We start from the raw sequence: 72,089 nt of genomic DNA on the forward strand, positions 1-72,089 counted from the left end.
ATCACAGCTAGTCTAATGCATTAACTTTTTATGTTGGGAGATTTTCTATAATAATCTATTTCTTGTTTCGTGGGATAGACAATGACCAAGTTTCTTGAAATATCTAAAATGAAATGTTGGATGAGAATAGAATAGCGACAGAACCATTTTTAAGTGCCTATGCGATATTATAGATTGTCTTCAAGTTCGCAGAGAAAAGGATACTTTGGTTATGATAACAAAATATTTCTCTTCCACATCTGTAAGCTATACTAATTATTTCACACTTGGAAGCTTAAAAGATCCTGAGAAGTTTATTTCAACCTCTTAAGAAAGGCTTCTTGGCTAACATGGTATTTTTCCATTTGTGTGGTCTAGATTAACTGGTATCATTCTCAACGACAACTGTCGAGGTGAAAGTTTTATTTTCACGTATCCTGGGTATCAGAAATGATAGGCATAAGTAAATTGTCAGAGGTTTGAATTTACAAGTGTACTGAAGCTTTTAAGTGCCTGATTCAGGTTTAAGAGCGGAAGAAACCCTACTGAACTCAAGCGGGACCATGTTTTTGTGAAGCAGCAAATCTGGTTTCAGTACACTCAACACTCATTTAGAAATGCTGTAACTACATGGTGCAAAGCAGTGAAATCTTGTGAAGTTGCTCTTCTAACATTTTTTGTGAATAAATTTTGAGTGAGCAATTTCTCCTGGGAAACTCTCTGATGGATCATGTACTGTTTCCTCCCCCACAAAGCGTAAGAACTGTCATAAATATCAGATTGTAAATTCTGGCTCAATCAAAAGAAATTTGCTTAAACCTTGTCAACAGGAAATTTCAACTTTTAGGTGATCCAAGTAGTGCACAGACCTGATAATAATAAAAATTGAACTACAGTTTCCACAATCCATTGGAGTGAAGCCAGAATGTACAGTACTTCCACATCCAGCTTAGCTGTAACCAACTGGTTTTGCCATATTGCAAGTAATTATTTTTATCTTATGTTGAGTTTCAAAGTTATTATGAATAGTAAGCTGTGTGTATACCATAATGCAGGATGTTTAGTAAGTTGAAGTGAATGTTTTCTAGCAGCACAAGAAGAAAATGACGTCTAGCATAGCATTATAATTGAACCCCGAAATCGTGACATGAGAATTTTGCCAGGGAGTATTTGTAACAGAAATCCACGATACTGCCGAATCACCTGTTTTCGTCACAAGTGAAGATGTCAGTTTTCAGTAAGATGTGGCTAAATGAAACACGTAGGCAAGAAAGCATCTTTTATTGAACACAGAGGAATTAATATTAAACTGAAGTCAAGTTTTCACATAAAAATTCACTGTGCTTGTTCTTGAGGTTTTGGATTACATAAGAAGGAAAGGCATGTGTCCCGTTAAGTCAACAGGCTTTTTCTAAGGTGTGTACTGAAAGACCATATATTTCTTGCTCCAAGGTTAAATTAGCATCTCATGCAGACAACAGAGGCAGCTTTAAAAGTGAAATCCTTCAGTTTCATGCTCCAAGTCATCGATGCTGCTAAGTCTTCTAAATTGTTGAAATTTACACCAAATTTAAAGCTAATAGTTTCCTCTTGCGAAGGTTTAATTGTACCTTGGGGAAAAGTTGCTTCCCTTTGAGATTAAAAGGGAAATACTTCTATGGACAACAGCTGCATTAAATGTAAACTTCTCAGCCATGTATGCTGGCTGCAGGACCTGTGCTAATCTATAGAAAAGCAAACAAATTCAGTGAGTTTTCTCTGCAGACCAAAATGATGTGAAATTTTACTAATTTTACAAAAATGACATTTCTCAGTTACCCGTAACAATGTTTGTTGTCTCATGTTAAACATTTAGCTGAAAGTAAGCTGCTGTTCTCTGCCAAACTCTGGTTGTCCTCTGCACCAAGAGTGGGATCAGGGGCAAGAACTGTCTGGTCAGGAACCTTGGTCAGAGCTGTGGATGTGAAGCTCTTGGGGAAGAGCTGTTTTAGCTTAATCCATGATCCTCCTTAACAAACGAGAAACAGCACTTTACTTGCAACTGATTTTTGTGATGTTTCTTTTCCCCATCTTTCTCTTTATATTTCTGACATGCTGGAGTCTCCCAGAGGATGGGATGGTGTCATGAGCGCTCAGGCAGAGTATATCCACTTTAGTTCAAATAATTGGTATGTGTTTCCTAGGTTGCTGCCTATAAAAAGCACTTAACTATGGCAATAGTCCCTAGTGACAAAGTGGATGGGTTTGTTGGTTTAATTAAACCTCTCTTGCACTCCTGATTTCCCCACCTTATCCCCCATCAAGCTTATATAAAAAAATCAAGTAACAAGGCAGTCTAGAAATGGAAATGTGAGTTTTAAGGCAAGAGGAACCGTCATTTAATCTGCACTCCAGGAGGCCATGAAGGAGGTTTGTGTCAAGCAATTGCTAAATCAAACTTTGTGTGATGGCTGTTTATTATGGTAATGATTAGGGATGAACCAAAATTACATGATGGCTGTGCAAGTGTAAAGAAGTAGCTGAATTTCTGTGGTCTATTTGTTCTGGATACACATTGTTTAATGCACGTGTATAGCTAATATTCACATACTTAAGTAGTGAATTGTTCTAGCTTGTGTCTACAGACTGTCAATGACCCAGTGCTGAATGTGGTGAATATTCTGAGAAATTAGTGCTGAAATTCTGAACTTGCGGAAGAGAGATACCATCTTGAAGTATTTCTTCAAACGGAAGACATCCACTAATACTTCAAGTGCCGTTTAATCTGAATGTTACATTGTGGCAGTTTCTTTTGATATCATAGCGTAACATTAGGATGGTGTTTCATTTTTTTCCAGATATTTCGCAGCTCACAAAGAATGGAAGCTCAGGAAGACAAAAGCACAAAAGCTTTATTTTGTACATGAACATCTATAAGAAAGCAGTTGGAAAACATCCAGTGGCAAACATATCTTTGCAATATATCTTTGCTCCTCTTTGGTTATTTCTCTCTCTTCTCTTAGTTCTGCAAAACCTTCCAAGCATTTAAATTGTCTACTCTGTGTGTATTGATTTGTGCATTCATCAGCTTAAATTACATGTGCATAACACAGAGTTGTTTTGTGTCATTTGAGGCTCATGTTGCTAAATGTGTAAAGTAATATCTCGGGTCTAAGAGCTGCAACATAGTTCACTTCATTAGCCAAGATTTCTTATTCAGCCTATGCCACTGTGTTCTTAGGGATTACGAGTCTCTGATCTCGTTAGTATAATATGCATCTAGACAATAGCTCACAGCTATTTGTGTTAGAGGAAATGACAGTTTATTCTTAACATTTGAGATCACCATTGCTCCTGAAATCAATCCAACTCTGTGAAATACAGTAATAGCACACATATGGATGAGATGTTGCCAGACAACAAATAGGCAGAATAGAAAAATAAAAGTTTGCAACGTCCTGTTGTAGAATCTAGGAATCAGACTGAAGTATCAGAAGATGCCTTTTGAAAAATCCTGTTAGTTATCTTATCCTGTTTGTTTGCAAAAGTGGTTGAAGACTTATATTTTTTTAAACACCCCAGAACTGCCTCAGGTTATTTTACATGTTTGAAAGTTACTTCTGCTGAGAAAGTAATAAGTGAGTGCTGCTGCCATCACAGTGAAGGTGTCTGGACATGAGGGAAGTGAGAAATGGTTGTCTAGAGAGGGGAAGAGTGCCTTGAAGTGTGGCCTGCATGCAGGGAAAAGGACTCCTTAAACTATCCAGATCTAAAACAATATTGAGTTAAAATGGTTTTACCATTTTGTCGTGGTTTAACTCGAGCTAGCAATACAAACACAAGAGCCACTCATTCACTCCATCCTCCCGCCCACTCCCCAATAGAGAATGAAAAGAGAAGGAAGAAACTTGGATAGATAAACACAGTGTAATAAAATAACAAAATACTAATATACTACTAGTAAATACATATATAAATAGAAATAAAAGGTACTCAAGCCAATTCTCAGAAACTCTGTCCACACCGAGTAGCTGGTCCCAGGAAGGGGCACCTGGTCCCCACAGTTGATCCCAAAGAGATAAAAAAGGAAAAATGCAGAAAAGCCCAGAGGCCTCTGCAAAACGGCAAAGGGCCCAACAAAACATCCCACACCAAAACTCCCCCGGCTCTGACAAAAAAAGAGCGAAGAAAAAAAACTATGCACACAAGAGAAAGCGCCCGAGAGAGTGAGAGATCCCCTCCCTTCTTAAATAATTAGCGTGACGCTAATGGGATGAAATTCTTGTATTGCTCAGCCTGAATGTCAGCCAAGCTCTGTTCCATCTCTGCCCCTCTTCCTCGATACATATGTTAAAAGTTAGGATTAGAAAACCAGGAATAAGTAGGATTCATGTCCTTAGTAGGATACATCTTCTCTCCTTCTCCCTCTCTCTCTCCCTTCCCTTCCCTTCCCTTCCCTTCCCTTCCCTTCCCTTCCCTTCCCTTCCCTTCCCTTCCCTTCCCTTCCCTTCCCTTCCCTTCCCTTCCCTTCCCTTCCCTTCCCTTCCCTTCCCTTCCCTTCCCTTCCCTTCCCTTCCCTTCCCTTCCCTTCCCTTCCCTTCCCTTCCCTCTCTCTTCCCTAAAAACTGCATTCAAGGACACAAAACACAATGGATACAAGTGTTTCTATTTATTTTATTTTATTTTATTTTATTTTATTTTATTTTATTTTATTTTATTTTATTTTATTTTATTTTATTTTATTTTATTTTATTTTATTTTATTTTATTTTATTTTATTTTTTTTATTATTTTTATTTTAATTTTTATTATTAGCTATTTTATTTTTATTTTATATTTTATTTTGTTGTTGATTTATTAATTTACTTTATTTTCTGTTATTTCATGTTATGTTATTTCATGTCATATTATTTCCATTTCTGATTCTGTTTCAGAGCCAATGCTCACAATCCTTAACACAAGCCCATGTGTAGCCAGGAGCAGGCTGATGCGTTCTTCACTTTAGCTTGAACAAACAGCCCTTGCAGGCTGGCAAAGGCAAGTCCCAGAGCTGCAGAGAGCAGCAGCAGGAATAGAGGCCAAGCTTTCCCTGCTTCCTAAGAGGGAGAACCTTGAGAATGAGGCGTGGGACTGACCATGCCCAAAAGAAGAAGAAGAAGGAGAAGAAGATGATGACGGGTGTGGTACCGTGGGATGTTTTCCAGAGCTACGTGACACGTAGCGATGACGAGCAGACTTTTTGCCTTCCGCAGCTTGTTTTGCTGCCGTGCTTCTTGGGCAGGGATGCACGAGGAGCGCTTTGGTCCCTGCCAGGCGCTTGTGTTGCCCGCAGGGAGAGGTGCTGAGTGGCAGCTGCGGATGTTGCAGCCGCGCTGGAGCCCTTCCAAGCAGGGGCTGTTTTGGTGGAGGGAGGGTTTTGGTTTTGGTAGCTTGGTTGAAGTTGTTGAGGTGGTTGGAGGTGGTTTGTTTGAGGCAGGTTCTTCTTTGAGGGTGGTTGTGGGAGGCTGGTTGTTGAAGGTTGGTGGGTTTACGTAGCTTGATGTAGGTGATTTTTGGTTGAAGTTGTCTTCCTTTGGCTTTTTTAGGTGTGGTATGTGAAGTTGATTTTGTTGAGGTCGTTTTCAGTGGTTTGTTTGAGGTTGGTGTAGGTGGTTTGATTGAGGTCATTTTGATGATATGAGGTTGGGTGGTTTAGGCAGGTTATTTGAGGTTGGTTTGATTTATTTCTGTTTGTTTTCAGTAGGCAGTTTAGGTAGGTTGGTGGATGTCTGTGTTTTTAGGTAGGTTGGTCTAGGTAGGTTTGGTTTCCATCGTTGAGGTTGCTTGAAGGGTTTGTGTTGAGGTTGGTTCAGGTTGTTTGGTTGAGGTTGGTTTAGTTTTTTTTAGGTAGGTTGGGTTAGGTGATTTGATGACGTCAGGCTGTTGGAGGTTGTTGAGGTGTTTTCTGGTGGTTTAGGTTGAATAGGTGGTCTAGTTTGGATTTCTTGGTAGATTTGGTAATGATCGTTTGGTGGTTGAGGTTCTTTTGGTCATTTGGCTTAGGTTGTTTGGGTTGTTTGGGGTTTGTTGTTTTCAGTTGTTTTGTGCTGTCTGAGACTGTTTGTGTGTTGTAGGTTGTCTGTTTCTCAGAGGCTTCATGTTGTTGAAGCTGGGTTCTTGGAGGTCATTGAAGGTTGTTTGTTTTTTGGTTTCGGTTGGTTGCTTGAGGTTGATCAAGGTTGGTTTAGGTAGTATGTTGTAGATTGTTGAAGGTTCTTTTTAGGTTGTTGATGGCTGGTTGTGTGAAGATTTTGAAGTTAGATTGGTTTAGGCTCTTGAAGGTTGGTTGATTGTTTGCAGACGTTTAAGGTTGGTTTAGGTGAGTTGTTCTATGCTGGTCTGGGTGTGCTGTTCTAGCTAAGTTTAGGGCCAGCTCGTGGAGCAGCAGGCACCCAGCCCAAATGGCCCAAAGAAGCCGTGGCAAGGGGCCGTGCTCAGCGCTGCAGAGGAAGGCAAAAAACCCCCGGAGACGCTTGCTGTCCCACCTGGGGGAAAAAAAAAGCCTTCCTCCCCCCAGCTGCAGGGCACGAGAGGCCATCTTCCTGGTGCTTGAGCAGCAGGCAGGATCCGAGCCAAAAGGGCCCAGAGGAGCTCTGCAAAGTGGTCATGCTCAATGCTGCAGAGGAAGGCAAAAAACCCCCGGGGACCAGTGCCAATCTGCCCCGGGGGAAAAAATTCCTTCCTGACCCCAGTGCTGGCGATCGGCTGTTCCCTGAGCATGTGAGCCAGACCTGGCTCCTTGTCCCACAGGCTGCTCACGCCTCCCAGGACCTGCCCAAGCCCTATCCTGTCCTGTCCTGTCCTGTCCTATGCTATCCTCCCTTGAGCTGGAGCCATCTCCTGGACTTCTGAGAGTGCCCAAATGCCTCTGATCTTATGGACCTTGGGGGCAAGAATGCTTCCTGTGCCTGGTGGGACACCAGTGGGTGTTCCAAAGCACTGCAACCCCTTGCAACCCCTTTACATCCTAGTTCTTACGGCTCCTGAGCCTGGCTCCACAGGGGATGAAGATGGTGAGCTCTGCAGTGCTCCTCCAGAAGAAATTTTCTTGGTCTCTCCACTGCTATCCAGCTGAAAAGGATTTCCAGCCATCAGATGAGTTTGGAAGGTGGCCCTGGCAGCAGATTGTCTTACAGTGGAGAACCTCCAGCAGCCTCACGCAAGCTCTTCCTCCCTCAGCCCCTGCCCTGTGATGCCACCAGCTCCTCAAGTGCTTCCTCCGGGATGTGTTGGGGCTGCCCCCGGGCCAGCTCTGGCAGTGGACGCGGGACCCGGCTGCTCCTTTTGATCCTGCCCAGGGCATTGTGAGCTCTGTGTTGCTGCGTGCTGGCATTGTGACACTCGGGTGACAGAGCCCCACGTGTGAAGCCCCGCCCGCAGCAGCCCTGCTTATCTTCCAAAAATCAAATAGCATTTGCATAGTCAGTGCTTTGCCCTATTGGCTGATCTCTCCCTGTCCTCCTTCACAAGAACTGAAAAGTTACTGGTTTTTGCTACACTCTTGCCATCTGGTGGAGGGAAAGGGCATCCCGTTGCAGTTGGCACTTCTCGGCAGGCAAATGTTTGTGCTCTCAGGCAGGGAACAGCCCTGGCGGCTGAACCTTGTCACCAGGAAAGCCAATGGCATCCTGGGGTGCATTAAGAGTGGGGTGGTTAGCAGGTCGATAGAGGTTCTCCTTCCCCTCTACTCTGCCCTGGTGAGACCGCACCTGGAATACTGTGTCCAGTTCTGGGCTCCTCAGTTCAAGAAGGACAGGTGTGTACACATACGCAGGCACGTTGCAAGATGAACCAGAGGCCACTGATGCATTGTAAAGAGCAAGTTTTATTTTAGTAATCTCTCTACTGAGGGATCTCCGAAGCCACACCTGAGCTCCCAGGCAGAGGTGACACAGGCGGGGACACAGGCGCTGGTCAGTTCAGCCCTGCTGGAAGATCGCTGGGCCTGCTGAGCTCCCCTGTATTCCAAGGCTTCAGGCAGGCGCAGCCTCCCGCTCTTTCTCACAACAAAGCAGGAATCTCAGACATAGTGATAAGGTGCCTAGAGCTTCTCACAGGCCTATGTTACCTAACACAGAGGTTCTACCCGTCCAGCACACAAGGTCAGTAAAAGAATTAGTGTGATGTATGTGCTTTTTCTACAGACAGGTGCAAGTCACTTGAGCACATTTACATTTAACTAACCTCCTCGCCAAATCTTCCGCTATATCCCCATACAACAGGGAACTGCTGGAGAGAGTCCAGCGCAGGGCAACAAAGATGGTTAAGGGAGTGGAGCATCTCTGTTACAAGGAAAGGCTGAGGGAGCTGGGTCTCTTTAGTTTGGAGAAGAGGAGACTGAGGGGCGACCTCATAAATGTTTACAGATATATAAAGGGTGAGTGTCACGAGGATGGAGCCAGGCTCTTCTCAGTGACAACCAATGATAAGACAAGGGCAACGGGTACAACCTGGGACACACGAGGTTCCACTTGAATATGAGAAGAAACTTCTTCTCAGTGAGGGTGACAGAGCACTGGAACAGGCTGCCCAGGGAGGTTGTGGAGTCTCCTTCTCTGGAGTCATTCAAAACCTGTCTGGACACCTTCCTGTGTAGCCCTATCTAGGTGTTCTGCTTTGGCAGGGGGATTGGACTGGATGATCTTTCGAGGTCCCTTCCAATCCCTGACATTCTGTGATTCTGTGATTCTGTGAAGGAAGGCAGATATCCCTCATGTTAACTGTGCCGTGAACTCATGGAACCTCATTTCCTGACAATTTGGGACTTGAATTGACAAGCCAATGCCTGGTAAGAAATAAATTAACCCTGCAGTCTTTCCCACAGTGATGAGGAGATCTGGTCACTTATTCTCACAAATCTTTTCACGAAACTTGCATTAGCTTTGCATCTTTGAGCACTTTATCATTTTACATTCAGACAAATCTGACTGGGAGTTAAAAAATTATGAGGAAGTCAGTGATCTGATCGCCTCATTTTCATTTAGGCTGAACTACAGTGACAGAAGATCATTTCAGGCAGAGCTAGAAACAGAACTCAGCTCTCGTCTTGTGGCAGACTTCTGTTTCATCTGGTTTGCATTTTGGAAAAATAATTGACCCTAAGTCCTTAACTCTGTGAGAACTGCACCTGCTATTACATTGCCATTGTGACTGTAAGGCAGCTTTTAGCTGATGATTCACCAAAACTGACTATTTGTCATGTACCCCCTGAAAATCTAGAGATAGCCCAGCTCAGGAACAAATGGTACGTTTTTCTTTAGGCTGTGTGTGCAGGGCCTGTGTAGTAGGTGTCTGTAGCTGTCTGAAGAGACTGTGTGGAAACGCTGTATTTAGATCTGGCTGGTAATGCTATGAGGAAAAAAAAAAAAGCATGCATAGGATCATACCATTAAAGATGGAATGACAATGCATGTGTGCAATTTAGTTTCGTGTTGGGCTGCAAGTTAAATTCTTGCATTTCTTAAGATTTTGTGCCTGTATTGCGTAACTCTACAATGCTGCATGTCATTAATACTTTTACTCATTCAATTTGAAAGTCTTATATTTTTAAAAACTATTGTTTACATGAAACAAATTGTCCTTTACCACACACCAAAACTTAGGAAAATGGGAGGTAGGGCTGTTCTAAAGGAAAAGCTGATACATTTGATTTCCATTTCCTTCTTGTGGTTATCGAAAGTTCTTCCTGATCAAGCAACATCCCCAGAGAGCAAGACATGTTCTCTCCCTGAAATGCTGCTTTGTGCTGAAACTGTCTTCTCTGCAAGTAGAATCAAGAAGAAAATACAGGTAGAGACACTGAGACAAAAAAAAAAAAAAGTTAGTGGAACGGTTGCAGAGGGTTAAAAAGAACAGGCTGCGTGTGCCATTGTTTTCTTGCTTTCCGATGCAGTAGTGGCACTGTTTTCATCCAGAAGAGGCAGACCGCCCTAGCAAAGAAATTCCCATTTGCAGTTTATTGCGTCAGTGTCGAGTTGCTTTGGGATCTCGCTGTAACAGGAGAGCAGAGCAGCTGGCGGCAGTCAGCTCTGAGGCACAGAACTGCTTGGGAAAGGGGCACATTCTTTCCAGACAAGCCTGGGACTTGAGGTTGCAATTATCTGACTTCTGTTCTTGGTAGGAATGCAGCCGGTTACTTTTGTGTTGCTAGTCAGTACTGCTGAGCCGTTAGGTGCAGAAACAGGGACAATATGCTCAGGGAAGCGTATCTATGTTCTACTGTTGTTTTAAACATCTAAGGAAATATCTATCACAGTTAGGATGGTACTGAAGTGCCCTGGTAAAGTTTTACGATATCTGTTTTACGGATATGAGATTAAACTCCACTATAGAAGTCTCCAGCAGCGCAGAGCTGCATCTGGATTGTACAAGACCTCTGCAAGTGATGCTGTTATAGTTGGTGACTCTACCTATAGTGCTACACTCTGCAGCTACAAGCTATCAATATAGCATGGTACATGGTATTGTAATGTCTAATAGCACAGAGCAGTTGAGGTTGGAAGGTGTCTCTGGAGATCATTCAGCCCAAGCCCCCTGCGAAAGGCAGGGTCGGCTAGAGCAGAGCGCACAGTGCTGAGTCCACTGGATACCACCGTGCTGCCTCTCCGTCTGCGAGCAGAGAACCCTCTGACTGGTCCCAGGAGACAATGCTGAACGACAAATAAGGACATTAAGAAAGGGCAAAAAGTGTTGGATTTACTTCCGCTCCATTATGAAGAAAATGAAGAGCAGCATGAATGTGTCTTTTGAAACGGTGCCGTGAACTCCCTGGTGCCAATGGCGCTCACGCACCGCAGCCGACACCTGTGGGTTGGACGGGGCTCTCCGGGGAGGGTGGAGGAGGGCGCGCCGGTCTGGGGGTACTCGGGGTGGGTCCTTCCCCTCCTGTCTCCCCACACTCTTTGCGTGGGGCGGGGGAAGAAACACAACGTCCCGGTGAGGCGGGGCGGGGCTCGGCCGCGCCCGGAGCGGGAGCTTTTCTTCCGTGTGGGGAGGTGGGGCCAGGGGAGCGGCGCTCGGGCCGTGCCGGGGGCCGCTGCCCGCGCAGAGGCGGGACCGGCGGGGCGCAGCGGGCGGCGCGGGGCGGCCGTGGGCTCCGTGAGCTCGGCGCTGGGCCGGCCGCGGCGCGCCCTGGTGCGGGTGGGCACCGAGCCGCCCCCCGCCGCTGCTGTCCGGGCCCCGCCGCCGCTGTCCGCGGTGCTGAGGCCCCGCGGGGAGGAGGAGGCGGAGGCGGAGGAAGAAGAGGAGGAGGAGGCGGAGGAAGCGGGCGGCCCCGCGGAGCCCCCGGCACCCACCCGCAGCCCCGGCGCCCGTGAGTGTCAGCGAGGGGAGGCGGGACCGCCGGGGCCCCCCGCAGCCGCCGCCGGCACCCGGCCGCCCCCGCCGCTTCCTCGGCGCGGGGCTCGCCCAAGCGGCGGCGGGCGGCACAGCCCCGAGGGGAAGGGGAAGGGCAGGGGGTGCCCCGGGGTGTGGAGGGGAAGAGCCCACCCTCGGCCATCTTGCCCCCCGCCCAGCGAGGAAGCGGAGGGGGCTTGTTCGGAGGCAGAGCGCTGTTTGCTCCAGCGGTGCGATGTGGGGAGGGGGCTGTTTTTTTGGGGGGAAGGAGGTCGCTGGAAGTTAGAGAGCGTTTCGAAAAGATGGGCCAAATATGTTACAACTACACAAAAAATTACAAGTGGTTTAATGATTTATCAGGTTTTAGTAAGCTTTTTATAAATGCACAGTATACCCTTCACCTGCTGTATGGACGACATAGAGAGGATAGTTGATAGTTTGTGGTTGCAGAGATGTAGTGACTTCAAACTGGGTCCACCTTTTGGAAACACCCTTCCAGGTTTCTTATGCAGTAACCTGGGTAGAGTTTAGCGGGGGAAAGAGCTTGGTAAGTGTTAGGAGTTTCTTCCCGGGATGCTGGCAGTTTGAAATTGTTCCCACTGTGTCGAAACTTCCTCAGCCAAAGACTTGTGTGTGTGTGTGGAAAACTTTTTTTTTTGTTGTCTTTTTCTTTTTTTTTTGTTGTTTGTTTGTTTGGGGTTTTTTTTTGTTTGTTGGGTTTTTTTTTTTTTTTTTGGTTTTTTTTTTTTGTGTGTGTGTGTGTGGAAAACTTCCTCAGCCAAAGATTTGTGTGTGTGTGTGTGGAAAACTTGCTGTGTGTGTCTGTGGAAAACTTTTCCCATAGCTGTACTTCAGTTTCAAAACAGTGCATCACATTTTGGGTAATACAAAGTGATTGGTGTGTTTTATTCAGTCAGGAGTAATAAAAAGACGTCTGGATGCTGCATTGGTTAAAAAATCTTGAATATGTTGTAAAGGAAGGCAGGGAAGCAAGCTCATATGAGAAGAAAGTTACACGGTCAGGGAAGTGAATAACCTGCTTATTGTGCTGCTTAGCATCAGCTTTCTCCTGTACATATACATACATATATACGTTACATTAGGTGGTAGGTGTGTTTGTTTTATGAGACTTGCTTTGTAGCTCTCTTTTGTTGTATCTACTCTTTAGACCACACATACAGTAACATTTGCAATCAATGATCTAACAAAGCTTAAAGGTACTGATCTAACTAAATGCAAAGTGTGGCTCCTCACAGAAGGGTAGGCTCTCTCATGAGAAGGTTTGATGACCATGGTGACCTTTTCCTTTCATACTGTTCCAACTTTCTTCCTGTTTGATTATCTCCTATTTATGACATTATATGAGTTGGAGCAACTGTTTTTATGTCCCATAAATTTTTCATATTACTAACTCATTGGTGTTTTCACTTCAAACCCTGCAGTTATGTCTTCAGTGCAAGGCACTTGATGTCTGATCAACCTTTTAATACCAACATCCAAATTTGTCAAAAAATCAGTAGAATATGGCCAGATTCTGAAGTGTCATCATCCCTTGAAAGAGATGGAATGATAGTGGTTGACACTAATGATTTGCCATTAGGATTTATCTGACTATGCCTTCTAACACTTCACTGTACAGGAGAAAAGAGAACATACAGCAGAATATGCAACCTATTTTTCTTCTTCACAGCAGGGTCGAGATGCCATTTACCTGGAATTTGAGTTGAAGGAATTAATTTGGCATTAAAATAGATTTTAGAGCATGCAGCACTTTTTTTTCCCTCCTCTGAGTGGTTCATGGCTTGTAGACTTCAAATACTTTAAAATCTTGCTAAAGTGCATGACAAGTATTGCAGTCATTTCAGTTGAGTGCTAAGCCTCGAGGCAGTGGTCTGCTGCTGATACTTCCAAATGAATATTTAAGTTCACAGAGAGTTTGGTGTTGCTTAGCCACACATTCAAGATCTAAATATTTCTCAAGATGGTTATTCTGAGCAATGATATTGCCATTTCTTTTGTTACACTCATTTGTAGTATATTTTAAGGTATTATTGTTTATGCCAGGAACATACATATTTATTAGCTGAGCAGTGTCAAATTTAGTAGGCAAGAGATTTCCTTGCTTACGTTGTAACCTGTGTAATTAAATTTAGGACTGATGCCTTGCACTGACAGCAAAATTAAACAATTAAACACAATAATGGGTTTTGAGATTGATCTGTGGAGTCTCCAACTCTGAAGGCATTCAAGACCTGCCTGGACACCTTCCTGTGTAACCTCATCTAGGTGTTCCTGCTCCGGCAGTGGGATTAGACTGGATGATCTTTCGAGGTCCCTTCCAATCCCTAACATTCTGTGATTCTGTGATTCTGTGATCCAGTTTCAGTGGAGGAGACCAGAAGACAGTCAGGAGCTATTTGACTTGACTGGGTTTTGCTTGCATCCAACTTAAGAGGCTCAGACTTAGTCTGGGCTTGAATCACCAGTGGGGCAGAGGTGCAGTGCTCTTGTGGGAGCTCTTGGAGACACCGTTCCTTCAAGGACTCACCTGGCAGTTTCCTGAGCTCTGGTGGGCATGAATACAGGGACGGCAGCAAATGCAATCTGCTGTTTCGCTCAGTGCCCATCACTTACGTCCAGGAAAGGGCCTGACACCATTCATCCAGAAATGCTACAAGTACCAGCACGTGGCCTTTCTGCTTTCAAACATTTTATATCACAGAATATTAAATGTTTATAAAATTGAAAAGCCACATGCTGGTACCCATGGCATTTCAGGATGAATTTTCATCCACCTAAGAGCAAAACATTCCAATTGCAGTTTGCAAAGTGGCTTCCAATGGCTTTATTGATCTTAAGGCCTAGTCTTTAAGTCACAGTAGGATAATGCAACATTTGCATATCACGTGATTGCATTATGATGCTGTGATTGCAGGGGGACTGTATCTGTTTAGAGTATGGTATGGGAATGAGACCGAAGGCATAAATTAATAAAACCTTAATTTATCTCTAATGATGTTCTGATCAAAAGGCCTCAGACAGTAGAGGAAAAAGGTTTATAGAGTGCACCAGTCTGTCCGTATCATACGAGTTACCAGCCACTTCTGATCACATGAGAGAAGTGCAGGAAAAGAGTCAAGGCCTCGTTTATTAATTAGTGCTAAAAACTTATGAATTAATTATTTTATTTTTTCTCTTTTCAAGCACAGCAATTTTTTAACTGCAGAAACTGACTCGAATCTCATTATCAGTGACTGCCTGACCTCCAGCCTTTCCCCACTGATTTCCCTGCTGTTTCTGTTAACCCAAACTCCAGTCACTGGGTTCTCTGATACCTTCCAAGCCCTTTCCCAGTGCTCAACTGAAGGACCTGAAAAGACCTCCTGAGGCAGGACTGCTCTTTTCCATGACCAGCATGCAAACAAACATCCCATGTTGTCTCCTGGCAACCTAACCATCCTTTGTAGAGCCCTCAGATGTTAAATTGCTCTTTCATGTCCAACCACCAATGTTACATCCCCCATCTTCTCCTTAAAACGATGAGAACCCAACATGTTATTTGTGATGAGGATGAAGGGTGAGAGGACTTGGTGAGCTGCTTTGTTTCTCTGCCCAGGTGCCAAACAGCCCCAGTCCTTCCAGTTGGAGAGCACAGTTGCTTGTGATGTTCTGGTTAGTCTCCTGTTGTTTCTGCAGTGTGGGACTGCATCAATGACAGAGCTTTCTGCCAGATTAATGAAACAGGCTATGTAGAAACGCTAGTGTTCTGGGGAGTCTGTTATCTGTGGTTAGTCTCAGGTTGAAATGTGATATATTAGTTCTGGATACTTTTTCCAATATATGTTTTTTAATCCATAAAACATTTCATCTAATCTGTGGGACACATTATTAAGCTAAAGTTGTGCATATGTACATTAGAACAACGGACATCACTTCAAAGTCCTTAAGGGCCTAAAGGCCAACTATAAGTAGGTAGGAAATAGTTTAAACATAATTTTTTAATCCACTGGGCTCTGTGACCCTATTTGTTAGCTGCATTATTATCTCCACCGGCCCAAGGAGTGATTTACATCCAATAACACAGAGAAAACGAGAGGGGAGAGGAGAGATGTGTTGGAGGTGGCAGGGTACTTTGACTTCTGGGGGATTTCAGCTGCAAGTGTAAGAATACAAAACAATTTCCTAAGATCATCAAAAATACCTGGAGGTTTTAATTTGACTTGTAGGGAAAGAGCATTCTTTGAGTTGAGAACTTTGAAGCCCTTCCTCTGTTAACGGAAAGCACTTTGCCATTCTTTACATGCTATGTTCTTTCCATGGATTTTATTTCTAGTTTTCTGTTTTTGTCTACTTCTCTGCCATCTTCATTCATGACCAGTTTCTAAGACATTCAGGACTGTATCTTATTATATAATGAATGCAAATCTACAGAAAGTGTCTAACTTCTGGCTATGTATACATACAAAAATAGTTAAAAATACATATATATTAATTACAGATGGTGCCTCAGGGCTCTAGTGCTGGCTCTTTATGGAAAAAAGGAATAATTTAGGAGGCTAAATTTGTGTTAAACAAATGAGATATATGTCTCTGAATTGAGCTCTTGGGGACTGTTTCAGGCTAAGAGCATGCAGTGCTGATAAAACTTGCTAATTACTGGCTAGTAATGTCATTACAGCTATGAAATATGAAAGATCAGAATCCAGTGCATCTTAACTAGCTGAAAAAGAGTGAATCCAGTATAATATTGATTTGATCTGAAGGTGTTTTTGCTTGTGGCTGAGGTATTGCTGTGAAAAGCTAAATGGCTGACATTATTTCAAGGTGGTGATATCTGGCTCTCAGAATAGCAGGGGCATGTTGCCAAAGTGCTAATAAGGGATTTTAAGAAAACATACCATTTAGTCAATGGTTGGTGTGCCCACAGCCTTCTGGTCCAAAGCTCAGACTCCTGATATTTCAGCTAATGGAATAATCAACACAGCAGTACAAGACTTTATTACCCTTTTGAGCATAGAAAGTGCACACTGACAGTAGTTTGTTAGATTCATCATTTATGTATAACAACATGTTTGACAAGCTTATAGATGAGATAACAGTGCTTAGCAGGAAGCTTGCATTTTTTCTTGATGGTAGAAAAGGTTGTGGTTAGAATCAGAGTTTGAGAAAGCACGTGGTCTAAAAGGCAGAATTTAAATAGATAAGTTTTGTGTTTAAATATGAAATTCTTCCAGTTCTTCCCAGTGTCTCATTTAAAAATCCCCTGATACTTGAAATTTTTGTCAATGTACTTATTTTCCTAGTAGTGAAGACTGGGGATAAAAAAAGAAACACTGAATGCCTTCCAGTAGAGGAGGTGGAAATCATAGTCCAGGGATTTTCAGGTCTTCTAAAGACCTCTGGGTTGGTCCTCATCCTTTGCAGACCTTTTGGACAGGCCTCATAATTTAGCAGTCGCAATACACAAACCACTCTAGGGCACAACTCTGAACACCACAGGCAGCCCAAGTACTGCCTTTAACAGCAATTGGACAAACCTGTGTGCCGTTGTTTCTTGTACCCCAGGTATGGGGATTGTACCTGTCCAGGTATTGTTCAGAATAATAGAGTGTTTGAGGTTAGAAGACACCTCTGGTGGTCATCCTGTCCAGTTCACCTGCTCAGGCAGGGTCACCTAGGTGGTCCAGATGGCTTTTGAATGTCTCCAAGGATGGAGACTCCACAGCTTCCTGGGGCAACCTGTGCCAGCACTTGATCACCCTCACAGTGAAAAAGTGTTTCCTGATGTTCCAAGGGAACATCCTGTGTTTCAGTGTGTGTCCCTTGCCCTGCACCTGGGCACCACTGAAAAGTGCCTGGCTCTGTCATCTTTGCACCCTCCATTCAGGTATTTATATACAAAAATGAGATCCTCCTGAGCCTTCTCTTCTCCAGGCTTCACAGTCCCAGGTCATCTCTTCTTTTTTTAAATAATGTTTTGGAAAATGCAGATCTCTAGCTTAGCACTAAGATCTGAAAATAGCTGCATTATGAATCCTATTAAAAGTCTTGGCATCACCTTGCTTGGATAGTTTGGAGCATGTGGATAAATATTGTTCAAGGGAAGTCTGCCTTTTGAGGCTTGAGCTGGCTCTGTGTGCAGTAACAACTCCAGAACCAAGCATGCTTGGTTCATTATCTTAGGCTGGACTGATTACGCTGGGTACTATGCTACCCAAATACAGCTGTATCCAATTGGGTGCGGGCTGGCAATCAGAACAGGACGTGGTCTCACACCATGTGTGCTGCTTGGCTTAGGCCACGTGGCATAGATGTGTCTTCAGTTGGGATGACCAGATATTGCCAGAAGAGATTATTCCCAGGTCCCAACAGTAGTTCAGGATGCTATTTCCATGTTTCATGGCATCTTTTTCTTTCTCTCCTATTCTCTAGACACAGTTCTTGGAAACTGCTTGCCATGGGGGCAGGATGGGGTGGAGGGGAAGGTGGTCTATGCTGGGTGACACAACCTGGCACAGCAGGTTTACCTGCCTGCCATGTGGTCCTGTGCTGCAGTTGTGACCTTGCTTTGGTCCCAAGTAGTGTTTTAAGCAATGAAATTCATTTTCCTGTGGTCTATATAAGAGCATATATGCTAGTTTTAAGCAATAACTAGTTCTTGGAAGAGTTTCCAAGGAAATTAGAAGTCATTATGCCTGTTTGATGGATGAGGAGATCAAAGTATAGCACCTAGCTTAAAGGGGATGAGATACTATGCCTCAAGGAGCTACCATCTGCAGCTGGACTGTAGCAGAAGTGCGTGTCCTCGGCCCCAGGACTTAGGCAACTTGGCCAAGATTTGTGGTAGACAGGTACAGAAATGAGTTCTCCCTTGTCTTATTAAAATGCTGCATAGGGCCTGCCACAGAATTTGGGACATTATGGCAGATCTGCACATGGGTGGCTTGGTGCCCCTGGCCTGCAGTGGAAATGCTCTTGAGGTTCTTGCTAAGCACTGAGCAGAAACAGGCAATGATGGATGTCTATTGAATGTTCATGGGCAATAATTCCAATGCCTTATTTCATAAAATAAAAGACTTTTTTCTTCTTGGTGGTGAATTCAAGCTTGCAGATGCTACACAGGCACTCCCAGTGACCATTTTCAGCGTATGGCGGTGTGGAATTAAGGTTGAGCTGTGAGGGCGGCAGATGCTTTAATTGCATATTTTGTGTATTATTTACCTTTTTCCTGAGTTTTTTTTAGTTGTTCTGTGCAATACCACAACGCTGACTCAGGTCTCCATTGGCAAGGTTTGCAGGCATCAAAGTATAATTACATGTTTGAATTTATTTCTATAATTTAAGAACCTAGAGGAAATTAATAACAAAATCCATGCCAATGTAATTGTGATGGTTGTATATTATTTTTTCTGGTAGTGAGCCAAAACAACAAATACAAGAGTGTTTCACTCTATTAAATGTGCAAATAGCATTTGGTTCATTATCTGTGCGCAGAGTTCCATTCATGGTTTGTTGATACTCAAGTGCTTCCTCCCATGCCCAAGGATCATGAAAAGACCTGGCTGGTTTAATACATAGTGTATAGCAATCCAAGCTGCAGCAGCTCCAAGCTAATGTACATTGAGTTCCTGCAACAGGAAATGTAGCCTAATTCTGACAAAGGTTTTGAGAGCAGGCAGGTCCATAGACTGTGTCTGTCTAGTGTAATCATAAAAACAATGTTTGTACCTCTGCATTTTTCTAAGTGAAAATTTAGGTCTGCTTCCAGAGTAAATATGGCCTGTCCTGTTTTGTTTCAGTTTTGCGATCTGTTTTCAAACTAGTTTCTTGCAGGTGAGAAAAGCCTGTTGGATGCTGGTCTTGCTGCCATGGAGAGAAACCTGCTTTTTTTGTAGCTGGCTGGCAACTCTTGTGACGCACATTTGCTTATCGAGGGCATAATTACACAAAAGTCTGACACTGGGATTTTTAAAAAGTGAAGCATGACTAAAGATTATTGTTCTGAGCTATAATTAAGCACTCATTTTATTGCAGCAGGTCTTGAAGGGAACCTGATAGTTATTATTAACTGTAAGTGTGAATACATACAGTGTGACAAACAACTGCAGATTTTCTATCCTTGCTAATACAACATAAAGCTGAGTCCTTCCTCTATTTGCTTCCCTCCTAGGCTTTTCCTGATTCCTGGATACAATGGCGTGTTTCATCATGTGTTGTTCTTGTTTACCCTTCATATAAGATCTTGGTTTCTGATACCTCTTTTGGGCTGTTCCGTTTAACTAGAGGAGAATCAAAACTACTGGGCATGCTCATTTTGCAAAGGCCATGGGATCCATCCCATTTGGAGGCTTTGTTTTTGACATGTGACCTCTACAGCCACAACAACATCAATGTGCGGTATCTAATTCACCATTCAGGGCTTGCTCAGTGCTGTACTTTCTTGTGTAAAGCCCACAGGTACTCTCAGACTATACTTCTGCTGCTAAATGAATGAGCTTGAACGCTGCTCTCTCATTCTTCTGAGTCGTTCCCTCGTGTGCTGCTGGTTTGTGTGAGTGTCTGGATGTGGTGGGGTGGTGGCACACGAGGGACTGTTCTCACCAGACTGACCCGGGTTTGGATCTCTTCACAGGTGTCCTTTGGGGCCACTGGGTCCTATAGTAGATCAGACAGGCCAGCCTGTGCTGTTTGGCCTCAGGATCAGACACCTGTTTGTGGCCCTGTTCCATCTGACCCTGTAGATGTAGCCTTGAAGGCTGACCACCGTTGTGCTGTTGGACATGCTATGGCTCTATAAAAGAGGAATTCCTCATTAGTAGTATTTTGTAATATTTTCCTGGAACAGAGGTGAGAATCTGGCTCCTGTTGCCTCTGTGGGAGGGTGAAATTTTCTTGCTTGCCACCATAAGACTCTTTTGATTCCTTGAGGACCAGATCATTGCATCAGCATTGAGCTGGCCAGAAGAGAAACTGAATTTTATTCTTAATGACAGTAATTAAATGATTTTTTTTTCCCCCCTGAAACTAACAGATATTTCTCTCATTTACAAATTGTGGACTGTACAAAACTATCACCTGCAGAGCCTAGCAGTCTCTTGTGCCTTAGACATATATATGTACACTTGTATGAGGGGCTTAAACACTCGCCCTTCTCAAATGCTTCCTTATTAGTGTTCATGGTAAAACTCCGTCTATAGGTTAGCATCCTGCTTTGATGAAGTGAAATTAAATTCAAGACAGAATTCTGAAAATGTAAGCATTGCTAGTGCAAGATGAAAAGTAAATCTGATGTATGGCACTGCTTCAGTTTTCTATATTAGTCCTAGTGAGAGTTCTTCGATCTTGATTTGCAGGTGTGCAGTCTGTTATCACAACAGACTAAAATCTTCTGTTTTAATCTAATTTTATTGACTCTATTTGAAGTATGGTTTTAAAGTTGATGGCAAAACCTTCAGAACAAAATGCCTTTAGGGAACTGGAAAATAAAGTTAGATTTGCACTGAAAATTTCTCATGTCCATGAGCAGCTTTTCAAGAAGAGAATAATTTTTCCATTTTCTCAGTATTCCCAAAAGAAATACTGACAGAGATCAACCAGCACTCACAGGCTGAACTCCAGTCTCTCTAGAGGAAGCTTGTGTGTATCAGGAGGTAAATTATAAATGTCCATTTCCATGCAAAACCGATTTCCCTGATAATCCCTGCCCCTTCCTTTTCTGGGGCCGTTTGGTACAACATCTGCCAGTGGTGTCAGATTCTGTGGTAGGTTTATGGTGTCTGTGTGCAGCTATCTGTAGACTTTAACATTCAAACAAAGCCAAAGTGTGTCCACCATGATTTAGCTTTTTGTTTGTGGTTTGTTTTTTGTTGTTTGGTTGGTTGGTTTTTTGTTGTTGTTTTTTTCCTGTGTTTGTTGTTGTTGTTGGTTTCGGGGGTTTTTTTCTTATTTGTTTGTTTTTCTTGCCTTTTCTTTTTCAGAAGGCAAAAGGGCACTGGAGCTTGATTAAAGTCAACAAGAGGGTTTTTATTTTGGTCGGGCTGAACACAACCTCGAAGTAGTGTTTTTGTGCAGACCAGGGCTCCTGAAAAGAAACAAAAAAAAAGGTAGAATTGATCTTATGGCATTGTCTTTTGTTTTTTTTTTTCCTTTTTTCCCTATCCTGACCATCTTGATTTTGATAGATCCAAGCATATACAGCCTTTAAGTATTTCTCTTTCAGTTTTAGTGTCTTGGTGGGTGCTGCCTTCTCTTCCATCTTGAAAGGCACCTGCCTCTCAGGAGTCTGTTGGATTAGGCAGCCATGGTGGAAGGTGTCACTGGCTGTAGCTCTTGTCTCCCTTCTGCTGGAGGTCTTCATCACAGCAACAGCAGCAAACAAGTGCCTCCTCCTCAGCTCCTGCAGCTTTGAGGCTCCATAGCACAGCCCAGTAAAATAGCCTTGTGAACCTGGGGTAGCTGAAAAAATTGTTGCACTATTGCTCTTGTTGCCTCTTTTTCTCCTGGTGTTAATCTCCAGCAAAACAGAAGAGCTGGAGGTGATAAATGTTGCTTGTCTGCTGGAGCCCACATGATGGCTCTGAGCTGTGTTGGGGTGGGATTCAGGCTTAATTGAAACTGTCAGGACTTTACCTCATAAATTCAGCGGGGTCAGTGTTTTGAGCCTGATGCCTATGGAGTGTTAGATGAACAAACCCTAAGTGACTCCTCTAAATGTTCACGTATGCCTTTTTGCATGCAGCTTATTGCTGACTGAGAAATGGTCCTATTCATCAAAAATGATTTATGGTATTGCAGACATGCATACAGAGCAGGAACTCTGCAAACAGCCCATGCAGGGACCTGAAGTAACTGGCAATGTTTGGGCTGTCCTAAAACTTGGTGGGGGCCTGAGTACTGACTGTGGGCATGAACAGATGACTCTAGATTCTGTGCTCAAGGAGAATGGGCATTTTGGAGTCCTTTGCACCTATATACAGGCTCTCCTACGTGAGTATTGCATCTTCAGAATGGCACTGGCAGAAACGTTTTCTGCATCCAGTGTTTTGCCTGACTGCACTTGTACTGCATTGTACTGTTTCTTGTATCTCTAATATTGAGGATCTAGATCCAGCTGAGCTGCTGTCAGCCCTGCCATGACTAGAGGAGGCCTTTGGGGGTCTTCTCAAAATGCAGACAAGGATTTTCTCATGGGGTATTGTGTGAATTGGGGTTTCTGCCTAAATGCCAAACCCAAAAACACAGCTGTGTGTGTGTTGGGGTGAGGTGGGTGTGTGTTATGAGTATGTTGGCAAAAATTTTTATGAGTCACACTGTTTAACCTTTTCTGACTCAGTTAGCTTTTCATCTTTGTTGTGGTTTAACCCTGGAAGGCAGTGAAGCACCACACAGCTGCTTGTTTGCTTTCTCTGACCCCCAATGGGATGGGGGGAGAGGAAAGGAAGAGTAAAAGCAAGGAAACTTGTACATCAAGATTTAAATCGTTTAATAAGCAAAAGGTAAGTGGAAGAAGAGACAAAGCAAGCAAAAGTCATGCAAAGGCAATCACTCACCACCTCCCACAAGTAGACTGTTGCTCAGCCAGTTCGTGACCAAAAGATAGTTAATCCCCCTAAAATCCCCTCCTCTCCCTTTTTATTGCTGAGTGTGATGTTATATGGCACAGAATATCTCTTCGATCAGTTTGGGTTACCTGTCTGGTCATGTCCCCTCCTAACCTCTTGCAACGCCCCCAAACTATTCGCTGAGCGGGGGCAGAGTGAGAAACAGAGGCCCCCAATGCTGTGCAAGCGCTTTCAGCCACAGCTAAAATGTGTTATCAACCTTGTTTTGGTCACTAATCTAAAACACAGCACCATACAAAGTGCTATGAAGAAAATTCACTCTGTCCCAGCCAGATCTGATACAGTGTTATAAAACCGATGGGATTGATCACCTTTTTTCTAATGAGGAATAAGAAAATCTTCACCATCAGATGTAGTCCTGCAACTGGATCATTAATCATATGTTGTGACTTGAAGCTAGAATAATATTTTTTAAATGATTGCCCCAATTCAAATGAGCTTTTGGTACATCATGATTTCTAGCTAATGAGCACATGGCTAGCACACTAGCTGGAGTGCTGCTGTTGTTTAGCCATTAAATTATATTATTAATACTATTTTGTTACCACAGAAACAACAGAAGCACTGAGTTACAGTCTTTAAGGACTTGAAATACAACACCTGTTTGTGGGTTTTTTGAAAGTATTAGTAATCAATCATTCTGGCAGGACTACCAGCAGGATTATGTTGTACTCCTGCAATGTCCGCCAACCTGCCCACCTTGCTACGTGGGTTCTGATTTGGACAAGGGTCTAAAGTGTTTAGCCTGACACATCTCTCCTCAAGTGTGATGAGTGCTGCATTACCAACAAACAGAAATCCCCATCTTGTGGTGATCTGGAGAAGAACAAATACTGACTGAAGCAACATTAACATTGTTTGTGTATGCAAATAAGATTTACGTGGATAAAATGATCTTGCACTCAGATTGCAGGGGTAGTATCTAAAGGGTTGGAGTAACTTTTTCAGCTGTCCAAATTAATCTCCTAACAACAAAATCAGAGATGTTTTGACTTGTCATTTGGAAACAATTAGTAGCACTGTGGAAGTAATGTGCATGTGATTTTATTTTTTCTGCTTCAGCAGTTTCTTTTGTTTCACTGAGCTATGTTCAAAAATAAAATGTACCAAATGTTTAGTGTCAATGACTCAAAGAAAACACTCACTCTCTTCAAAAGAACGCCCAAGCAGCAAATGATGCTTAATTGCATTGCTCTTTTTGTTGCCCTCGGGACTGTGAGCCGCTGGGATATGTACCGAGGTTGCCAGGAAAGGACAGGTTAGTGCTGCTGGATGGGTACAGCACACAGTATGCTGCCAGCCTCTGTTACAGAGGTGTCATAGGAAAAAGAAACAAAGAAAGTGTAAGATTTATTTCCCTCCCCCCCACCAAAGTCCTTCATTTTCTCTGTATGGCGATAACTTCTCAGTAGGGGGTGGATTTATTAATGTCACTTCCCTAGAGCCCTGTAGATAAATAATATCTGCCAGTAGAAACAAGGCATAATCGAAAAAAAAATACTTCCTTTATTCTTTGAAGTTCCTGAAGGAGCTCCTGAAGAAGCACCTCTCCCCACTTTCCCTGTCCTTGCACCCAAGCTGTGGCCTTTTCTATCTCTTATTTCCATTGAGTGGCAACTGTGCTCTACCCCCACCAGGATGTATTTCTTTCCATTAGAGGGTCTCAATGGCCCGACATAGTCAACTTGCCACATGCTCCAGAGAGTCTTGCCCTGCCTGATATGTAGGACCGGGGCCTGATTTGTGTGATCAGCTTTAAGTCTGATCCGACATTGTGGACAGGCTGTGAGAATTGCTTCACATGTTCCCGCGGACACTGGCCAACCCCGGGATCGGCATTCGTAATAAAGATCTGCTTTTCCAGAATGGCCTTGCTTAAGGTGTAACCATTCAGCTAACCGTGCCCACTCCTCTGGTATGCTTTCAGCTAGCCTGATCTGGGCTAGAAAGTCAGCTTCTGATTCCATTTGGCAGCGGGGGTTCCATCCTTTGCATGTCCTTTTACCCAGCCCACACTCAAAGGTCGTGACCTGCCTATCTCTAATAGTCTTTGCCAATCTTCAGCTCTCCACACTCTGGTGCAATTTACTTCCCACTGGTTGGATTCCCATTGGCATATCCATTCAGTGGCACCCTTATAGGTTGCACAGGAATCAGTGTAAATCGTGAAGGCTCCTCCTTCTGCTGCTAATAAGAGAGCACGCAGTTCTCCTACTTGAGCACTACCTTCCCCCTCCTCTGTTATTCTTTTTCCAGTAGCAATCTCCAATGCTGCTGCCTTGTACTGCCAGTTTGTCCCTACCCGATGGGCTGATGCATCAGTGAACCAGACTCCTTGTGTGTCTGAGTCCTGAGTTAGCTTAGGTGCTTCTTTTATTGGAGAGCGTTTAGAAGGCAGGCTCAACAGGACCTGATCAGCGTTCACAGGTTGCTGAAGTTTTGAAACTTTTACAGAACCCTCCTTTAGTAGTAACAATTGGCTAACTCCCTCTAAATAGGCGTACCATTTTCGTACCGTTGCGTTCTGTGCCACCCCCTCGGGGGGGTAACCCTTTAAGGATTGAATTCAACAGAGGGAAAGGGCCTTGTACAATAACTTTCTGTGATGTACACAGTTTCTCTGCCTCCTTAACTGCTCAGGTAAGTGAGAGAAGCCCCTTTTCCCACTCCGAATATCGTTGTTCAGCTCCCTTAAATGCGGTGGAAGAGAACAACAAAGGTCTAGCTGGCCCTATTGGCCCCCTTTGGAATATAGCGCAATAGGAGGCATGTTCTGCAAACCCCCATTCCACTCTTAATGGGTCTTGTGGATGTAGCGGGCCAAATTTCTGATAGGCTTTAAGTTCATCTTTTAGAACATTAAGGGCCTCTGTATGTTGTAGAGTCCAATTCCATTTCTTGTTTTTTCGGAGTAGGTCATATAGGGGACGGGCAATCACTGAGAATCCTGGGATATGTTTTCTCCAGTACCCTAATGTACCCAACAGGCATTGCAAGTCTGCTTTGCTGTTTGGGGTGTGCCCCTTGTCTATGGTAGCCAGAACATCATCAGGCACTGCTATGGCTCCCCCTATCCACCAAGCCCCTAGGAATTTAACTTCCTGGCTGGGACCCTGGCACTTGGACGGTGGAATATCTAATCCGTTCTGTGTTAATAAATTCCAAAGAGTTTCTGCTACTTGCCCCACCTGTTCCTTATTGTCTCCGCCCACTAAGATGTCGTCTAAATATTGATATATGCAAATGCCTGACGGTACCTGTACAGTGTCAATGACTGCAGCAAGGGCATTGTGGGCAATAGTAGGAGAGTGTTTGTACCCCTGAGTAAGCTGATTAAAAGTGTATTGCTTCCCTTCCCAGGTAAAAGCAAATTGTGCCTTGTCTTCTTCCCTTAGGGGAATCATGAAGAACGTATCTTTAACATCTAAAGCAGCCATCCATGGGTGGGCTGCTGCTTGTATTACAGTCACCACGAGGCTATGTTTGGGACGGCAGCTGTTAGTGGTGCGGTGTTATTATTCAATTTTCGATAATCAATAGCTAGGTGCCAACAAAAGAAGCTGTTACCCTCAAGTAATAGAGAGGGAGATGTGCCTACTCCTTCCATATTGAAGGAGGGGGGGGGAGAGAGTGGGGGGAAGGGTTGCATCCTGCCACAGATACTGAGGCTAGCAGCAAAGCACAAAAAAGGAGGATGCCTATGAACAAATATTTGTACAGGGGACCTCCTGTTTTCTGTATTTTTGTGTTGCATTGACTGTATGAAGGGCTGGAGAGCCATTAGCAGGGTCTTCTGAGATTGCTTTTCCTTCCTATAGTGTCTGGCAGGTGGTGAGGGTGTGGCAGGTCATTATATGCTCTGGTTATTTTCTCCTGCTGTACCGAATCTTTAAGGTTATTGCTAAATCTTAGCAGTATCCTTTATTCAAGGCTCACTTTTTCACTCCAATCTTGCATGCTTTTCTGTTGTTGCTACTGTCTTCTATAAAAGTCTAAGATGAATCTTGTTCAAAATGTTACCTTAACTGCCTTTCTTGGCAGACTTTAATCAGTAACACAGTTTTATGAGTGCTTCAAATCTTAAATACGGAATTCTATTCTATATATCACTGAGACATCAGAAAGAGTATTAGGCAGGCTGAAAAATAAACCTCTGAACAATTATGTCAAACAGCTATGTATATAGAAGATTGAAGTAAATGTTAGCTGCGAAAGAAGACATGCAAACTTGACAGTGAATGAGCCTGTAATTCATTTTGTCCTATCGTGGCACATAGAAATAAAGAGAAATTGTAGAAGACCCTTGCTGCATGAGACATTGTTTTAGAGGGCCTGAGTGTGGGAGGAGAGGCCACATCTCAGTCATGACCTGGAAAAACGGATTATGTTTTAGGGAATACAAAATGCTAGAGGTTTTTCTTCAGTCAACCACTTTCTTCTTCTTGTTGCTTGACAATAGGACTTCTGAGTCCCTGATGTTGCTTCCCCATCAAATAGCAGCTAAAAGAGATTTGAGGTTGGTTTTGGCCAGTGCGTACCTGGTACTCTATGCATAGGAATAACTAAGTTTTGAATTGAATGAAAGTGCCCCTACTCTTTTTCTTAAGAAATTATTTTTTATTCCCCATTGAGCTTTGCTGTACTATTTCTATGCTCTATCACTGATAACAATGCTGAGTGATAAAATGCTTCTTGCCTTTGACGTCAGGTCTAATAACACTAATTTTCAAACCAGTCTGAACTCTTTTGTGGAAGAAGATAGGAAAATGATAGGGCGATCATTAGTTTCTTTTTTCCTCTAATCTGGTATAATGTGTCTTATTATGGTCTTTAATAACTGTAACCACAGCAACAAATAGTGATGGATATAATGCATTAGGGTCTCTCCTCTCAGTAATCATATTCTGCTTCCAGATGCCTTTCAGGCCACAAAGTAAATTAACATTCAACAGCAATACATCGAGATGCTGCGGAAATTCCCTCTTCCTTTTCAGAGAGGTGATCCAGGTTGTTAGGGACCTTTGAGTAGTAGCTGACTTTTCCAAAGACCAACAGTATTCCAACTTGACAGTTACTGAGCAGGCTGCTGTGTAAAGATTAATGAAGTTGTCTGCCCAGATTAGTTGGAGGGGCTATACAGGAATCAGCTTGTGGAATAAAATTCAATATATACCAGCAGAAGAATGAGAGAGTGGCTTAAGGGGGCAGGTTGTATTGGAGCTTTGGTTGTAGGGCACTCTCTGTTGTGGGGTGGAGTTTTTCTTAAACTGAAAGTCTTTCAAAGCCAAAATGTTATGGTTATGGTTGTTGGTGTTTTGCATCGCAAACCCTGGCACAGGAACTAAACAGCATGGAGTGACATGCAGTGTTTTTGGAGAGTATTTATGGTCCAGGTGGGGATATAACAGTAATGTGTCCTGTAATCAGAGGGTGGTATCCTGGTGCAAGAGGTCTTGGGTGAATGTCAAAGCAACAGTGATTACAGAGGAAATTAATACATCTGGTTGTCCTCCCCAGCATCTTGTGGAAAAGACTGAAAACAGCAGCAGAAGTGATGTACTGAATGCAATGGAGAAGAGCTGTACCTTACATGTAATTAATCTTTATTTGAAGGGTTGTTAAAATGGAATCATAGAATCATTTCAGTTGTAAGAAAACCTCAGGATCATCGAGTCCAACCATAACCTAACTCTAGCACTAAACCGTGTCCCTAAGAACCTCCTTTTGACCTCCCCGAAATGAGGAAGGTAATATGTGTGTCCAGTTAAATTTCACATTTGCTGTGTACATAAGCAGGTTTAGAAATGTGAATTTTTGCCCAGCTACAGGATGTCCTGAGATCAGTATGAGAACAAGTGAGATAAATTGCGTCCAAGGAGTGTCTGCATCTTCCTAAAGAAGTTGAAAAAAAATGTCAGCTTTTACATGCCTAAAGTCAGAAGAGATCTGAGTCCTATGGGAAGATTTTTGTAAAACATTCAAGAGGAAGAAACAGAAGAGTGCTTAAACTGTTCGATTGAGTTACTTACTAAAATTGCGTGTGTGTGTGTGTTGTTAAATCTCTTGGGCATTTTAGAAAATAATACCCTTCTCAAAAGAAACTGAGCAAAATATGCTTCTAGATAGTGATTCCACATAATATTTCTAAGAAGAAACAGAATTTTCTTCATTTTTTTAAAGAAATTTGCCTATGGCCTATTTACTACTCTCTTGTTACTAAAATGATTTTTTTCTGAACAGTTCACAAATATGTAAATTCTATAGTTATGAAATATATAAAAAATAAACGGTGATCACAGATATATTGCATTCTAGTCCCCGCCAAGGTCCATCAGGTCAGGGGCATTTGAGCACTCTCGGGAGTCCAGGAGATGACTCCAGCTCAAGGGAGGATAGGATAGGATAGGATAGGATAGGATAGGATAGGATAGGATAGGATAGGATAGGATAGGATAGGATAGGATAGGATAGGATAGGATAGGATAGGGCTGGGGCAGGTCCTGGGAGGCGTGAGCAGCCTGTGGGACAAGGAGCCAGGTCTGGCTCACATGCTCAGGGAACAGCCGATCGCCAGCACTGGGATCAGGAAGGAATTTTTTCCCCCGGGGCAGATTGGCACTGGTCCCCGGTAGTTTTTTGCCTTCCTCTGCAGCATTGAGCATGACCACTTTGCAGAGCTCCTCTGGGCCCTTTTGGCTCGGATCCTGCCTGCTGCTCAAGCACCAGGAAGATGGCCTCTCGTGCCCTGCAGCTGGGGGGAGGAAGGCTTTTTTTTCCCCCAGGTGGGACGGCAAGCGTCTCCGGGGGTTTTTTGCCTTCCTCTGCAGCGCTGAGCACGGCCCCTTGCCATGGCTTCTTTGGACCATTTGGGCTGGGTGCCTGCTGCTCCACGAGCTGGCCCTAAACTTAGCTAGAACAGCCTGCCCAAACCAGCATAGAACAGCTCACCTAAACCAACCTTAAAGAAGCTAAACCAATCTGCCTTAAAAAACTTCAATCAGCCACCAACAACCTAAACAGAACCTTAAACAATCTACAACAAATTACCTAAACCAAACAAAATAAACCAACCTAAACAATCCTAAAACAAACCTACCTAAACCAAATGATCTAAAAAAATCCTACCTAAAACAATCTAAAACTACATAAACCGGCATTTCTCAACCAACCTTAAGCAACCTAGAACCAAACAAGCTAAACAAACTGAAACCAACCAATCTTAACCTAAAATAACCATTAAACAATCTCAAACAACTTAAAACCAATCTAATAAAGGATCAAACTACCTAAATCGACCGATGTAAACCAACCTCAAAAATAGGAAACCAAATGACATAACCACACCAAAATGACCTAAAGCAAACAACCCAAAGCTAAATAGAACCACTGAAACCAGCCTACGACGACCAAGCTAAAAACCAATCTAGATCAACTCAACTTCAACAACACCCTAAAAAACCTCAACAACAAAAACCCAACCACCAGCCACCCTACCCCAGGCAGTGTCTCACTTGGATGTGCCTGCAGTCTTGGAAGCCTGACTACCCCAGGTTCTCCTCCTAACGGACCCTGAGCTTGTTTGGAGGTCCTCAAGCACAGCGCAGCTACCGTATACCCTTGACCTAGCTATGGTTCGCCTCTAGCGGGGAACGTCGTCCTCTTTGAGCAAGGCGGGGAAACACGTGGAGCAGGGAAGGAGGAAGGGGACATCTGCCGAGACAGCAGAAACAGCCCAATCGAGCCTGGTGATTAGTGGGGGGACACACGTCCCAGCGAGATTGCACTCACATCCAAAGCATCCAGACACAACCGAAAACCAACTAAACACAATGTACATCTAACCAAACCACCTAAAGCACCCTCAACAACCAATCTAAGCCACCCCAGCCTGAAGGAACCCATCTGCAAAACATGCACCGTGCATAACACTGCCCTAAACAACCTACCAGGAAATAACTAAACCAACCTAAACCAAACAACCTGAACCAACCTTAACAGAAACCCTTCAAGCGACCTAAACAATGTAAACCAATCCTGCCTAAACCAACCTACCTAAAAACACAGACACCCACCAACCCACCTAAACTGCTTACTGAAAAGAAACAACCTCAAATAACCAACCCACCCCCAACTTAAAATCATCTAAACAAACCTCAACCAAACTACAGAAAACAGCCTCAATGAAAACAGCTTCAGATAGGCCACCTACAACAACCGACGGAAGACAACTTCAACCAAAAATCACCTGCATCAAGCAACCTGAACCCACCAGCCTTCAACAACCAGCCTCTCACAGCCACCCTCAAAGAACCTGCCTCAAACCAACCTCAAACGACCGCAACAAACTGAACCAAGCTACTAAAACCAGAAACCTAAACCAAACTAACACAACCAGTGCTAAAGAATCCTCAGAAAACAGCACCAACCAAAGAACCCAGCAAAACCGAGAAAATGAAACCTCCTCAGCTAAACCACACAGAGCAGCGCTAAGAAAATCACATCAAACAACCTGAACCCACCCACCTAAACTAACCAACCCAAACCAAGCTAAACCATCAAACCTGAAACAAGCAGCTAAGACCGCCAACCTAAACCAAACTTAACAAACCTCAACCTAAAACAACCAGCCTTCAGTGACCTACGAACACACAACCTACCAACAACGTCATACAGCGTCAAACAACCACCTTCGAACAACCAGTATCAAAAAGCCTACCAAAACCAACTCACAGAAAATGACCTACACCAACCAAACGAAACAAACTTAAAAAACCCCAACAAAACCAGAACAACAGCAACAAGAGAAAGAACACCACCACCACCAAAACAAAAAAAAAACAAACAAGGTAGAAAGAAACAGGCAAAACCCAAACAAGTTACAGACAAAGAAGGCAGATGTAGGGAACAGGATGCAGAGATGTTGCATGGGGACCCAGTGCTTTGGAGCAGCCACTGGTGTCCTGTCAGGAACAGGAAGGATTCGCAGCTGCCACTCGGCACCTCTCCCTGCGGGCAACACCAGCGCCTGGCAGGGACCAGAGCGCTTCTCGTGCATCCCTGCCCAAGAAGCACAGCAGCAAAACAAGCTGTGGAAGGCAAAACACCTGCTTGTCATCGCTACATGTGATGCTTTGGAAAAGATCCCACAGTACCACATACCTCTTCTTTTGTGCACGGTCAGTCCCGCGCCTCATTCTCAAGGTTCTCCCTCTTCAGGAACCAGGGAAAGCTTGGCCTCTATTCCTGCTGCTGCTCTCTGCAGCTCTGGGACTTGCCTTTGCCAGCCTGCAAGGGCTGTTTGTTCAAGCTAAAGTGAAGAACGCATCAGCCTGCTCCTGGCTACACGTGGGCTTGCGTTAAGGATTGTGAGCACTGGCTCTGAAACAGAGTGAGAAACAGAAATGACATCAAATAACATCAAAGGAAGTACATTAAAAAATAAAATCAACCAGAATAAAATAGAAACACTTGTATCCATTGCGTTTTGTGTCCTGGGAAGTGGTTTTTAGGGAAGAGTGAAGGAAGGGAGAGGGAAGGGGGAAGGGAAGGGAAGGGAAAAGAAGGCGGAGGAGAAAAGCAAGCCCTGACAGAGCCCTGAGGGCTCCATACCTGAAAGAAATTGTGCTGTTTTCACCGAAAGCGAACTGATTTTCTTCATGCAGTTAGAAACCTTTCTTTTTCACAGCTCGCACGCTCATTATTTGGAATTAGTTTGAGAACAAGAGCTAACACCCCAGCACAGAACTAATGCTTGTAATTGCTCTGGTCTGAGAGCCAAGGACATTCTGACTGCTCTGCCCACAGATGGGACCTGCCGAGGAAGGGGGGCAAAGATGGGACAGAGCTTGACTGACATCCAGGCTGATCAAGAAGAGTATTTCATCCCATTAGCATCACGGTCATTATTTAAGGAGGGAGGGGATCTTTCTCACTCTCTCAGGCGTGCAGTGGAATCTTGATCAACTGGCCACATGGGTCAGGAAAGCTACCTGGCAAGCAAAAAGATCCATTGCACTCTTCTGCTCAGCACATCAAGATTTGCCCTCTGAGTCGCGGCAATTTCTTGAATATCACCAAGAATCAAAACAGGTTTCAAAGAGCAACATGGCATGACCAAATAATAAATACTTCTCTTTAAGTCCACTCATTTGTTTAATCTTTGCCTAGACCTTCAGGAAATGGAAAACCAAACTCACTACGGAGAAGTTCAACACAACAACCCACGCCAAATCAAGGCTACCAGGTAGGAACCCGATGACAAGGATCGGTCACGCAACTGCTACTCTATGACAGGGCTGCCCCGAACAGATCACCCCCAAGGATTCAGTCCAAGGCAGAAACTACTCAGCTGGCAAACATTCCAAAAAAACAAGCACGTTTTGCTTCCACACCTTACAGCAAGTTTTCCCTCAGGAAACACAAAATGAAAGAGCAACAAGAAGCAGAAATAATACTCACAAGCCTGTGACATCTTCGACGGGATTTTCCCGCACCGGCCGACACCGCCGGACCCGGCGGGCACAGCCGCTCCCCCCGCTCCAGCTGCCCGCCAAGCGGCGGCGCCGAGCGCGCCACCCACGCGTGCCCGCAAGCGGCCTCGTCCTCCCCGCCCGCCCGCCCGCCGGGCACAGGCCGGGCCCCAGCGCAGCCCCGCCCGGGCACCGGGAGAGCGCGGAAGCGTCGCGGCGCCGCTTACCGAGCGGCAGCAGCAGCTGAGAGGGGCTGTCGCTCGCCTTGGCCGCCATGCTGGACACAGACCCGAGCAATCGCTACCGCCTCCCGCAAAGACCGAGCCAGCAGCCCCGACGAGCGGATGGCAGAGCCGTCGCTCCTCGGCCCCGCCCCGTGTGCCGGTAAACGCGGGAACGAGCACTGTCTCTTCAAACACCTTTTGCATTCTTCATCCTACAGCACTAAAGAAACAGCAGAATCCCTTAGCACAGGATAATTGTGCAATACAAGTGCCAGGTTTGTCGTGCTGGTAAAAGATATTGTCAAAAGATGTGCGGCTGTCGGTCTTTCCTCAAGACAAAAGGCAAATGAGCTGGTTCCATCCGAGGCGAGGCAAACCAAATGCAAGCACTGACAGCACTGCAGAGCAAAATGGCCCCGCGACGGGGCCCTCGTGGCCCTCCTCTCCTTCCCCTCTTGCTGTTTTCCTCCGTCATCTCTGTTGTGTCCTCTTGTTACGTGCAGTAAGTTTCATCTCTGGCATTTTGTTTTCTCTGCCCAGGTTTGCTCAGGAATTCTTGACAGGACAGTTGGAAGCAGGATTTTCCAAAGTGTCCTTGCCCCCAAGGTCCGTCAGGTGAGAGGCCTTTGGGCACTCTCCCAAGTCCAGGAGATGGCTCCAGCGCAAGGTAGGACAGGCTAGGCTAGGCTAGGATAGGCTAGGGCTTGGGCAGGTCCTGGGAGGCGTGAGCAGCCTGTGGGACAAGGAGCCAGGTCTGGCTCACATGCTCAGGGAACAGCCGATCGCCAGCACTGGGGTCAGGAAGGAATTTTTTCCCCCGGGGCAGATTGGCACTGGTCCCCGGGGGTTTTTTCCTTCCTCTGCAGCATTGAGCATGACCACTTTGCAGAGCTCCTCTGGGCCCTTTTGGCTCGGATCCTGCCTGCTGCTCAAGCACCAGGAAGATGGCCTCTGGTGCCCTGCAGCTGGGGGGAGGAAGGCTTTTTTTTTCCCGCAGGTGGGACAGCGAGTGTCTCCGGGGGTTTTTTGCCTTCCTCTGCAGCGCTGAGCACGGCCCCTTGCCACGGCTTCTTTGGGCCATTTGGGCTGGGTGCCTGCTGCTCCACAAGCTGGCCCTAAACTTAGCTAGAACAGCACTCCCAAACCAGCATAGAACAACTCACCTAAAGCAACCTACAACAACAGCAAGCAAATAACCGACCTTCAAGAACCTAAAATAAAATAAAAAGAAGCACTTTGTATCCATTGTGTTTTGTGTCCTTGAAAGTGTTTTTTAGGAAAAAGAGGAGGGAGGCGGGAGAGAGAGAGAGGGAGGGAGGGGGAGTGAGGAGAGAGGGATAGGATGGGGAGGGGGGGACAGAGCGGGGAGCGCGGGAGGGTGGGGGAAAGGGGGGGGAGATGGGGTGAGAGACAGGGGATGGGGGGGAGGGGAGATGATAGAGGGAACTACCATTTCAAGGGTTAACTAAACATATCATGGGTGCCTACTAACAAACTACCACTTTAAGGCTTAGGCACACAATAAGTGCTTAGTTTAGAGCTTTATGTAGACTTATGCTAAGAAAAACAGAACCCCCTCGAATGCCAAGATAAGAAGTTTTACTGCACCCAGCTGTAAACTTGAGGAGACGAGATAACAAAGATTTAGAGCAAAACGGGGCGCCAGCCTGGTTTCAATCGACTTGGCAGCTTGGGTCCCAGTCAATTCAACATAATGAGCCAAAGGTAAAAAGTTTACTGTGAGGAAGCTGAAGGAGCCCTCATCCAAAGACCCCTCCTCAAGACCACCAGATGGCACTGCGCAGGAGCAACAGGGAGCTGTCTAGGAGGAGACTTTGCAAATTATGACCTGGGACTCATTTTAATAAGAAGCGGGGAAAGGTTATGAATAAGTATAGGCGTTCCTGGGGTCACTATGAATACCTAACACCTTGCTGTATTTAAACACACCTCATAGTGTTAGAAGGTGCGCATGAATGGTGGAACGATCCCCCTTGCGCCCGATATCAGATAAACACACCCGCTTTATAACCTTGCACGTTGTAAAGTTTTATGACTTTCTAGGTTGTAAAGTTGTTTCCACGTATCAATTTTGGCCACCACGAAGGCACAAGCTCTGCCCGGCTGTGCGGACCGCCTGAGAGAAACGGACCTCCCAGACGTGTCCCGAACCTTTTATTTCAGAGCGGCTCCGTTCCACTCCGGCTGGTCACCGCGGGGGCAGACAACGACTTTTTGAATTAAGCGGATAAGGTATGCTTCTGTTTTACTGTAACGTGGGCCTGTAACATGGGGGGCCAGTAACTGGCGAGGGAAGCCTCCGCATGGCCAGATTCCCCATATTGCTGTAAATGGGCACCTACCTAAGGGGGCTACTGACTTGACTCCACCAGAAGGGGGTCAGCTGCTACCGATTTTGGGGGTAGATCGAGTAACCCTGAGTGAGCCTTCTGTTGCGTCCCGGTTATGAGAGCCAGGATGGACTTGCTAATGACTGCATGGAAGTGGGAGAAGGGTAAACAGACTCTCCAGTCATGGTTCGAGTCCCACTACAATTGTCAGGGGTTCGAGTCCCCATGGCAATTGAAGCTTTATAACATCTTAACCCCTCAGGATTGATTAAGAAGTTTTTGTGCCCGGTACTGTGCTTTGTGTGAATGAGTGCTTGAGATGCCGTCTGAGTGCGAAGCGAGTGCGGAGTCCTGATCCACGGTTCCATGGTCTCCGCGAGGAGATCGGGCAGAGGTGGACAAAGCAAACGATAGGTGTTTGTTGAACTAATAGCTAGCTTGGTAATCGTGTGTTATCTTTATAAGTGCCCCGGCATTCCATGTCTGTTGTAATAATCTTTAGTGTACAACCATCTGTACGATGAGCAATTTAGCTTTCACACGAGGTAAGAAATGCTGTTTTGGGATAACAGTTGTAATACCCCAGATGAGGCACTAATAAAAGCCTTGCCCAGTCCAGCTTGCTGAAGGCAGTGGGGGGGGATGGGTGCCGATGGGGCTCCAGCGGGCACTGATCTGTTCTGTCAGGGAAACCCAGCGGTGCCTCTACCCAGCTGAGCAGTGAGTGGCTTAAAGGTGCAATGCTAAAATCCAGATATTGTCTTGAATGAGTGCAACTGTGATCTGTTTGCATATTTGAGCTTGGTATTTGGTCTGCATGTCTGAGATGAGTATTTTAGTTTGCATATTTATATTTGGTACCAAAATAATTTTGTTTGAGGAGACAATTACAAAATGAGAACCGGTTCCGATACTAAAGTACCGCCTTGCTCCCCCTTAACGTGCGTCTTTACACATCACAGTAAATGAGTGGGGGGAAGTGAATGTGAAATTCTGGCTTAGCTGTATTGCAGTTAGTGTTGTTCTAGGGATAGACCGAATTGGACCTAAACTAATGTAAGGGATTGATGCTTAATATGCTGTTTATTGACATCTGTGAGAAATTACAAAAGGTAGGAGCTGAGGGTTTATAGTTGCAGGAATTAAATGAAGAGAGAAAAAGGGCAAAAGGAGCCCAAGCCTACGCTGTGAAGTTCGAATAGAAATTTCAAGGCCTGGCAGCTCCCCGTCGATAAGCTGTGGCGGGAAGAAAAAAGAAATAATAGAAGAAGAAAAAAGAAATAATAGAAGAAGAAAAAAGAAAAGTAGGGAGCTGACTGCGCAGTAAAGCGGCGAAAAAGGGGGGGAGAGCGGCGGCTGCTGGAGCTGGAGGTGCAGCTCCTCTCCTCCTGGCTCGCCGCCCGCGGGGGATGAAGCGGGGGGGCAGTCGCCGCCGCTTGGCCCCTCCGTCCCCTGCTGGGCTGCTTGGTTGTGCGTAACGCGCACAGAGCATTCGGATTTATTTCCCCTTAGATGTACACCTTCTGACCCGGGCTCAGAAGTAGGGATGCAGCAGTTAGTGTTGTTATTTACAAGTCAGTCAGCAAACGATATTCTGAAAGCAACAGAAAGTCGGAATTTGGAAACACTTACATGAAGCCTGGAGAGTATTTAGTAACAGGGAAGAAGACCGTGGGAAGGATAGGTATCTGCTAATAGCAGCACTACAAGAGAGTAGGGAACTGAGAACTGGAAGGGCTGGAAGGTTTCCAAAGCCTTTAGAAGGAGATCGGTGTGCACGGTGCGGGAAAAAAGGACGTTGGCACAATGAATGTCGAGAAAGGCGCAGAGGAAGTAGGCAAAGGGAGAATCGGACGGTAGCAAATGTTGAAAGAGACGGACGGAGGCCTGGGGAATCCACCCTAGCGGATCCACTGGTTATAATGAAGCCAGGGAAAGAACAAAAACAAGTGAAAGTTTGGTAGATACAGGAGCAACATTCTCAATTCTCAATGCCAATAAGTAATGACTACATAGTAGTAAAGGGAGCCACTGACCAAAGTGAAAGAGCGTAGTTTTGTGAACCTTTGAAATACAGATTGGGTAAACAAGTAGGCATTCACAAACTTCTGTATACGCCTAACTCCGTGAAAGCTCTTTTGGAAAGAGACCTAAAGCTCTACCCGGGTGACTGCATAAGAAACCTGGAAGGTTAATATACAGGGTGTTTTCAAAAGGCGGACCCAGTTTGAAGTCACTGCATCTCTGCAACCACAAACTATCAACTATCCTCTCTATGTTGTCCATACGGCAGGTGATGGGAATACTGCGCATTTATAAAAAGCTTACTAAAACCTGATGAACCATTAAACGGCTCGTAATTTTTTGTGTAATTGTAACATATTTGGCCCATCTTTTTTAAACGCTCTCTAACTTCCAGCGACCTCCTTCCCCCGCAAAAAACAGCCCCCTCCCCACATCGCACCGCTGGAGCAAACAGCGCTCTGCCTCTGAACAAGCCCCCTCCACTTCCTCGCTGGGCGGGGGGAAAGATGGCCGAGGCTGGGCTCTTCCCCTCCACACCCCGGGGCACCCCCTGCCCTTCCCCTTCCACTCGGGGCTGCGTCGCCCGCCGCCGCTTGGGCGAGCCCCGCGCCGAAGAAGCGGCGGGGGCGACCGGGTGCCGGCGGCGGCTGCGGGGGGCCCCGGCGGTCCCGCCTCCCCCCACTGACACTCACGGTCGCCGGGGCTGCGGGTGGGTGCCGGGGGCTCCGCGGGGCCGCCCGCTTCCTCCGCCTCCTCCTCCTCTTCTTCCTCCGCCTCCTCCTCCTCTTCTTCCTCCGCCTCCTCCTCCTCTTCTTCCTCCGCCTCCTCCTCCTCTTCCCCGCGGGGCCTCAGCACCGCGGACAGCGGCGGCGGGGCCCGGACAGCAGCGGCGGGGGGCGGCTCGGTGCCCACCCGCACCAGGGCGCGCCGCGGCCGGCCCAGCGCCGAGCTCACGGAGCCCACGGCCGCCCCGCGCCGCCCGCTGCGCCCCGCCGGTCCCGCCTCTGCGCGGGCAGCGGCCCCCGGCACGGCCCGAGCGCCGCTCCCCTGGCCCCACCTCCCCACACGGAAGAAAAGCTCCCGCTCCGGGCGTGGCCGAGCCCCCCCCACGCCTCACCGAGACGTTGTGTTTCTTCCCCCGCCCCACGCAAAGAGTGTGGGGAGACAGGAGGGGAAGGACCCACCCCGAGCACCCCCAGACCGGCGCGCCCTCCTCCACCCTCCCCAGAGAGCCCCGTCCCAACCCACAGGTGTCGGCTGCGGTGCGTGGGCGCCATTGGCACCAGGGAGTTCACGGCACCGTTTCAAAAGACACATTCATGCTGCTCTTCATCCTCTTCATAATGGAGCGGGAGTAAATCCAACACTTTTTGCCCTTTCTTAATGTCCTTATTTGTCGTTCAGCATTGTCTCCTGGGACCAGTCAGAGGGTTCTCTGCTCGCAGACGGAGAGGCAGCACGGTGGTATCCAGTGGACTCAGCACTGTGCGCTCTGCTCTAGCCGACCCTGCCTTTCACAGGGGGCTTGGGCTGAATGATCTCCAGAGACACCTTCCAACCTCAACTGCTCTGTGCTATTAGACATTACAATACCATGTACCATGCTATACTGATAGCTTGTAACTGCAGAGCACAGTACTATAGATACAGTCCCCAACTATAACAGCATCACTTGCAGAGGTCTTGTACAATCCAGATGCAGCTCTGAGCTGCTGGAGATTTCCAAAGCCGACTTTAATCTCGTAGCCGTAAAACAGATGTCGTAAAACTTCACCAGGGCACTGCAAGTTGTTAAGGCACTTCAGTACCATCCTAACTGTGATAGATATTTCCTTAGATGTTTAAAACAACAGTAGAACATAGATACGCTTCCCTGAGCATATTGTCCCTGTTTCTGCACCTAACGGCTCAGCAGTACTGACTAGCAACACAAAAGTAACCGGCTGCATCCCTACCAAGAACAGAAGTCAGGTAATTGCAGCCTGTAGTCCCAGGCTTGTCTGGAAAGAATGTGCCCCTTTCCCAAGCAGTTCTGTGCCTCAGAGCTGACTGCCGCCAGCTGCTCTGCTCTCCTGTTACAGCGAGATCCCAAAGCAACTCGACACTGACACAATAAACTGCAAATGGGAATTTCTTTGCTAGGGCGGTCTGCCTCTTCTGGATGAAAACAGTGCCACTACTGCATCGGAAAGCAAGAAAACAATGGCACACGCAGCCTGTTCTTTTTAACCCTCTGCAACCGTTCCACTAACTTTTTTTTTTTTTGTCTCAGTGTCTCTACCTGTATTTTCTTCTTGATTCTACTTGCAGATAAGACAGTTTCAGCACCAAGTAGCATTTCACAGAATCACAGGATCACAGAATGTTAGGGATTGGAAGGGACATCGAAAGATCATCCAGTCCAATCCCCCTGCCGGAGCAGGAACACCTAGATGAGGTTACACAGGAAGGTGTCCAGGCACGTCTTGAATGTCTCCAGCGTAGGAGACTCCACAACCTCCCTGGGCAGCCTGTTCCGGTGCTCGGTCACCCTCACTGTGAAGAAGTTTGTTCTCAAATGTAAATGGAACCTCCTGTGTTCCAGTTTGTACACACTGACCCTTGTCTTACCATTGGTTGTCACTGAGAAGAGCCTGGCTCCATCCTCCTGACACTCACCCTTCACATATTTATAAATATTAATGAGGTCACCCCTCAGTCTCCTCTTCTCCAAACTAAAGAGACCCAGCTCCCTCAGCCTTTCCTGGTAAGGGAGATGCTCCACCCCCTTAATCAACTTCGTGGCTCTGTGCTGGACTCTCTCCAGCAGTTCCCTGTCCTTCTTGAATGGAGGGACCCAGAACTGGACACAATATTCCAGATGTGGTCTCACCAGGGCAGAGTAGAGGGGAAGGAGAACCTCTATCGACCTGCTAACCACCCCCCTTCTAATACACCCCAGGACACCATTGGCTTTTATGGTGACAAGGTTCAGCCGCCAGGGCTGTTCCCTGCCTGAGAACACAAATATTTCCCTGCCGAGGGGAAGTGCCAACTGCAACGGGATGCCCTTTCCCTCCACCAGATGACAAGACTGCAGCAAAACCCAATAACTTTTCAATTCTTGTGAAAGAGGCCAGAGAGAGACCAGCAGACAGGGCAAAGCACTGACTATGCAAATGCTGTTTGATCTTTTGGAAGACAAGTGGGGCTGCTGTGGCAGATCGCCACCACTGGGGTCAGGAAGGAAATTTTTCCCCTGGAGCAGACTGGCACTGGTCCCCGGAGGTTTTTTGCCTTCCTCTGAGAAACAGACAACCTACAAACACACAACCAGCCTCAGACAGCACAAAGCAACTGAAAACAACAAACCCCAAACAACCTCAACCAAGCTAAGCCAAATGACCAAAAAAACCTAAACCACCAAACAACCAAAACCAAACCTACCAAGAAACCCAAACTAGACCACCTATTCAACCTAAATCACCAGAAAACACCTCAACCACCTCCAACAGCCTACCCAAATCAAATCCCCTAAGCCAAACTACGCAAAAACAACTAAACCAACCTCAACCAAACCACCCGAACCAACCTCCACACAAACCCTTCAAGCAACCTCAACTGTTGCTTTTTCCATGCGAGCCACGGAACCTGCCACACCAATATGATGTTCACAGAGTTCACTTTATTGTCGGACCGGGCTAGCTTTATAGCAAAGCTGCCCTTTCCACGCGCCTTACTACTATGTGATTGGTTGTAACTCGTGTTATACAATAACATGATAGGCTGCATGTACTGTCCACGCGCTCTGCACGCATGTGTCCGGCGATTGCTCACTCATTATTACCTTCTAATGGTGCTCCTTTAGTTTCTTCTGTCTCTGGCTTCACCTCTCAGCCAGGCTGGCGACAACCCCATCCCCCTGGGGCGGGGGAGGACTCTGCCACTACACTCAACAATGGAAACCAAACCTACCTAGACCAACCTACCTAAAAACACAGACATCCACCAACCTACCTAAACTGCCTACTGAAAACAAACAGAAACAAATCAAACCAACCTCCAATAACCCACCTAAAACAACCAACCTCAAATCATCTAAACAACCTCAACCAAACCACCTACACCAACCTCCAGCAAACTACTGAAAACAACCTCAATGAAAACAACTTCACATACCCCACACAAAACAACCGACGGAGGACAACTTCAACCAAAAATCACCTACATCAAGCTACCTGAACCCACCAGCCTTCAGCAACCAGCCTCCCACAACCACCCTCAAAGAAGAACCTGCCTCAAACAAACCACCTCCAACCACCTCAACAACCTCAACCAAGCTACCAAAACCAAAAACCTCCCTCCACCAAAACAGCCCCTGCTTGGAAGGGCTCCAGCGCGGCTGCAACATCCGCAGCTGCCACTCGGCACCTCTCCCTGCGGGCAACACAAGCGCCTGGCAGGGACCAAAGCGCTCCTCGTGCATCCCTGCCCAAGAAGCACGGCAGCAAAACAAGCTGCGGAAGGCAAAAAGTCTGCTCGTCATGGCTACGTGTCACGTAGCTCTGGAAAACATCCCACGGTACCACACCCGTCATCATCTTCTTCTCCTTCTTCTTCGTCTTTTGGGCATGGTCAGTCCCGCGCCAAAATCTCAAGGTTCTCCCTCTTAGGAACCAGGGGAAGCTTGGCCTCTGTTCCTGCTGCTGCTCTCTGCAGCTCTCAAAATCACTCTCTTTATGCCTCAGGAAAGGGTTTGTGTCCAGCTGGATTGAGTCCCTGGTCTTCCTTGCTGTGGGACCCAGTGGGCATTTTATGTGGGGCAGAGAGGAGATGGCTACTAGGGTGGCCTCGAGGCTGCAGGGCTGGTTTCTGCCTGAGAGAAGAGAAACAGCAGGAGGTTTGTTCTGGGGAGCCGAGCGGCAGAGGAGGCCTCAGGGACACCCAGCAGCTCTGCCCAGTGAATGCACACCAAGGGCAGGGACAGCCTCCTGGGCCTCTTCAGCTCAGGGACTGATTTGGGGCCAGCACCCCAAAGGCTTCCTCCATAGGGTGCTGGGCGGATTGGGGGCGGGCGGGGCTGCACACGTGGGGCTCTGTCACCCCCACGTCACAATGCCAGCACCCGGCAACGCAGAGCTCACAATGTCCTGGGCAGGATCAAAAGGAGCAGCCGGGTCCCGCGTCCACTGCCAGAGCTGGCCCGGGGGCAGCCCCAACACATCCCGGAGGAAGCACTTGAGGAGCTGGTGGCATCACAGGGCAGGGGCTGAGGGAGGAAGAGCTTGCGTGAGGCTGCTGGAGGTTCTCCACTGTAAGACAATCTGCTGCCAGGGCCACCTTCAAACCTCAGCTCATGGAGGGAAATCCTTTTCAGCTGGGTAGCAGTGGAGAGACCAAGGGAATTTCTTCTCTGCTTGGAATGCCCACTGATGTCCCACCAGGCACAGGAAGGATTCTTGCCCCCAAGGTCCATAAGATCAGCGGCGTTTGGGCACTCTCGGAAGTCCGGGAGATGGCTCCAGCTCAAGGGAGGATAGGATAGGATAGGATAGGATAGGATAGGATAGGATAGGATAGGATAGGATAGGATAGGATAGGATAGGACAGGATAGGGCTTGGGCAGGTCCTGGGAGGCGTGAGCAGCCTGTGGGACAAGGAGCCAGGTCTGGCTCACATGCTCAGGGAACAGCCGATCGCCAGCACTGGGGTCAGGAAGGAATTTTTTCCCCCGGAGCAGATTGGCACTGGTCCCCGGGGGTTTTTTGCCTTCCTCTGCAGCATTGAGCATGACCACTTTGCAGAGCTCCTCTGGGCCCTTTTGGCTCGGATCCTGCCTGCTGCTCAAGCACCAGGAAGATGGCCTCTCGTGCCCTGCAGCTGGGGGGAGGAAGGCTTTTTTTTTCCCCCAGGTGGGACGGCAAGCGTCTCCGGGGGTTTTTTGCCTTCCTCTGCAGCGCTGAGCACGGCCCCTTGCCACGGCTTCTTTGGGCCATTTGGGCTGGGTGCCTGCTGCTCCACGAGCTGGCCCTAAACTTAGCTAGAACAGTCTGCCCAAACCAGCATAGAACAGCTCACCTAAACCAACCTTAAAGAAGCTAAACCAATCTGCCTTAAAAAACTTCCATCAGCCACCAACAACCTAAACAGAACCTTAAACAATCTACAACAAATTACCTAAAACAATCTAAACCAAACTAAATAAACCAACCTAAACACCCTAAAACAAACCTACCTAAACCAAACGATCTAAGTAATCCTACCTAAAACAAACTAAAACTACATAAACCGGCATTTCTCAGCCAACCTTAAGCAACCTAGAACCAAACAAGCTAAACAAACCGAAATCAACCAATCTTAACCCTAGATAACCATTAAACAATCTCAAACAACTTCTAAACAATCTAATAAACGATAAAACTACCTAAAACAACCGATCTAAACCGAAGGACATAACCTGACCAAAATGACCTAAAGCAAACAACCCAAAGCTAAATAGAACACCGAAACCAACCTACAGTGACGAAGCTAAAAACCAATCTAAATCAACTAAACTTCAACAACAAAACTAAAACACCCTAATAAACCTCAACAACAAAAACCCAACCACCAGCCACCGTACCCCAGGCAGTGTCTCACTTGGATGTGCCTGCAGTCGTGGAAGCCTGACTACCCCAGGTTCTCCTCCTAACGGACCCTGAGCTTGTTTGGAGGTCCTCAAGCACAGCGCAGCTACCGTATACCCTTGACCTAGCTATGGTTCGCCTCTAGCGGGGAACGTCGTCCTCTTTGAGCAAGGCAGGGAAACAGGTGGAGCAGGGAAGGAGGAAGGGGACGTCTGCCGAGACAGCAGAAACAGCCCAATCGAGCCTGGTGATTAGTGGGGGGACACATGTCCCAGCGAGATTGCACTCACATCCAAAGCATCCAGACACAACCGAAAACCAACAAAAACAATGTACATCTAACCAAACCACCTAAAGCACCCTCAACCACCAATCTAAGCCACCCCAGCCTGAAGGAACCCATCTTCAAAACATGCACCGTGCATAACACTGCCCTAAACAACCTACCAGGAAATAACTAAACCAACCTAAACCAAACAACCTGAACCAACCTTAACAGAAACCCTTCAAGCGACCTAAACAACGTAAACCAAACCTGCCTAAACCAACCTACCTAAAAACACAGACACTCACCAACCCACCTAAGCTGCTTACTGAAAAGAAACAACCTCAAATAACCAACCAACCAACCAACCAACCCACCCACCCCCAACTTAAAATCATCTAAACAAACCTCAACCAAACTACAGAAAACAGCCTCAATGAAAACAGCTTCAGATACGCCACCTACAACAGCCGACGGAAGACAACTTCAACCAAAAATCACCTGCATCAAGCAACCTGAACCCACCAGCCTTCAACAACCAGCCTCTCACAGCCACCCTCAAAGAACCTGCCTCAAACCAACCTCAAACGACCGCAACAAACTGAACCAAGCTACTAAAACCAGAAACCTAAACCAAACTAACACAACCAGTGCTAAAGAATCCTCAGAAAACAGCACCAACCAAAGAACCCAGCAAAACCGAGAAAAAGAAACCTCCTCAGCTAAACCACACAGAGCAGCGCTAAGAAAATCACATCAAACAACCTGAACCCACCCACCTAAACTAACCAACCCAAACCAAGCTAAACCATCAAACCTGAAACAAGCAGCTAAGACCGCCAACCTAAACCAAACTTAACAAACCTTAACCTAAAACAACCAGCCTTCAGTGACCTACGAACACACAACCTACCAACAATGTCATACAGCGTCAAACAACCACCTTCGAACAACCAGTCTCAAAAAGCCTACCAAAACCAACTCATAGAAACTGACCTACACCAACCAAACAAAACAAACTTAAAAAACCCCAACAAAACCAGAACAACAGCAACAAGAGAAACAACACCACCACCACCAAAACAAAAAAAACCAAACAAGGTAGAAAGAAACAGGCAAAACCCAAACAAGTTACAGACAAAGAAGGCAGATGTAGGGAACAGGATGCAGAGATGTTGCATGGGGACCCAGTGCTTTGGAACAGCCACTGGTGTCCTGTCAGGAACAGGAAGGATTCGCAGCTGCCACTCGGCACCTCTCCCTGCGGGCAACACCAGCGCCTGGCAGGGACCAGAGCGCTTCTCGTGCATCCCTGCCCAAGAAGCACAGCAGCAAAACAAGCTGTGGAAGGCAAAACACCTGCTTGTCATCGCTACATGTGATGCTTTGGAAAAGATCCCACAGTACCACATACCTCTTCTTTTGTGCACGGTCAGTCCCGCGCCTCATTCTCAAGGTTCTCCCTCTCCAGGAACCAGGGAAAGCTTGGCCTCTATTCCTGCTGCTGCTCTCTGCAGCTCTGGGACTTGCCTTTGCCAGCCTGCAAGGGCTGTTTGTTCAAGCTAAAGTGAAGAACGCATCAGCCTGCTCCTGGCTACACGTGGGCTTGTGTTCAGGATTGTGAGCATTGGCTCTGAAACAGAGTGAGAAATGGAGATGATATGAAATAACATAAAATTAAGTAAATTAAAAAAATAAAAAAATAAAATAAAATAAAATAAAAACACTTGTATCCATTGTGTTTTGTGTCCTGGGAAGTGGTTTTTAGGGAAGAGTGAAGGAAGGGAGAGGGAAGGGGGAAGGGAAGGCAAAAGAAGGCAGAAGAGAAAAGAAATCCCTGACAGAGTCCTGAGGGCTCCATAACTGAAATTGTGCCGTTTTGACTGAAAGTGAACTGATTTTCCTCATGCAGTTAGAAACCTTTCTTTTTCACAGCTCGCACGCTCATTATTTGGAATTAGTTTGAGAACAAGAGCTAACACCCCAGCACAGAACTAATGCTTGTAATTGCTCTGGTCTGAGAGCCAAGGACATTCTGACTGCTCTGCCCAGGGATGGGACCTGCCGAGGAAGGGGGGCAGAGATGGGACAGAGCTTGACTGACATCCAGGCTGATCAGTACAAGAATTTCATCCCATTAACATCATGCTAATTATTTAAGGAAGGAGGGGATCTCTCTCACTCTCTCGGGCTCTTTCTCTTGCGCACATAGTTTTGTTTCTTTCCTCTTTTTCTGTCAGAGCCAGGGGAGTTTTGGTGCGGGATGTTTTGTTCGGCCCTTTGCCGTTTTGCAGAGGCCTCTGGGCTTTTCTGCCTTTTTCCTTTTTTATCTCTTTGGGATCAACTGTGGGGACCAGGTGGCCCTTCCTGGGACCGGCTACTCGGTGTGGACAGAGTTTGTGAGAACTGGTTTGAGTACCTTCTATTTCTATTTTTTATACATACATATATATATATATATATATATATATATATATATATATATATTTACTAGTGGTGTATTATTATTTTGTTATATTATTCCAGTGTGTTTATCTCACTCCAAGTTTCTCCTTTCCCTTTTGATTCTCTCCCCTATTGGGGAGGGTAAAGCGGGGTGGGGGTGGGTGTGAGCAGCTATCGTGGTTGTATTGCTAGCTCGAGTTAAACCACAATAAAATGGTAAAATCAGTTTAACTCAATATTTTTTTTTAGATCTGGGTAGTTTAAGGAGTCCTTTTCCATGCATGCAGGCCACACTTCAAGGCACTCTTCCCCTCTCTAGACAACCATTTCTCACTTCCCTCATGTCCAGACACCTTCACTGTGATGGCAGAAGCACTCACTTATTACTTTCTCAGCAGAAGTAACTTTCAAACATGTAACATAACCTGAGGCAGTTCTGGGGTGTTTAAAAAAATGTAAGTCTTCAACCACTTATGCAAACAAACAGGATAAGATAACTAACAGGATTTTTCAAAAGGCATCTTCTGGTACTTCAGTCTGACGCCTAGATTCTAAAACAGGACATTGCAAACTGTTATTTATATATTCTCCTATTTGTTGTCCGGCAACATCTCATCCATATGTGCGGTATTACTGTATTTCACAGAGCGGTATTGATTTCAGAAGCAACGGTTATCTCAAACGTTAAGAATTAACTGTCATTAACACATGTAGCTGTGAGCTGTTAGCTAGATGCATATTATACTAACGAGATCAGAGACTTGTAATCCCTAAGAACACAGCAGCACAGGTTGAATAAGAAATCTTTGCTAATGAAGTGAACTGTCTGTGTTGCAGCTCTTAGACCCGAGATATTACTTTACACATTTAGCTACATGGGCCTCAAATGACACAAAACAACTCTGTGTCAGGGCGTCACATAAGTGTGGAAGACTGTGATAGTGTGAATTATTTGTCTCAAAGCTTGCTTTCTAAAATAATATCCTTAAGGCCCGCTTGTTACAGAGAAATGCTCGCTCATGCTGCTTGCTTAATTGGGCCTGCTGTAAAGGTCTAAACACAGCGAGTTGAGGGGCAAAATGCATGATCATTGTGAATTGTTAAAACTAAAAGAATACTTGAAGCTTGCATGTTAAAATTAAATAGATTGTCTTTACTCTGTCTTTAGGCATAACAATAAAATAAGATTGTTTAGCAGCGTCTGATGTCGTTTGTGTCTTAATCTCTCTCAGAATAATTTTTGAAACTTTCTGAGTCCAAAATTGGACTGGGAAGCCACACTGTGGGCAAACACCATAACTACAACATAGCTGACTTCCATAGCAGCTGCACATTGGTCTGAATTCATGTTACAATTTAGTAGGTTTATAGGTGTATGGGGATATAGCGGAAGATATGGCGAGGAGATTAGTTAAATGTAAATACGCTGAAGTGACTTGCATCTGTCTGTAGAAAAAGCACGTACATCACACTCACTGTTTTACTGACCTTGTGTGCTGGATGGGTAGAACCTCTGTGTTAGATAACACAGGCCTGTGAGGAACTCTAGGCACCTTATCACTGTGTCTGAGATTCCTGCTTTGTTGTGAGAAAGAGCGGGAAGCTGTGCCTGCCTGAAGCCTTGGAATACAGGGGAGCTCAGCAGACCCAGCGATCTTCCAGCAGGGCTGAACTGACCAGGGCCTGCGTCCCCGCTGGTGTCACCTCTGCCTGGGAGCTCAGGTGTGGCTTCGGAGATCCCTCAGTAGAGACATTACTAAAATAAAACTTGCTCTTTACAATGCATCCGTGGCCTCTGGCTCTTCTTGCGATGTGCTTGTGTATGTGTACACAGTCAGTTCTTTGCTTTCTTCACAGGAAAGTGCAATGCTGCCTGGCTCCCTGCTGCCTGTAGAAGTGTTCAGGCTCTATCACTTGTTGGACTGTGCATAGCACTAGAAGTTGACAGGAGGAAACCACCTTCCCAGTCCAGCGCCAGTCTGGGGAAGAATGAGTGACTGGAGAAATGCTTCATGAAAGGAAGCATGTTCTTTGTCCTTTTAGAAATGAACTGTAGCGTTTCTAGACAGAGTTGTTTCCTTGAAGTGAATAACAGAGACAAAAGCCAAAACGTGTGTTCTCTGGGAACTCATTTCTGTTTTGTAAAGCGTTGTCTGTCTGCTTGTCTGGCAGTAACTGACTTCATCTGCTGGGAGAGTAAGATCATATTGAATATAAAAACCGCTTTTGTGGTCAACCCTGAAGTCTCCATCTGCTAAAATGTTGTAGAACAAGAACTGTCGCATATGGGTTTGTAGAACTCAAACAGAAAATCGTGTTTATCTTTCATAGCTGGTTCCTGGAGAAGAAGGACCTGAAGTATGAATTCAACAGTTATCATCTACAAAGACATGTTTTATGTAGGTGTATAATCTAAACAGAGCTTTTGGGGTGTGGGTGGGTTTTGGTGTGGGTTGTTTTGTTTTGTTTACAAGCTCTTGCAGCTGACATTTGATAAAAGGTGAGCAGTTCCTATTCAGGGAATGTGCGTTGCTAATGAGAATACTGACTTTGTATGTTGAACTCATGGCTTCTTGTAAAGACGCACTGATCTCTTCTGAATCAAAGACTTTCTTTTTGTTAGTTATTGTGTTCTGTTCTGTAAGTGCACAAGCCATAGGTAGTTTCCTGACTGGTTGATGGAATGGACAAATAATAGTTGTTTTTCAGCTGCTCTAAGCCTTCTGTTTTTCAGTGTCTGGTGCGTTTGCTTATGGCCCAGGTCTGTAGAAATCACCAGTTGTGAGCTGGTGTTGCTCTTCTTTGGGGTACAGGCAGATACTAAGCTGGATCATGTGTTTAAACATATCTTCAGGCTGTATCACCAGAAACCATGTGATAAAATGCTGTAAAATTCTGGCAGCTCCTCCAAGTGGATGCATCTGTGTGGTGCTCAGCAGCCTTTGGTTCTGCTGGCTTCGAGGTTCAGCTCTCTTGGACTTCTTTTGCTTGGTAGCTCCACTTTCTTATAGTGAAGGCACCGGAATGGTATTTGGCAAGTGAGGACAGACAGACCAGACCCAGTTCATGTTCAAGGGGTTAAAAATGAAAACTGGAGCAAACCTAAAAGAGGGCTGGTGTTAAATCTTCTTCATGTCAGTGGTGATTCTGCTTTCACCACCAGGTGGCGCTGTGTGTATTTAATTGCACTGGGAGCTGCCTGTGCTTGCCTGTGTAGTTCAGAGCAGTCATTAGAGGAAATGTTCTTCTGGCTGCGTCTGTTCTCCTGTGATATTAAAAACTGGAGAGATATTGGGAGCAACTACTACTTTAGGAGAATTTCTATGAAGTAAGGAATTGCTGGTTTTATTTTGTCAGCATGGACAAGAAAAGAACTGATTCTAACTCATGTCCACTGCAGCTTATGCTTCCATGATCCACTGCTCCACTCATCACTGTGCATAAATGTCTTTGGAGAGGAATGGCAGGTGCTGGCTCTTCCCATGGACAAGTAGGGTGCTGTGTGGGCTCCCAGGGACAGGACACGCTTTGCCTTCCCGTCTCCAGAAGAAAGAAGAGTTGAAGAAGGGGCCTCAGGAGCGAGAGACTGCAAAGAAGTTGCTGCATTAGATCCTTTTTTCTTCATTTATCTGTCAGAAAAGCTGCGTTCTGCTCACTGTGTCTTAGCTCAAAATACAGTGAGAGCTTCTTGCTCGAGCCTGCTAAAGGAGAAAAACCCTTCCCTATCTCAGGGAACGTGCGACTTTTGACTCGCTTGTTCTGAATCTATGAGCTGCAGGTACCATGTTCAGATTGTGTGGTGACAATCTATACCACTGACTCCCTGAATGGGTTTTCATTTCTGACCCTATTTCCTTCTCCAGCATTTTTCACTATATAAAGAAAAAAAAATATTTTTAGAAAAAAATTAGATTGGATTGGGACATCATGTTGATTTTGGTCCCAAAGACTTTGTTTGCTAGAAATAAGTTGAGTCTTCATCAGATCACTGCAGAGATTTCTAGCCAGTGTAGAACTATTGCATTATGTTGTTTTTAACACGATTCAATGCATGTTCCAGTGTGTGCATTTAACTTCTACTTCACTCAGTATTTTGAAAACAGCCTTAAACTGAAGAGAGCTTTCAAGCTTGGGAGAGAAAAAGAGCAGATCTTGACTCCAAGGTCTGCGGACATCACTCTAAAGACAGTTTCTGTGCATCCAAATGCTGTTAATCCTTGATAATATGATGGTTGTGTGATGGCTACGGAAACACACAGAGGGGCAGCAATGAGGAAAGAAGAACCTTTAAAGATAGTCTGGTGTTGCTCACATCCCAAAGGAGGATGATCAGTTTTCCGTGTCATTCCTTACAAATGCTTGTCTAATTTATTCTTTAAAAATTCCTTTAATGTTACTCCTGTTGCAAAGGTTGCTGCATACCCTAAGTTTTTCAGGTGTTTAACTTAAGCCTCATAATTCTGTGTCCTGTGTGCAGTGGATGTACACAAAAGTTTTTCTTCATAGCTACCTTTTACATGTTTAAACACACTTGTTTCTCTTCACTATTGCCCTTTACAGGTTAAGCAGCTGGTTTTCGATTTGCACTTTGAAGTCGGACTTTTGTTCCCCTTTGGACTTTCTGTAGAATCCCAGAGGTTGTACTACACCCTTCTCAAAAGTCAAGACATCATCTGCAGGGTTCAACAGCTAATCTGTGCAAATACAATGCTGCAAAAATAATGCGTGGCTGTACCTACTGAAGTGTCATGTGTGATGAGGAGTCACTGGGTGTTTTAATTAGTGAGAAATGGTACATAAAAACTAGGTGACAGAAACAGGACATGAGGCTGGCCTACTGTTCTTCAAGCTTGCGGTGCAGCTCTGTGGGCTTTGGATGACTAAAGGAAAGCAGCAGGCACAGGAGAGAGCTGCTGCTGGATCTTAATGAAAGATGGCAAATGATTTGGAGAGAGGTTTTCAAAGTCAGAAATGCAAGTCAGGAGCCCAGTTCCAACTTGCCTGTGAAATCACTGTGTACTTCCCTTGCTTGTGTAACTTTGTGTATTGTCCAGAAGCTTTCATTTCAATGTTAAGAAAGTTACAGTTGCCTGATAGGTGATGTAATGATCTCGTAATAACAGCTATAATGAAAGTAATGGAAAATGTCAGTATTCAAAACAGAGCCATGATAAATTATTAATGAACTTATACAACTGTTGCTTACCGTACCTTCCATGTTACAGCTGTCATTAGGCATTGATGCTGTTTCCTCAGAGTTCGAGCTGTAGTATCTGATTTTTGTTTCAGGGTGTGTTCTGAAGCTGCTGATGGCAATGCCTTTGGCTACAAAGTGTAGCAAATATTTTGTGGATTATCAGTCTGAGCAGCAGTCAAACAGCATTCTTTTCAAATCACTAAGGAAGAAAGTTGTACCAGTTCATCTCAGTTCCCTAATGCCAAAGGTCTTTTTCACATCTATTGATCCTTTTGTATTTTGTTCCTTCTTTAAGGTCAGTTGATGCCTGGAGGGAACTGTCACATCTTTGAAAACTCCTTGTAGCTACGGAAAAGAGATTTGATGACTTCCTCGAGTGATAAGTAGACACTGAAGAAATTATATGCTGCTCATCTCTAAGTCAGAAATAGGAATTAGGAAGGAATGTCTTACTGGAAAATAAATAGGACCGGGCCCCTGAGACAGAAATATGTTGATGAAATCGTGTAGTGTTATTAACCAAGACATAGTGACTCTTTGGCCAGGAAACAAACAGATCCTATGCTAAAATAGTGTTTGTTCCAGGTAATTCACGTCAGTCTCTCCAAGCAATGGATCTACTTTGCAAGTGAGAAAAGATGGACCTAAATATTGAAACAATAAGGGCTGTTTTTCTTCCCCCGGATCAAAACTGACACAGCAGAGCCCATGTAGTTTTCAAATCAGTAGCAGCGCCTTCACCTACTTGCTATCATACAGAGCAGAATCTGTACTTTCTCCTTCTGTATGGCTCTTGGAAGAAACTTGGTTGCACTTGTTCACTTGTTCACTTGTTGCTAAGAACGGGATGTTGATCAAGTGCAACTGTAGCAAATACTTGATTTGCTTAAACAATTTAGAATTTTCCTGTGTTGATTCTCATCAGAAAAAATTAAAACATGAAAAAAACAATACTTTAAGGATTAAACTATAAGATTGTTTTAAACAAAAAGAACATCATAGTTTTATAGAAAGTAATTTTTTATTTTCATAGCACTTTGAAGTGAGGTAAAATAGCTGTCTGTAAGCACAATTTTGAAACAAAAGCTATGTCATCTCTGTTATTCTTTTTGCGGCCTTCTAAATGAAAAGTCTGTGTGAACTCTTGTTATCTGTGTTCTAGAAAACTGATCTGCTTTGCAAGCTGAGATGATTCTGAGGCAGAACAAAGCATGAGAGACATGGTCTTCTCATTATTGTATAGTTTAAGCATACTATGTAACAGCCAAATCTTTTTGTGATTTAAAAACTTCATTTAACTACATAAAGGATGAATGTGCTGCATGAATAGTTTCTTGTGTTCAAGCATATTGCCAGTGTTTTACTACTGAGAGAAATCCTAGCAACTGCAAACAACTAGATAATTCATCAGAAGCCAAACATATATGTATCTCAAATAATTTTTGTATCACAGCTAGTCTAATGCATTAACTTTTTATGTTGGGAGATTTTCTATAATAATCTATTTCTTGTTTCATGGGATAGACAATGACCAAGTTTCTTGAAATATCTAAAATGAAATGTTGGATGAGAATAGAATAGCGACAGAACCATTTTTAAGTGCCTATGCGATATTATAGATTGTCTTCAAGTTCGCAGAGAAAAGGATACTTTGGTTATGATAACAAAATATTTCTCTTCCACATCTGTAAGCTATACTAATTATTTCACACTTGGAAGCTTAAAAGATCCTGAGAAGTTTATTTCAACCTCTTAAGAAAGGCTTCTTGGCTAACATGGTATTTTTCCATTTGTGTGGTCTAGATTAACTCGTATCATTCTCAACGACAACTGTCGAGGTGAAAGTTTTATTTTCACGTATCCTGGGTATCAGAAATGATAGGCATAAGTAAATTGTCAGAGGTTTGAATTTACAAGTGTACTGAAGCTTTTAAGTGCCTGATTCAGGTTTAAGAGCGGAAGAAACCCTACTGTTCTCAAGTGGGACCATGTTTTTGTGAAGCAGCAAATCTGGTTTCAGTACACTCAACACTCATTTAGAAATGCTGTAACTACATGGTGCAAAGCAGTGAAATCTTGTGAAGTTGCTCTTCTAACATTTTTTGTGAATAAATTTTGAGTGAGCAATTTCTCCTGGGAAACTCTCTGATGGATCATGTACTGTTTCCTCCCCCACAAAGCGTAAGAACTGTCATAAATATCAGATTGTAAATTCTGGCTCAATCAAAAGAAATTTGCTTAAACCTTGTCAACAGGAAATTTCAACTTTTAGGTGATCCAAGTAGTGCACAGACCTGATAATAATAAAAATTGAACTACAGTTTCCACACTCCATTGGAGTGAAGCCAGAATGTACAGTACTTCCACATCCAGCTTAGCTGTAACCAACTGGTTTTGCCATATTGTAAGTAATTATTTTTATCTTATGTTGAGTTTCAAAGTTATTATGAATAGTAAGCTGTGTGTATACCATAATGCAGGATGTTTAGTAAGTTGAAGTGAATGTTTTCTAGCAGCACAAGAAGAAAATGACGTCTAGCATAGCATTATAATTGAACCCCGAAATCGTGACATGAGAATTTTGCCAGGGAGTATTTGTAACAGAAATCCACGATACTGCCGAATCACCTGTTTTCGTCACAAGTGAAGATGTCAGTTTTCAGTAAGATGTGGCTAAATGAAACACGTAGGCAAGAAAGCATCTTTTATTGAACACAGAGGAATTAATATTAAACTGAAGTCAAGTTTTCACATAAAAATTCACTGTGCTTGTTCTTGAGGTTTTGGATTACATAAGAAGGAAAGGCATGTGTCCCGTTAAGTCAACAGGCTTTTTCTAAGGTGTGTACTGAAAGACCATATATTTCTTGCTCCAAGGTTAAATTAGCATCTCATGCAGACAACAGAGGCAGCTTTAAAAGTGAAATCCTTCAGTTTCATGCTCCAAGTCATCGATGCTGCTAAGTCTTCTAAATTGTTGAAATTTACACCAAATTTAAAGCTAATAGTTTCCTCTTGCGAAGGTTTAATTGTACCTTGGGGAAAAGTTGCTTCCCTTTGAGATTAAAAGGGAAATACTTCTATGGACAACAGCTGCATTAAATGTAAACTTCTCAGCCATGTATGCTGGCTGCAGGACCTGTGCTAATCTATAGAAAAGCAAACAAATTCAGTGAGTTTTCTCTGCAGACCAAAATGATGTGAAATTTTACTAATTTTACAAAAATGACATTTCTCAGTTACCCGTAACAATGTTTGTTGTCTCATGTTAAACATTTAGCTGAAAGTAAGCTGCTGTTCTCTGCCAAACTCTGGTTGTCCTCTGCACCAAGAGTGGGATCAGGGGCAAGAACTGTCTGGTCAGGAACCTTGGTCAGAGCTGTGGATGTGAAGCTCTTGGGGAAGAGCTGTTTTAGCTTAATCCATGATCCTCCTTAACAAACGAGAAACAGCACTTTACTTGCAACTGATTTTTGTGATGTTTCTTTTCCCCATCTTTCTCTTTATATTTCTGACATGCTGGAGTCTCCCAGAGGATGGGATGGTGTCATGAGCGCTCAGGCAGAGTATATCCACTTTAGTTCAAATAATTGGTATGTGTTTCCTAGGTTGCTGCCTATAAAAAGCACTTAACTATGGCAATAGTCCCTAGTGACAAAGTGGATGGGTTTGTTGGTTTAATTAAACCTCTCTTGCACTCCTGATTTCCCCACCTTATCCCCCATCAAGCTTATATAAAAAAATCAAGTAACAAGGCAGTCTAGAAATGGAAATGTGAGTTTTAAGGCAAGAGGAACCGTCATTTAATCTGCACTCCAGGAGGCCATGAAGGAGGTTTGTGTCAAGCAATTGCTAAATCAAACTTTGTGTGATGGCTGTTTATTATGGTAATGATTAGGGATGAACCAAAATTACATGATGGCTGTGCAAGTGTAAAGAAGTAGCTGAATTTCTGTGGTCTATTTGTTCTGGATACACATTGTTTAATGCACGTGTATAGCTAATATTCACATACTTAAGTAGTGAATTGTTCTAGCTTGTGTCTACAGACTGTCAATGACCCAGTGCTGAATGTGGTGAATATTCTGAGAAATTAGTGCTGAAATTCTGAACTTGCGGAAGAGAGATACCATCTTGAAGTATTTCTTCAAACGGAAGACATCCACTAATACTTCAAGTGCCGTTTAATCTGAATGTTACATTGTGGCAGTTTCTTTTGATATCATAGCGTAACATTAGGATGGTGTTTCATTTTTTTCCAGATATTTCGCAGCTCACAAAGAATGGAAGCTCAGGAAGACAAAAGCACAAAAGCTTTATTTTGTACATGAACATCTATAAGAAAGCAGTTGGAAAACATCCAGTGGCAAACATATCTTTGCAATATATCTTTACTCCTCTTTGGTTATTTATCTCTCTTCTCTTAGTTCTGCAAAACCTTCCAAGCATTTAAATTGTCTACTCTGTGTGTATTGATTTGTGCATTCATCATCTTAAATTACATGTGCATAACACAGAGTTGTTTTGTGTCATTTGAGGCTCATGTTGCTAAATGTGTAAAGTAATATCTCGGGTCTAAGAGCTGCAACATAGTTCACTTCATTAGCCAAGATTTCTTATTCAGCCTATGCCACTGTGTTCTTAGGGATTACGAGTCTCTGATCTCGTTAGTATAATATGCATCTAGACAATAGCTCACAGCTATTTGTGTTAGAGGAAATGACAGTTTATTCTTAACATTTGAGATCACCATTGCTCCTGAAATCAATACAACTCTGTGAAATACAGTAATAGCACACATATGGATGAGATGTTGCCAGACAACAAATAGGCAGAACAGAAAAATAAAAGTTTGCAACGTCCTGTTGTAGAATCTAGGAATCAGACTGAAGTATCAGAAGATGCCTTTTGAAAAATCCTGTTAGTTATCTTACCCTGTTTGTTTGCAAAAGTGGTTAAAGACTTATATTTTTTTAAACACCCCAGAACTGCCTCAGGTTATTTTACATGTTTGAAAGTTACTTCTGCTGAGAAAGTAATAAGTGAGTGCTGCTGCCATCACAGTGAAGGTGTCTGGACATGAGGGAAGTGAGAAATGGTTGTCTAGAGAGGGGAAGAGTGCCTTGAAGTGTGGCCTGCATGCAGGGAAAAGGACTCCTTAAACTACCCAGATCTAAAACAATATTGAGTTAAAATGGTTTTACCATTTTGTCATGGTTTAACTCGAGCTAGCAATACAAACACAAGAGCCACTCATTCACTCCATCCTCCCGCCCACTCCCCAATAGAGAATGAAAAGAGAAGGAAGAAACTTGGATAGATAAACACAGTGTAATAAAATAACAAAATACTAATATACTACTAGTAAATACATATATAAATAGAACTAAAAGGTACTCAAGCCAATTCTCAGAAACTCTGTCCACACCGAGTAGCCGGTCCCAGGAAGGGGCACCTGGTCCCCACAGTTGATCCCAAAGAGATAAAAAAGGAAAAAGGCAGAAAAGCCCAGAGGCCTCTGCAAAACGGCAAAGGGCCCAACAAAACATCCCGCACCAAAACTCCCCCGGCTCTGACAAAATAGGGCGAAGAAAAAAAACTATGCACACAAGAGAAAGCGCCTGAGAGAGTGAGAGATCCCCTCCCTTCTTAAATAATTAGCGTGATGCTAATGGGATTAAATTCTTGTATTGCTCAGCCTGAATGTCAGCCAAGCTCCGTTCCATCTCTGCCCCTCTTCCTCGATACATATGTTAAATGTTAGGATTAGAAAACCAGGAATAAGTAGGATTCATGTCCTTAGTAGGATACATCTTCTCTCCTTCTCCCTCTCTCTCTCCCTTCCCTTCCCTTCCCTTCCCTTCCCTTCCCTTCCCTTCCCTTCCCTTCCCTTCCCTTCCCTTCCCTTCCCTTCCCTTCCCTTCCCTTCCCTTCCCTTCCCTTCCCTTCCCTTCCCTTCCCTTCCATTCCCTTCCCTTCCCTTCCCTTCCCTTCCCTTCCCTTCCCTTCCATCTCTCTTCCCTAAAAACTGCATTCAAGGACACAAAACACAATGGATACAAGTGTTTCTATTTCTATTTATTTTATTTTATTTTATTTTATTTTATTTTATTTTATTTTATTTTATTTTATTTTATTTTATTATTTTATTTTTATTATTTTTATTTTTATTTTTTATTATTAGTTATTTTTATTTTATATTTTGTTTTCTTGTTAATTTATTAATTTACTTTATTTTCTGTTATTTCATGTCATGTTATTTCATGTCATATTATTTCCATTTCTGATTCTGTTTCAGAGGCAGTGCTCACAATCCTTAACACAAGCCCATGTGTAGCCAGGAGCAGGTTGATGCATTCTTCAGTTCAGCTTGAACAAACAGCCCTTGCAGGCTGGCAAAGGCAAGTCCCAGAGCTGCAGAGAGCAGCAGCAGGAATAGAGGCCAAACTTTCCCTGGTTCCTGAAGAGGGAGAACCTTGAGAATGAGGCGCGGGACTGACCATGCACAAAAGAAGAAGAAGAAGAAGATGATGATGACAGGTGTGGCACCATGGGATGCCTTCCAGAGCTACGTGACACGTAGCGATGACGAGCAGACTGTTTGCCTTCCACAGCTTGTTTTGCTGCCGTGCTTCTTGGGCAGGGATGCACGAGGAGCGCTTTGGTCCCTGCCAGGCGCTTGTGTTGCCCGCAGGGAGAGGTGCCGAGTGGCAGCTGCGGATGTTGCAGCCGCGCTGGAGCCCTTCCAAGCAGGGGCTGTTTTGGTGGAGGGAGGTTTTTGGTTTTGGTAGCTTGGTTGAGGTTGTTGAGGTGGTTTGAGGCAGGTTCTTCTTTGAGGGTGGTTGTGGGAGGCTGGTTGTTTAAGGTTGGTGGGTTTAGGTAGCTTGATGTAGGTGATTTTTGGTTGAAGTTGTCTTCCTTTGGCTATTTTAGGTGTGGTATGTGAAGTTGATTTTGTTGAGGTCGTTTTCAGTGGTTTGTTTGAGGTTGGTGTAGGTGGTTTGATTGAGGTCATTTTGATGATATGAGGTTGGGTGGTTTAGGCAGGTTATTTGAGGCTGGTTTGATTTATTTCTGTTTGTTTTCAGTAGGCAGTTTAGGCAGGTTGGTGGATGTCTGTGTTTTTAGGTAGGTTGGTCTAGGTAGGTTTGGTTTCCATCATTGAGGTTGCTTGAAGGGTTTGTGTTGAGGTTGGTTCAGGTTGTTTGGTTGAGGTTGGTTTAGTTTTTTTTAGGTAGGTTGGGTTAGGTGATTTGATGACATCAGGCTGTTGGAGGTTGTTGAGGTGTTTTCTGGTGGTTTAGGTTGAATAGGTGGTCTAGTTTGGATTTCTTGGTAGATTTGGTAATGATCGTTTGGTGGTTGAGGTTCTTTTGGGCATTTGACTTAGGTTGTTTGGGTTGTTTGGGGTTTGTTGTTTTCAGTTGTTTTGTGCTGTCTGAGGCTGTTCGTGTGTTTGTAGGTTGTCTGTTTCTCAGAGGCTTCATATTGTTGAAGCTGGGTTCTTGGAGGTCATGGAAAGTTGTTTGTTTTTTGGTTTCGGTTGGTTGCTTGAGGTTGATCAAGGTTGGTTCAGGTAGTATGTTGTAGATCGTTGAAGGTTCTTCTTAGGTTGTTGATGGCTGGTTGTGTGAAGATTTTGAAGCTAGATTGGTTTAGGCTCTTGAAGGTTGGTTGATTGTTTGCAGACGTTCAAGGTTGGTTTAGGTGAGTTGTTCTATGCTGGTTTGGGCAGGCTGTTCTAGCTAAGTTTAGGGCCAGCTCGTGGAGCAGCAGGCACCCAGCCCAAATGGCCCAAAGAAGCCGTGGCAAGGGGCCGTGCTCAGCGCTGCAGAGGAAGGCAAAAAACCCCCGGAGACGCTTGCCGTCCCACCTGGGGGAAAAAAAAAGCCTTCCTCCCCCCAGCTGCAGGGCACGAGAGGCCATCTTCCTGGTGCTTGAGCAGCAGGCAGGATCCGAGCCAAAAGGGCCCAGAGGAGCTCTGCAAAGTGGTCATGCTCAATGCTGCAGAGGAAGGCAAAAAACCCCCGGGGACCAGTGCCAATCTGCCCCGGGGGAAAAAATTCCTTCCTGACCCCAGTGCTGGCGATCGGCTGTTCCCTGAGCATGTGAGCCAGACCTGGCTCCTTGTCCCACAGGCTGCTCACGCCTCCCAGGACCTGCCTAAGCCCTGTCCTGTCCTGTCCTGTCCTGTCCTGTCCTGTCCTATGCTATCCTCCCTTGAGCTGGAGCCATCTCCTGGACTTGGGAGAGTGCCCAAATGCCTCTGATCTTATGGACCTTGGGGGCAAGAATGCTTCCTGTGCCTGGTGGGACACCAGTGGGTGTTCCAAAGCACTGCAACCCCTTGCAACCCCTCTACATCCTATTTCTTACAGCTCCTGAGCCTGGCTCCACAGGGGATGAAGATGGTGAGCTCTGCAGTGCTCCTCCAGAAGAAATTTTCTTGGTCTCTCCACTGCTATCCAGCTGAAAAGGATTTCCAGCCATCAGATGAGTTTGGAAGGTGGCCCTGGCAGCAGATTGCCTTGCAGTGGAGAACCTCCAGCAGCCTCATGCAAGGTCTTCCTCCTTCAGCCCCTGCCCTGTGATGCCACCAGCTCCTCAAGTGCTTCCTCCGGGATGTGTTGGGGCTGCCCCCGGGCCAGCTCTGGCAGTGGACGCGGGACCCGGCTGCTCCTTTTGATCCTGCCCAGGGCATTGCGAGCTCTGTGTTGCTGCGTGCTGGCATTGTGACACTCGGGTGACAGAGCCCCACGTGTGAAGCCCCGCCCGCAGCAGCCCTGCTTATCTTCCAAAAATCAAATAGCATTTGCATAGTCAGTGCTTTGCCCTATTGGCTGATCTCTCCCTGTCCTCCTTCACAAGAACTGAAAAGTTACTGGGTTTTGCGGCAGTCTTGCCATCTGGTGGAGGGAAAGGGCATCCCGTTGCAGTTGGCACTTCTCCTCGGCAGGCAAATGTTTGTGCTCTCAGGCAGGGAACAGCCCTGGCGGCTGAACCTTGTCACCAGGAAAGCCAATGGCATCCTGGGGTGCATTAGAAGGGGGGTGGTTAGCAGGTCGATAGAGGTTCTCCTTCCCCTCTACTCTGCCCTGGTGAGACCGCACCTGGAATACTGTGTCCAGTTCTGGGCTCCTCAGTTCAAGAAGGACAGGTGTGTACACATACGCAGGCACGTTGCAAGATGAACCAGAGGCCACTGATGCATTGTAAAGAGCAAGTTTTATTTTAGTAATCTCTCTACTGAGGGATCTCCGAAGCCACACCTGAGCTCCCAGGCAGAGGTGACACAGGCGGGGACACAGGCGCTGGTCAGTTCAGCCCTGCTGGAAGATCGCTGGGCCTGCTGAGCTCGCCTGTATTTCAAGGCTTCAGGCAGGCGCAGCCTCCCGCTCTTTCTCACAACAAAGCAGGAATCTCAGACATAGTGATAAGGTGCCTAGAGCTTCTCACAGGCCTATGTTACCTAACACAGAGGTTCTACTCATCCAGCACGCAAGGTCAGTAAAAGAATTAGTGTGATGTATGTGCTTTTTCTACAGACAGGTGCAAGTCACTTGAGCACATTTACATTTAACTAACCTCCTCGCCAAATCTTCCGCTATATCCCCATACAACAGGGAACTGCTGGAGAGAGTCCAGCGCAGGGCAACAAAGATGGTTAAGGGAGTGGAGCATCTCCCTTATGAGGAAAGGCTGAGGGAGCTGGGTCTCTTTAGTTTGGAGAAGAGGAGACTGAGGGGCGACCTCATAAATGTTTACAGATATATAAAGGGTGAGTGTCACGAGGATGGAGCCAGGCTCTTCTCAGTGACAACCAATGATAAGACAAGGGCAACGGGTACAACCTGGGACACACGAGGTTCCACTTGAATATGAGAAGAAACTTCTTCTCAGTGAGGGTGACAGAGCACTGGAACAGGCTGCCCAGGGAAGTTGTGGAGTCTCCTTCTCTGGAGTCATTCAAAACCTGTCTGGACACCTTCCTGTGTAGCCCTATCTAGGTGTTCTGCTTTGGCAGGGGGATTGGACTGGATGATCTTTCGAGGTCCCTTCCAATCCCTGACATTCTGTGATTCTGTGATTCTGTGAAGGAAGGCAGATATCCCTCATGTTAACTGTGCCGTGAACTCATGGAACCTCATTTCCTGACAATTTGGTACTTGAATTGACAAGCCAATGCCTGGTAAGAAATAAGTTAACCCTGCAGTCTTTCCCACAGTGATGAGGAGTTCTGCTCACTTATTCTCACAAATCTTTTCACGAAACTTGCATTAGCTTTGCATCTTTGAGCACTTCATCATTTTACATTCAGACAAATCTGACTGGGAGTTAAAAAATTATGAGGAAGTCAGTGATCTGATCGCCTCATTTTCATTTAGGCTGAACTACAGTGACAGAAGATCATTTCAGGCAGAGCTAGAAACAGAACTCAGCTCTCGTCTTGTGGCAGACTTCTGTTTCATCTGTTTTGCATTTTGGAAAAATAATTGACCCTAAGTCCTTAACTCTGTGAGAACTGCTCCTGCTATTACATTGCCATTGTGACTGTAAGGCAGCTTTTAGCTGGCGATTCACCAAAACTGACTATTTGTCATGTACTCCCTGAAAACCTAGAGATAGCCCAGCTCAGGAACAAATGGTACGTTTTTCTTTAGGCTGCGTGTGCAGGGCCTGTGTAGTAGGTGTCTGTAGCTGTCTGAAGAGACTGTGTGGAAATGCTGTATTTAGATCTGGCTGGTAATGCTATGAGGAAAAAAAAAAAAGCATGCATAGGATCATACCATTAAAGATGGAATGACAATGCATGTGTGCAATTTAGTTTCGTGTTGGGCTGCAAGTTAGATTCTTGTATTTCTTAAGATTTTGTGCCTGTATTGCATAACTCTACAATGCTGCATGTCATTAATACTTTTACTCATTCAATTTAAAGTATTATATTTTTAAAAATTATTGTTTACATGAAACAAATTGTCCTTTACCACACACCAAAACTTAGGAAAATGGGAGGTAGGGCTGTTCTAAAGGAAAAGCTGATACATTTGATTTCCATTTCCTTCTTGTGGTTATCGAAAGTTCTTCCTGATCAAGCAACATCCCCAGAGAGCAAGACATGTTCTCTCCCTGAAATGCTGCTTTGTGCTGAAACTGTCTTCTCTGCAAGTAGAATCAAGAAGAAAATACAGGTAGAGACACTGAGACAAAAAAAAAAAAAAGTTAGTGGAACGGTTGCAGAGGGTTAAAAAGAACAGGCTGCGTGTGCCATTGTTTTCTTGCTTTCCGATGCAGTAGTGGCACTGTTTTCATCCAGAAGAGGCAGACCGCCCTAGCAAAGAAATTCCCATTCGCAGTTTATTGTGTCAGTGTCGAGTTGCTTTGGGATCTCGCTGTAACAGGAGAGCAGAGCAGCTGGCGGCAGTCAGCTCTGAGGCACAGAACTGCTTGGGAAAGGGGCACATTCTTTCCAGACAAGCCTGGGACTACAGGCTGCAATTACCTGACTTCTGTTCTTGGTAGGGATGCAGCCGGTTACTTTTGTGTTGCTAGTCAGTACTGCTGAGCCGTTAGGTGAGGAAACAGGGACAATATGCTCAGGGAAGCGTATCTATGTTCTACTGTTGTTTTAAACATCTAAGGAAATATCTATCACAGTCAGGATGGTACTGAAGTGCCCTGGTAAAGTTTTACAATATCTGTTTTACGGATACGAGATTAAACTCCACTATAGAAGTCTCCAGCAGCTCAGAGCTGCATCTGGATTGTACAAGACCTCTGCAAGCGATGCTGTTATAGTTGGTGACTCTACCTATAGTACTAAACTCTGCAGTTACAAGCTATCAATATAGCATGGTACATGATATTTTAATGTCTAATAGCACAGAGCAGTTGAGGTTGGAAGGTGTCTCTGGAGATCATTCAGCCCAAGCCCCCTGCGAAAGGCAGGGTCGGCTAGAGCAGAGCGCACAGTGCTGAGTCCACTGGATACCACCGTGCTGCCTCTCCGTCTGCGAGCAGAGAACCCTCTGACTGGTCCCAGGAGACAATGCTGAACGACAAATAAGGACATTCAGAAAGGGCAAAAAGTGTTGGATTTACTCCCGCTCCATTATGAAGAGGATGAAGAGCAGCATGAATGTGTCTTTTGAAACGGTGCCGTGAACTCCCTGGTGCCAATGGCACTCACGCACCGCAGCCGACACCTGTGGGTTGGACGGGGCTCTCCGGGGAGGCTGGAGGAGGGCGCGCCGGTCTGGGGGTGCTCGGGGTGGGTCCTTCCCCTCCTGTCTCCCCACACTCTTTGCGTGGGGCGGGGGAAGAAACACAACGTCCCGGTGAGGCGGGGCGGGGCTTAGCCGCGCCCGGAGCGGGAGCTTTTCTTCCGTGTGGGGAGGTGGGGCCAGGGGAGCGGCGCTCGGGCCGTGCCGGGGGCCGCTGCCCGCGCAGAGGCGGGACCGGCGGGGCGCAGCGGGCGGCGCGGGGCGGCCGTGGGCTCCGTGAGCTCGGCGCTGGGCCGGCCGCGGCGCGCCCTGGTGCGGGTGGGCACCGAGCCGCCCCCCGCCGCCGCTGTCCGGGCCCCGCCGCCGCTGTCCGCGGTGCTGAGGCCCCGCGGGGAGGAGGAGGAGGAGGCGGAGGAAGAGGAGGAGAATGAAACGGACCGCCTCGCGGAGCCCCCGGCACCCACCCGCAGCCCCGGCGCCCGTGAGTGTCAGCGAGGGGAGGCGGGACCGCCGGGGCCCCCGCAGCCGCCGCCGGCACCCGGCCGCCCCCGCCGCTTCCTCGGCGCGGGGCTCGCCCAAGCGGCGGCGGGCGGCACAGCACCGAGTGGAAGGGGCAGGGGGTGCCCCGGGGTGTGGAGGGGAAGAGCCCACCCTCGGCCATCTTTCCCCCCGCCCAGCGAGGAAGCGGAGGGGGCTTGTTCGGAGGCAGAGCGCTGTTTGCTCCAGCGGTGCGATGTGGGGAGGGGGCTGTTTTTTTTGGGGGGAAGGAGGTCGGTGGAAGTTAGAGAGCATTTCAAAAAGATGGGCCAAATATGTTACAACTACACAAAAAATTACAAGTGGTTTAATGATTTATCAGGTTTTAGTAAGCTTTTTATAAATGCACAGTATACCCTTCACCTGCTGTATGGACGACATAGAGAGGATAGTTGATAGTTTGTGGTTGCAGAGATGTAGTGACTTCAAACTGGGTCCACCTTTTGGAAACACCCTTCCAGGTTTCTTATGCAGTAACCTGGGTAGAGTTTAGCGGGGGAAAGAGCTTGGTAAGTGTTAGGAGTTTCTTCCCGGGATGCTGGCACTTTGAAATTGTTCCCACTGTGTCGAAACTTCCTCAGCCAAAGATTTCCATTCTTGCTGTGTGTGTCTGTGGAAAACTTTTCCCATAGCTGTACTTCAGTTTCAAAACAGTGCATCACATTTTGGGTAATACAAAGTGATTGGTGTGTTTTATTCAGTCAGGAGTAATAAAAAGACGTCTGGATGCTGCATTGGTTAAAAAATCTTGAATATGTTGTAAAGGAAGGCAGGGAAGCAAGCTCATATGAGAAGAAAGTTACACAGTCAGGGAAGTGAATAACCTGCTTATTGTGCTGCTTAGCATCAGCTTTCTCCTGTACATATACATACATATATACGTTACATTAGGTGGTAGGTGTGTTTGTTTTATGAGACTTGCTTTGTAGCTCTCTTTTGTTGTATCTACTCTTTAGACCACACATACAGTAACATTTGGAATCAATGATCTAACAAAGCTTAAAGGTACTGATCTAACTAAATGCAAAGTGTGGCTCCTCACAGAAGGGTAGGCTCTCTCATGAGAAGGTTTGATGACCATGGTGACCTTTTCCTTTCATACTGTTCCAACTTTCTTCCTGTTTGATTATCTCCTATTTATGACATTATATGAGTTGGAGCAACTGTTTTTATGACCCATAAATTTTTCATGTTACTAACTCATTGGTGTTTTCACTTCAAACCCTGCAGTTATGTCTTCAGTGCAAGGCACTTGATGTCTGATCAACCTTTTAATACCAACATCCAAATTTGTCAAAAAATCAGTAGAATATGGCCAGATTCTGAAGTGTCATCGTCCCTTGAAAGAGATGGAATGATAGTGGTTGACACTAATGATTTGCCATTAGGATTTATCTGATTATGCCTTCTAACACTTCACTGTACAGGAGAAAAGAGAACATACAGCAGAATATGCAACCTATTTTTCTTCTTTACAGCAGGGTCAGGATGCCATTTACCTGGAATTTGAGTGGAAGGAATTAATTTGGCATTAAAATAGATTTTAGAGCATGCAGCACTTTTTTTTCCTCCTCTGAGTGGTTCATAGCTTGTAGACTTCAAATACTTTAAAATCTTGCTAAAGTGCATGACAAGTATTGCAGTCATTTCAGTTGAGTGCTAAGCCTCGAGGCAGTGGTCTGCTGCTGATATTTCCAAATGAATATTTAAGTTCACAGAGAGTTTGGTGTTGCTTAGCCACACATTCAAGATCTAAATATTTCTCAAGATGGTTATTCTGAGCAATGATATTGCCATTTCTTTTGTTACACTCATTTGTAGTATATTTTAAGGTATTATTGTTTATGCCAGGAACATACATATTTATTAGCTGAGCAGTGTCAAATTTAGTAGGCAAGAGATTTCCTTGCTTACGTTGTAACCTGTGTAATTAAATTTAGGACTGATGCCTTGCACTGACAGCAAAATTAAACAATTAAACACAATAATGGGTTTTGAGATTGATCTGTGGAGTCTCCAACTCTGAAGGCATTCAAGACCTGCCTGGACACCTTCCTGTGTAACCTCATCTAGGTGTTCCTGCTCCGGCAGTGGGATTAGACTAGATGATCTTTCGAGGTCCCTTCCAATCCCTAACATTCTGTGATTCTGTGATTCTGTGATCCAGTTTCAGTGGAGGAGACCAGAAGACAGTCAGGAACTATTTGACTTGACTGGGTTTTGCTTGCATCCAACTTAAGAGGCTCAGACTTAGTCTGGGCTTGAATCACCAGTGGGGCAGAGGTGCAGTGCTCTTGTGGGAGCTGTTGGAGACACCGTTCCTTCAAGGACTCACCTGGCAGTTTCCTGAGCTCTGGTGGGCATGAATACAGGGACGGCGGCAAATGCAATCTGCTGTTTCGCTCAGTGCCCATCACTTATGTCCAGGAAAGGGCCTGACACCATTCATCCAGAAATGCTACAAGTACCAGCACGTGGCCTTTCTGCTTTCAAACATTTTCTATCACAGAATATTAAATGTTTATAAAATTGAAAAGCCACATGCTGGTACCCATGGCATTTCAGGATGAATTTTCATCCACCTAAGAGCAAAACATTCCAATTGCAGTTTGCAAAGTGGCTTCCAATGGCTTTATTGATCTTAAGGCCTAGTCTTTAAGTCACAGTAGGATAATGCAACATTTGCATATCATGTGATTGCATTATAATGCTGTGATTGCAGGGGGACTGTATCTGTTTAGAGTATGGTATAGGAATGAGGCCGAAGGCATAAATTAATAAAACCTGAATTTATCTCTAATGATGTTCTGATCAAAAGGCCTCAGACAGTAGAGGAAAAAGGTTCATAGAGTGCACCAGTCTGTCCATATCATACGAGTTACCAGCCACTTCTGATCACATGAGAGAAGTGCAGGAAAAGAGTCAGGGCCTCGTTTATTAATTAGTGCTAAAAACTTATGAATTAATTATTTTATTTTTTCTCTTTTCAAGCACAGCAATTTTTTAACTGCAGAAACTGACTTGAATCTCATTATCAGTGACTGCCTGACCTCCAGCCTTTCCCCACTGATTTCCCTGCTGTTTCTGTTAACCCAAACTCCAGTCACTGGGTTCTCTGATACCTTCCAAGCCCTTTCCCAGTGCTCAACTGAAGGACCTGAAAAGACCTCCTGAGGCAGGACTGCTCTTTTCCGTGACCAGCATGCAAACAAACATCCCATGTTGTCTCCTGGCAACCTAACCATCCTTTGTAGAGCCCTCAGATATTAAATTGCTCTTTCATGTCCAACCACCAATGTTACACCCCCCATCTTCTCCTTAAAACGATGAGAACCCAACATGTTATTTGTGATGAGGATGAAGGGTGAGAGGACTTGGTGAGCTGCTTTGTTTCTCTGCCCAGGTGCCAAACAGCCCCAGTCCTTCCAGTTGGAGAGCACAGTTGCTTGTGATGTTCTGGTTAGTCTCCTGTTGTTTCTGCAGTGTGGGACTGGATCAATGACAGAGCTTTCTGCCAGATTAATGAAACAGGCTATGTAGAAACGCTAGTGTTCTGGGGAGTCTGTTTATCTGTGGTTAGTCTCAGGTTGAAATGTGATATATTAGTTTTGGATACTTTTTCCAATATATGTTTTTTAATCCATAAAGCATTTCATCTAATCTGTGGGACACATTATTATGCTAAAGTTGTGCATATGTACATTAGAACAACGGGCATCACTTCAAAGTCCTTAAGGGCCTAAAGGCCAACTATAAGTAGGTAGGAAATAGTTTAAACATAATTTTTTAATCCACTGGGCTCTGTGACCCTATTTGTTAGCTGCATTGTTATCTCCACCGGCCCAAGGAGTGATTTACATCCAATAACACAGAGAAAACGAGAGGGGAGAGGAGAGATGTGTTGGAGGTGGCAGGGTACTTTGACTTCTGGGGGATTTCAGCTGCAAGTGTAAGAATACAAAACAATTTCCTAAGATCATCAAAAATACCTGGAGGTTTTAATTTGACTTGTAGGGAAAGAGCATTCTTTGAGTTGAGAACTTTGAAGCCCTTCCTCTGTTAACGGAAAGCATTTTGCCATTCTTTACATGCTATGTTCTTTCCATGGATTTTATTTCTTGTTTTCTGTTTTTGTCTACTTCTCTGCCATCTTCATTCATGACCAGTTTCTAAGACATTCAGGACTGTATCTTATTATATAATGAATGCAAATCTACAGAAAGTGTCTAACTTCTGGCTATGTATACATACAAAAATAGTTAAAAAAATACATCTATATTAATTACAGATGGTGCCTCAGGGCTCAAGTGCTGGCTCTTTATGGAAAAAAGGAATAATTTAGGAGGCTAAATTTGTGTTAAACAAATGAGATATATGTCTCTAAATTGAGCTCTTGGGGACTGTTTCAGGGTAAGAGCATGCAGTGCTGATAAAACTTGCTAATTACTGGCTAGTAATGTCATTACAGCTATGAAATATGAAAGATCAGAATCCAGTGCATCTTAACTAGCTGAAAAAGAGTGAATCCAGTATAATATTGATTTGATCTGAAGGTGTTTTTGCTTGTGGCTGAGGTATTGCTGTGAAAAGCTAAATGGCTGACATTATTTCAAGGTGGTGATATCTGGCTCTCAGAATAGCAGGGGCATGTTGCCAAAGTGCTAATAAGGGATTTTCAGAAAACATACCATTTAGTCAATGGTTGGTGTGCCCACAGCCTTCTGGTCCAAAGCTCAGACTCCTGATATTTCAGCTAATGGAATAATCAACACAGCAGTACAAGACTTTATTACCCTTTTGAGCATAGAAAGTGCACACTGACAGTAGTTTGTTAGATTCATCATTTATGTATAACAGCATATTTGACAAGCTTATAGATGAGATAACAGTGCTTAGCAGGAAGCTTGCATTTTTTCTTGATGGTAGAAAAGGTTGTGGTTAGAATCAGAGTTTGAGAAAGCACGTGGTCTAAAAGGCAGAATTTAAATAGATAAGTTTTGTGTTTAAATATGAAATTCTTCCAGTTCTTCCCAGTGTCTCATTTAAAAATCCCCTGATACTTAAAATTTTTGTCATTGTACTTATTTTCCTAGTAGTGAAGACTGGGGATAAAAGAAGAAACACTGAATGCCTTCCAGTAGAAGAGGTGGAAATCATAGTCCAGGGATTTTCAGGTCTTCTAAAGACCTCTGGGCTGGTCCTCATCCTTTGCAGACCTTCTGGACAGGCCTCATAATTTAGCAGTCGCCATACACAAACCACTCTAGGGCACAACTCTGAACACCACAGGCAGCCCAAGTACTGCCTTTAACAGCAACTGGACAAACCTGTGTGCCGTTGTTTCTTGTACCCCAGGTATGGGGATTGTACCTGTCCAGGTATTGTTCAGAATAATAGAGTGTTTGAGGTTAGAAGACACCTCTGGTGGTCATCCTGTCCAGTTCACCTGCTCAGGCAGGGTCACCAAGATGGTCCAGACGGCTTTTGAATGTCTCCAAGGATGGAGACTCCACAGCCTCCTGGGGCAACCTGTGCCAGCACTTGATCACCCTCACAGTGAAAAAGTGTTTCCTGATGTTCTAAGGGAACATCCTGTGTTTCAGTGTGTGCCCCTTGCCCTGCCCCTGGGCACCACTGAAAAGTGCCTGGCTCTGTCATCTTTGCACCCTCCATTCAGGTATTTATATACAAAAATGAGATCCTCCTGAGCCTTCTCTTCTCCAGGCTTCACAGTCCCAGGTCATCTCTTCTTTTTTTAAATAATGTTTTGGAAAATGCAGATCTCTAGCTTAGCACTAAGATCTGAAAATAGCTGCATTATGAATCCTATTAAAAGTCTTGGCATCACCTTGCTTGGATAGTTTGGAGCATGTGGATAAATATTGTTTAAGGGAAGTCTGCCTTTTGAGGCTTGAGCTGGCTCTGTGTGCAGTAACAACTCCAGAACCAAGCATGCTTGGTTCATTATCTTAGGCTGGACTGATTACGCTGGGTGCTATGCTACCCAAATACAGCTGTATCCAATTGGGTGCGGGCTGGCAATCAGAACAGGACGTGGTCTCACACCATGTGTGCTGCTTGGCTTAGGCCACGTGGCATAGATGTGTCTTCAGTTGGGATGACCAGATATTGCCAGAAGAGATTATTCCCACGTCCCAACAGTAGTTCAGGATGCTATTTCCATGTTTCATGGCATCTTTTTCTTTCTCTCCTATTCTCTAGACACGGTTCTTGGAAACTGCTTGCCATGGGGGCAGGATGGGGTGGAGGGGAAGGTGGTCTATGCTGGGTGACACAACCTGGCACAGCAGGTTTACCTGCCTGCCATGTGGTCCTGTGCTGCAGTTGTGACCTTGCTTTGGTCCCAAGCAGTGTTTTAAGCAATGAAATTCATTTTCCTGTGGTCTATATAAAAGCATATATGCTAGTTTTAAGCAATAACTAGATCTTGGAAGACTTTCCAAGGAAAGTAGAAGTCATTATGCCTGTTTGATGGATGAGGAGATCGAAGTATAGCACCTAGCTTAAAGGGGATGAGATACTATGCCTCAAGGAGCTACCATCTGCAGCTGGACTGTAGCAGAAGTGCGTGTCCTTGGCCCCAGGACTTAGGTAACTTGGCCAAGATTTGTGGTAGACAGGTACAGAAACGAGTTCTCCCTTGTCTTATTAAAATGCTGCATAGGGCCTGCCACAGAATTTGGGACATTATGGCAGATCTGCACATGGGTGGCTTGGTGCCCCTGGCCTGCAGTGGAAATGCTCTTGAGGTTCTTGCTAAGCACTGAGCAGAAACAGG

The 72,089-nt window shown here is 45.1% G+C and overlaps 1 long non-coding RNA gene across 4 annotated transcripts; it reads right to left on the minus strand.

Moving 5' to 3' along the window:
• Positions 1–16,294: 16,294 nt before the first annotated feature.
• Positions 16,295–46,494, minus strand: LOC136097541 (uncharacterized). Of its 4 annotated transcripts, none has more exons than XR_010650835.2 (3): positions 46,305–46,494; positions 32,111–32,329; positions 16,295–21,411 (listed from the first exon to the last, which is right to left on the minus strand). It is a non-coding gene; the product is annotated as an uncharacterized lncRNA (long non-coding RNA). The 4 variants fall into 4 exon arrangements; XR_011737633.1 differs by lacking the exon at positions 46,305–46,494 and adding an exon at positions 38,713–38,731; XR_011737631.1 differs by lacking the exon at positions 46,305–46,494 and adding an exon at positions 33,648–34,488.
• Between the last annotated feature and the right edge of the window lie 25,595 nt (positions 46,495–72,089).

Source organism: Patagioenas fasciata, chromosome 2 (assembly GCF_037038585.1).
Source record: "Patagioenas fasciata isolate bPatFas1 chromosome 2, bPatFas1.hap1, whole genome shotgun sequence".
Classification (NCBI taxonomy): Eukaryota; Metazoa; Chordata; class Aves; order Columbiformes; family Columbidae; genus Patagioenas; species Patagioenas fasciata.